General features: G+C 34.9%; 1 protein-coding gene across 2 annotated transcripts; it reads right to left on the reverse strand.

Moving 5' to 3' along the window:
* Nucleotides 1-5244: 5244 nt before the first annotated feature.
* On the reverse strand, nucleotides 5245-43162 carry LOC111044054 (probable ATP-dependent RNA helicase DDX27). Of its 2 annotated transcripts, none has more exons than XM_022329107.2 (14): nucleotides 42925-43162; nucleotides 41646-41828; nucleotides 38538-38649; nucleotides 37187-37347; nucleotides 33329-33510; nucleotides 30670-30793; nucleotides 29322-29423; nucleotides 26801-27024; nucleotides 21654-21854; nucleotides 20109-20313; nucleotides 14468-14730; nucleotides 11430-11689; nucleotides 7822-7909; nucleotides 5245-5396 (listed from the first exon to the last, which is right to left on the reverse strand). In XM_022329107.2, exons 1-14 carry the CDS (start codon nucleotides 42997-42999, stop codon nucleotides 5294-5296), a joined length of 2283 nt encoding a protein of 760 aa, XP_022184799.2. In that variant the 5' UTR covers nucleotides 43000-43162; the 3' UTR covers nucleotides 5245-5293. The 2 variants fall into 2 exon arrangements, with proteins under 2 accessions (XP_022184799.2, XP_022184800.2); XM_022329108.2 differs by having other exon boundaries at nucleotides 7822-7906; nucleotides 42925-43126.
* Nucleotides 43163-71577: the final 28415 nt, after the last annotated feature.

Below are 71577 nucleotides of genomic sequence, written 5' to 3' on the forward strand. Positions count from 1 at the left end.
AGTTATTGTTGTAGCAATTTATTTTTTCCTACAGTTCGTTGAAAAGTGGCCATTGCTGCACTGATTACAGAACGCAAAGAATCACTTTTCCGCTCTAGTGCGGGAAAAATTTTCTGCACTCCAGATTTGCAACATGGCAACGCAAAATACTTAGTAGTTATATGGAGCAACAGTGCAGCAAAATCAAAATGAAGTTGGTAACAGTGACTGCTGTGGCGGTATAGTGAGCAGAGGTGCAACCAAGCACAACGCGCTATTATTAAGTAGATATTATACCCGGACAGCGAGACTTTAGGATTTTAGGATTAAGGTTTTTATCAATAATAAAATTACACAGAAAAAACATTTGATGGATTTCAGGCAATTTTACCCATAATTACCCACTTTTCATATTCAATGGTACTGTAGGAAAAACTTAATGTGAATACGTGCGCAAAGTTCCTCTGCTGCACTCAAGAAACTATTCCGCCCGAGCCGTGGGCGAGAAAGAAAACGTTTCTTTCGGTGCAGCAAACTGTCACTTTGCGCACTAGTTGCACAAATAACTATGACATACTAAGTTTGACTAGGTACATAATATTATGATGGATAGAAACAAGACTTTCTCTATCATTATTAAAAGTATTTATCATTTTATGTCACATGAATTTCATTATCAACAGTCTAATATCAACAACCTTCCCTGAAACAAGACCTTCCCGGTCGTGTGTTAATGGGAAGGATATTGTTTTATAGCCTTTTCAGAGAGTCGAAAATTATTTGTTGAAGCACTGCTGATTCATGTAGTTACACACAAGTTGCATTCAATCTTTTTTTTACAGACAAAAGAAAAGATAAATTATTTATTTAAAAAAAAATGCAATTTACAAAGCAATAATCTTTTGTGCTCATTTTCAATATAAAACAACAACAAAGAATAAAACAACCTCATGAATACACTCAGTCAAATAAATCTTTAGAAAATGGTCTGCATGGGCAAAAAAACTTCACTTTATTCTGACCAATAATAATTTTTCATACTTTGTAAAATTCGTTGATAATTATGAATGTCATATAATCTAAATTAGTGTATAAACCAGAATGTATTGTATAAAGAATACTAATCTAATCTAAAACAAAAAATCTGGTTTGAGCAACTCACACAACTTTCCTTGCCGTTATGAAAATTGATCAACTAACGCTAGTGTTCCCACGCAACTCAAGTCTACTATTCAAAGATTTGAGCCAGCTGGTGACAGGGCAATAACGCTGGAGACACACGAGGATAGCAGACCTCTTCATAGTGAATCATTAGATAGAATCAACAGTTGTCAACAGTTTGCAATAATTGAAATAATCACATTTTCTCGAATTTGGAGATTATTTTCAATTTTAGGTGAAAATGTTAGTGAACATTAATTGTAGAGATTTTCATGCTCAATATTTTTCACTCGAAAGTTTTTGTTTAAATTATATCTGAAGCCTGATAATTGAGAATCTAAAATCAAACTTTGCATAGATGGGGCGGAGCTCCTGGATTTTTTACAGATATGGGACTCGTGGCAGTTGATAGAGCTTATCAATGACTATTTTAGGTATAATTTTAATCAAAATCGTTGGAGCCATTTTCGAGAAAATCGCGCGAAAAACCCTGTTTTTGACAACATTTTCGCCATTTTAGCCGCCATCTTTAATTGAATTTGATCGAAATTGTTCGTGTCGGATCCTTATAGGGGAAGGACCTTAAGTTCCAAATTTCAAGTCATTCCGTTAATTGGGAGATGAGATATCGTGTACACAGACGCACATACACTCATACACACACACACACATGCAGACCAATACCCAAAAACCAGTTTTTCGGACTCAGGGGACCTTGAAACGTATAGAAATTTAGAAATTGAGGTACCTTAATTTTTTTCGGAAAGCAATACTTTCCTTACCTATAGTAATAGGGCAAGGAAAGTGAAAAACTTCACTTTATTCTGACCAATAATTTTTCATACTTTGTAAAATTCGTTGAATAATAATGAATGTCATTTAATGTAAATTAGTGTATAAACCAGAATGCTAATCTAATCTAAAACAAAAAATTGACGCTACATAGTAACACTAAAAAATAAAGGTATAAATAATATAAAAACATTGCAAAAAAATCCACCTACCTCCTCAATCTCACCCTTATGTTGATTATGTTGCTGTTTATGCCACCGATGTTGGAAATAATAAATAGACATTTTTCAGAGGGTAGGAGGAGGGTGGTGTTGGTGTTTGAAGGCCGATTGATGGAATTGTTGTTTGTTCTTATTCGGGGCCTGGGGGTGGGGTAAGGGGGTTGAAAGGACCCCAATAATTGTGGATAGAGAGTTAGGGGGTGGTTGAGGATGGGAGGGGTTGTCCAGAGAGGCGCCTCTTGATATTATTCTCAACTACTATTTTTAAGGGTGGTAGTGGAAGGCTGGATGTGTATGTCATGTGACTCCAGTCTCATTTTTTAACAATTCTTGTTTGTCTCACTGTTTTTATTCTTCTTCTTCTCCTCCTTATTTTTGTTTTTCTTCTTTTCCCTCTTCTTCTTCTCCTCCTTATTCTTGTTTTTCTTCTTTTCCCTCTTCTTCTTCTCCTCCTGTCTTATTCTTGTTGTTCATCTTCTCGCTCCTGTCTTCTTCTTCTACTCCTATTTTGTTTTTCCTCTTCTTCTTCTTCTTCTTCTCCTGCTTATTCTTGTTGCTGTTCTTGTTCTCTCTCCTGTCTTCTTCTACTTCTACTCCTATCTTGTTTTTCCTCTTCTTCTTCTACCTCTTCTCCTTCTCCTACACTTCCCTCGTCATCTCCTGTCTTCTTTTTCTCATTTCTTCTTCTTCGACTTCTTTTCCCCCTTCCACTTCGTCTTCTTCATCATCTTCTCCTTCTTTGTCTCCTACTGACATCTTCTTCTTCTACTCCCATCTTGTTTTTTCTTCTTCTCCTTCTTATTCTACTCTTCCTTGGTCTTCTCCTTCTTCATCATCATCTTCTTCTGTCTTCTTCTTCTCCTATTCTGTTTTTCCTCTTCTTCTTCTTCTCCTACACTTCCCTCGTCTTCTTTTTCTTTGCTTCTTTTCCTCCTTCCACTTCTTCTCCCAAATCTTCTTCTCCTTTTTCGTCTTCTCCTGATATCTTCTTCTTATTGAGTGAAAAATCACTCATCTTCAAATGCTTATAACTCTTTGCTATTTTCTCTTTATTTGTGTTCAATCTTCTAGTTTTTCAATAATTTAATCGTGGACTGCGACTACGCCCCGTTTTGGAAAGCCAATTTTCTGACTCCAGCTGTTTGAAGTCTAGAATTTAGCTGAATACCGAGCTCAGAAGTCGGCCCTCATAGGCTGAGGATCAACTGTTATTGGTGAGAATTAGCCAATCAGAGGTTCTGGGTGTCGGTCGACAATTGGTCTGTGTGAAAACAACCATCTACGTTCAATGTAATCGTATATTCAATTGTATCATAGTAACACACTTTTTTCTATGTATTTAAACACAACAAGCAGTTAATTAAATACCACATGTGTTAATACATCGCAGCTCGGGATGAATCAAGAAACCATCACCTTGTATCATTCTCTTTACTAGTAGTTCTGTGAACAGTAGACCTCACGCTCAGTAAGTTACATTGACCTGTTGTTATGTTTTCTCAAAAATTAATAATTTATCAATTTAAAATGTCTAGAAAAAATCCTAAATAAACATAGAGCATTCTGTCCTATCGTACCGTGACGTGCGTCCCGGAATGTGAGTGTGAGCGCTGTTATCAGGTCTGGCTGCAACTGTCTACAACGTTGATGGAAAGATACATTTTCAAGATGCAAAATTTCCAAAAACCTTGTATATACGTCGACGCGCAATTTAAAAAGCAACATACCTGTCAAATTTCATGAAAATCTATTACCGCGTTTCGCCGTAAATGCGCAACATTAAAACATATAAACATTTAAACATTAATGGATTTGCAATGGCAGTGGCTACATTAATTATTTGACTCATTTTCCTTTAAAGCTACTTGTTTCGAAGTTAATCGAAGAAAACAAAAAAATCAAATCACAAACCCCCTAATTTTTTACATATATATTATTTTATCAAGAAAACTGTTAATTTTATTGGAAAAATGAATATAACTAATATTGTAGTCCATAATGTAACGAATCGAATGGCATAGAATAGAACTATTTCCGATCAATGGTTACAGAGATAATTGATTTCCCGTGTTTACCTGCATTTTTCAAGTTTTAGGGGGTTGGGGCGGAAAGCTCCAAGGGGATTTCTCGGGACTTTTGGGAGAATGACCCTCTGGGAGGGTTCTATCGATGGTGGGAAATTCAGCTTTTATTTAATTTTCGGATCGAAACTGCTTTTTTGGACCTTCATTGACTGGGCTACTAGTAACACTAAAAAATAAAGGTATAAATAATATAAAAACATTGCAAAAAATCCACCTACCCTCCTCAGTCGCACCCTTATGTTGATTATGTTGCTGTTTATGCCACCGATGTTGGAAATAATAGACATTTTGCAGAGGGTGGTGTTGGTGTTTGAAGGCCGATTGATGGAATTGTTGTTTGTCCTTATTCGTGGGCCTGGGGGGGTGGTTGAGGGGGTTGAAAGGACCCCAATAATTGTGGATAGAGGGTTGAGGGGTGGTTCAGGGCGGGAGGGGTTGTCCAGAGAGGCGCCTCTTGATATTATTCTCAACTACTATTTTTAAGGGTGGTAGTGGAAGGCTGGATGTGTATGTCACGTGACTCCAGTCTCATTTTTTAACAATTCTTGTTTGTCTCAATGTTTTTCTTCTTTTTCTTTTTCGTCTTCTTCTTCTCCTCCTTCAACTCCAGTCGTATTCTTGTTGTTGTTCTTCTCGCTCCTGTCTTCTTTTTCTACTCCTATTTTGTTTATCCTCTTCTTCTTCTTCCTCTTCTCCTTCTCCTACACTTCCCTCGTCTTCTCCTGTCTTCTTCTTCTCCTATTTTGTTCTTCCTCTTCTTCGACTTCTTCTTCTGCTTCTTTTCCTCCTTCCATTTATTCTTCATCATAGTCTTTTTTCAGATAAGGTTACACATAGTCCCAAATAGGTCAAGTCTTGTAGTTGTTCACAAATTAACAGTCCTCAATTATTTTCACAAAGTAGATTTTTAAATTTAAATGCTTTGAAACCAAACAGATTCTAATGAAATCAGAATACTGCAATTAATCTATAAGTAAGGCTTTGAAGTATTGATTAACAAAACAAAATGTTGAACAAATAGAAAATTTATTGGATCATCATACATAACTACAACATTTATTTCCATCTTTTAGGTTTCTTAAAATCTTTCTTGTTGTTGTTGTTTTTATTGTTGTTGGACTTGTTGTTCCGTTGCTCATCTCTTTTGTGTTTGCTGGCACTGTGAAAAAATAAAATGTTGAAACATCAATTTATCATATGAATAAACAAATGAAAAACAAGTTTTAAAAAATATACATTCTTGAATATATAACCATAGAGAAACAATAGCGTAAGTAGATATCCCATGGTATAGGGAATTTATGTTGCAACTTTTACTGTTATCTCAAGCAGATTACTGTCGATTATTGTCAATTTTTACTGTTTTGTTGGGGTGAGAGTGTATGAACGGCAATATTTGGGAGACTGACTACCAGCGTCACACAGCTGCATGGGAAAGAACTACGTGAACTATCGGCTTGGGATAACAGTAAAAGTTGCGACATAAACGCCCTATACCATGGGATATCTACTTATGCTCTATGATATAACATAATAATATAATATCGGGGAACCGAGCTTCGCTCGTTATTTCTTTATTGACTATTGATAAACCGAACACAATTCTTTAAAATGATTGGGGAAGTACTAACAGGCACAGCCCAAAACTGTTTTTCCTCGAATTTTGATTATACACTATAAAAAATAGTCCAGAAAGTAGGTTAACTTGAATTCAGGTTCAATTTTCTGTTCAAACATTTGATAACAAAAATGTTCTATTTAAGATTATTTACAAACCAAATTGAATAACAAAATAACACTCACTAATCACTTAAAATTGTCAAATAATGATCAACTTTGAAAATTATGATATAATCTAGTTTAGAAGGATTATAATGTCATGTCAACAAATCAGTTTATTTTGATCAAGTCGATTAAATTGTCTAGATAATATTTCTCGCTGATTGATTACACAGCTGAAAATAAATCTGTTTCTCTCCCACACACGCATCTTCTGTTTCGACAGACGACGAAATTATCATCTGTTTTTCCAAGGATGAATAATTGTTATCCTTTTCATGTCCTTCAGCGAGTTTTCCCAGGGATGAGACCTAGTGCAATCGAATTTTCACATCATAAACCTACTATGTTCCAAATTTTGTGAAAATCGTTAGAGCCGTTTTTGAGATCCGTTGGACATAAATAACCAGATATAAAAAATATGAACAGATATACAGAAATTGCTCGCTTAATATAATAGGATATCATAACCCTATTTCGAACTTTTAAAATGTTATCTAAATTTGGGAGAGAAATAGTATAATGAGTATCCTTAGTTTTTATCTCTCGATCAGTGCTTCTTTGTAAAAATTATAAATAAATATATATTTTCTGCCTCTATAGAAGGCAGTGGCAAGGCAGAGTGTCGTCAACGCTGTTCTCCTATCTTTCTCCACTGCGATTATAACGTGAACCTCACTATAACTGTAGAATTTATGATATACAGTCGAACTTCTCTATAACGAACCTCCACTTAACGAAATCCTCTACACAACGAATTTTTTCCTCGTCCCCATGACATTTTTGAGTTTTGGCTGCTTATTTACCTCTATTTAACGAGTTTCGGACCTCTCAACAACAAAGTTTTCTCTTGACTTCAACATACAAAATGTAGTGTGTATAGGAAGCAGAGAGTCATTTTCAAAGAATTGTTTAGTTTCAATAATAATATGGACTAAATGACTAGAAATACATGGCAATTCAATTAGGAAGAAGATAGGGTGATAGACAGTCAATAGAGGTTGAAACACATGTCGGAAATTGAATGCAAGTTACTGGAAATAGACTTCCAAGAAGTTGTCATTCGTAGACCAGGCAGGTAAACGACTGGACTTTCTTATCCTTGCTTCTGTCACGCATTTCAATTTTGCTGGTTAAGTTACTGTACTCAGTTTCATTCAGTTTCTAAAAATTCGTGATCCGATTCTAAAACTAAATGTTGCTCATGATTTGCAAAGAAAGAGAATACAGCTTTGTAAATTTGATGATACTGATAACGCAGTGATAAAATGGGTGACTGTAATGCTCGAGAAAAATCGTCCATTGTCAGGGAATTTAATCAATGAAAAGGCTTTAGAATTTGTAGTATCATTGGGATACAGTAGCTTCGAGGCAAGTAACGGCTGGTTAGAAAAATTCAAAAAACGGCATGACCTCTCGTCAAAAAAGTGATATCGGGTGAAAGTGCTAGTGTTGATATGTACCCTCTTGTGAATTCTGGAATGAAAATGTTCTCAGAAAAGATCTAAATAATTATAAACCGAAAGACGATTTCAATGTTGATTAGAATGGTATATTCCTTAAATATTTTCCCAATAAGGCACTAAATACCGCCCAAATCATTTAATTACCGTCGTTGATATATTATAAGATCCATAAGATTGTGGCAGTTTTCTTGACAGAGCAACCTCTCAATAACGAATACCTCTCTGCAGCGATTTTTTTCTCGGGATAATCAACTTCGTTATACAGAGGTCCAACTGTAGTTATCATAGAATTCAACAACAAATGACATTTTTTGTGGCAAAGTGTTAAGGAATACTTACTCATATCTGAGACTCTTCACTTTCCTGTTGCTGACATCAGTAAGGTCAGAGTCAAATGCAGAATTCTTTCGTTTCTTGCCTCCAACTGCTGCAAAAAAATCAATAAATTAACTCAGTTTAACTAAATCAACCTAAGTACAGTATTACAAAACCACCTTCATCTTCAGTGTCTGACAGTTTATTGAATGTTATCATCTATATATATATATAAGCGAAATGGCACTCACTCACTGACTCACTCACTCGCAGAACTAAAAATCTACCGGACCAAAAACGTTCAAATTTGGTAGGTATGTTCAGTTGGCCCTTTAGAGGCGCACTAAGAAATCTTTTGGCGATATTTCAACTCTAAGGGTGGTTTTTAAGGGTTTAAAGTTCGTCTTTTAGCATGTATATTCTTCTTATTCCAATATCTTAGTTATAATTGAAATGTCCATACCATAATGTTAATATAAAACTACAATCTAGAGAGAGTACCTCTTCGAAACAGTTGTTCTGGTAACTAAATTAATAATTTTGTCAGGTTGGTATTCAGTTGAGTTGACTTTGTTAGGTTGGCACCAAATTGAAAATTGAAATGCATTTATCGCGGAAAAATTGATTGGGCACTGCTACTTCAATCAGAGATCCCTGGGAATATTATATTACTGGCCGTCCGGCTCGCTTCGCTCACCATATCCGTTTAGCCAGACGTTTAGTCTGGACCCCCGACTGGATCGTCCTAACATATGATAAAAATGCTCAAATGAAAAATGCAGGCGAGCGAAGCGAGCCTGCTGATCTCATTCTCGGACGATCCAGGGCGGAGCCCCCTGGCTAGACGGATATGGCGAGCGAAGGGAGCCTTACGGCTAGTTCTATTATATTCGGTTTTTAATCAAATCAAATTCAAAATTCCTAGTTAATTTATTTCTGGACTGAAAAGTGGACTCAAATCAATTCAAGTGGATAGCATAACCTATAACTTTTATTCATTCATAACTACCTTCATTGTATTATCATTCATCCCATCATCATCAACTAGGCTTAAAATACTTCTAGAAAGTCGCCTTTGTAAAATAATGAATAAATAAATGAAAAAAACTATAGGTGTTGAAAAATATATGTAATTTTTAAATAAACTCGTGATACATCTAGACAACATTCCAGTGTTTCATAAAGCCTGGTTTTCATTAGTAGAGTTAGTGGTCGAGTAACTGGCATACTAACTCTACCGAGCCAACTCTACTCTACTTACTTGGTCGAGTAACTGTTTTCACTACAGTTGAGAATAGTAGGTAAAGTGTGTTGTCTAGTGAACAAAACTACCCTTAAAATGTCAATACTTTTTAATAAATTGAAACTTCTAATCAATTTATACTTTTTAATAAATAACAATACTTCTTAAACTTGATAGCCTTCGACACGACACTACTCTACTAGCTCGAGACTGTTAAATGTGTAATACTTTTTATAAATTAACACTTATTAACACTATTCAAAAATTTTAATAAATTAATACTTTTTAATAAATGAAAAATACTTCTTAAACTTGATAGCATAAGGCACGACTCTACTCTACTAGCTGGAGACTGTCTTCATTAGCATAGTAGTGGTAGAGTAGAGTGAGAAGCGGTGGTGGGGGAAGGCAAGTGGTAGAGTACTATCCCACGGTGCTATCCCACTCTACTCTACTAAAAACTAGTACTCTACCATGAACGTTTTCATTGGGAGAGTTCACAAAATAGTTAGTACTTGCCCAGGAAACTCTACCACTAACTCTACTAATGAAAACCAGGCTTTATGGATTTAGATATCACTAAATCTCACCAACAACATTATCTAAAAAAAATATTTATCTATTTTAAGCGAGAGTCGTTACTTTTCAAGGCGTTTAATATCAAAAGCTTTTAGTTTCATCATTTTCCATCTGTAGAATGGCTGTATGGCTGGCCGCTATGGCTTCGTATAAAATGAGAGCTGCTATCCACAGATTGTCAGTTTGGAGTACGCGTGCCCGACCGGCAATTAGGAGGTACTGGGTTCGATTCCCGGGCTGACATAATTTTTGAATATTCGCGCTCATCGAATTTTCATCTAGCTGTTTACCCGGTTGTCAATATTTGCAGTAGCAGAAGTATTCGGGGTGAACTACAGCATTTAATTTGGATTTTCATTTGATAACAATTATCAATTGTTTGCTTTTTGCTAAAGGCAGTCTTGGTTAATTAATGCAAAGAAGTGATATTGTTAGTCAAGTCACAAGAAATAGGTATCAGCTGCAGGTAAAGCAGGCTAGATTGACTAGGACTCAAATGAACTTTGATTATATGAGTATAAAATTATTTAATAAGTTACCACTAGATGCTAGAAATGTTACCATTGGAAAATTTTAAATTATAATGCTCAAGTTCCTGAAAGCCAAACCACTTTATTCACTTCAAGAATAGCATGATCTGAGTATGGAAAGCCTTTCTTTCTACTTTCCTTGCCCTATTACCATAGGTGTAAGGAAAGTATTGCTTTCCGAAAAAATTAAGGTACCCCAATTTCTAAATTTCTATACGTTTCAAGGTCCCCTGAGACCAAAAAGTGATTTTTGGGTATTGGTTTGTATGTATAAATGTGTGTGTACGTGTGAGTGAGTGTGTGTGTGTGTGTGTGTGTGTGTGTGTGTGTGTGTGTGTGTGTGTGTGTGTGTGTGTGTGTGTATGAGTGTATGTGCGTCTGTGTACACGATATCTCATCTCCCAATTAACGAAATTACTTGAAATTTGGAACTTAAGGTCCTTACAATATAAGGATCCGACACGAACAATTTCGATCAAATGCAATTCAAGATGGCGGCTAAAATGGCAAAAATGTTGTCAAAAACAGGGTTTTTCGCGATTTTCTCGAAAATGACTCCAACGATTTTGATCAAATTTATACCTAAAATAGTCATTGATAAGCTCTATCAACTGCCACAAGTCCCATATCCGTAAAAATTTCAGGAGCTCCGCCCCATCTATGCAAATTTCGATTTTAGATTTCCAATTATCTTGCTTCAGATACAATTTGAACAAAAAATTTCGTGTGGAAAAGATTGAGCATGAAAATCTCTACAATTAATGTTCAGTAACATTTTCACCTAAAATTGAAAATAAGCTTGAAATTTGAGAAAATGGGATTATTGAATTGCAAACTTTTGGCAACTGTTGATTCTATTAAATCATTCACTATGAAGAGATAGCAGATTATTGTCCTGTCACCAGCTGGCTCTGATCTTTGAATGGTAGACTTGAGTTGCACGTGTACACTAGCGTCAATTGATCAATTTTCATAACGGCAAGGAAAAGTTGTGTGAGTGCGCCACACCAGATTTTTTATGACTTATTTAACTGTTTTAATGTAATTTCAGGTTATATCTATCTATTATTCATGTATAGAAGTTATATATTTTGCAGAAGCTTATTGTTATATGTGTTCAGACTTCATATTTATTTGTGTGAATTGTTTCATTCTGTATTTGTCTGTGTGACTTTTGTAGGTATTTTGTTTCTTGATGACTATGTATATTGCACTGTGTTTAATGACAGTAAAGATTTCTATTCTAAAGGATTAATTAAAACAAATAATAATCTACTCACCATTTCCATTAGCAACCTTATTAGCAGGATCATAGACCGCATTCATTCTCCTCTTCTGTCCTTTTCTCTTAGCCATTCTGGCCTGCAGTAGAGCCACCTTCTCCATCTCATTCTTCACCCTACTTTCGGCCGCATCTCCCACCTCCTTCTTCCCCCTCTTCCTGCCCTCCTTCCCCACTTCCAGCTCTCCCTCCTCATCCTCGTTCTTCCTCTTCTTACCTCCCTTTTTCTTCTCGCTCTCTCCTTTTCCCAACTTCTGCCTGCAAATGAAAATAAAATTAGTTATTCTCTAAAATAAAAACATAATATTGAATGAAAAAGACTGAGAAATTGTCTTTTTGAGAAAGACAATAAATATTGTCTTTGTCTTGAATTGTCTTGTCTTTTTCATTCAATATGAATAATTACCACAATATCAACTTCTCAACTACACAAAAAAGAAAAACATAATACAAATTGTTCTGGAATGACAAATCATCAGTATAATGAGGCTAATGTTCATTATTTCTTTAATATGTGAATATTTCATATTTTGGTGATAATAATGTGAAATATTTCTTCTATGTTTGGTTTTGAAGCATCTAAATTTAAAAATCCACGTTGTGAAATTAATTAATGACTGAAAATTTGTAAAGTGAACAACTACAAGACTGAACCTATTTGGGACTATGTGTAGCCTTATCTAAATTTGGGAGAGGAATAGCAAAAGGTTACCTTAGTTTTTCTCTCCCTATCATTTTGATGATGTACTTATTGTATCAATCAATAACAAATAAAGAATAATATCATAGAGAGTTTATCAGAGATTGACAATGGTGTAACAACCGAAACCGGTCTTTCTGCTTTTAATATAATCTGTGGTTTAGACGATTTCTTAGTGCCGGTTGCACAGAAGCTAGTTAAATTTCAACCGTGAATAATTCCACGAGAACCAATCAGAGATGGCCTTCTTGATAAGACGGCTTCTCTGATTGGTTCTCGTAAAGTTAATCACGGTTAAAATTTAACCGGCTGTTGTGCAACCGGCACAGTCTTTTAATTTAATATGAATAATAATTACCAGAATATCAACTTCTCAACTACACAAAAAGCCATAGAGAAAAGATAGCATAAGAAGATATCCGATGGTATAGGTCATTTCAAATCTAATTAAATTTTTTATTTATCATAATACCGTACAATTTTCAAAACTGAAACATTAGTAAAATACATTAAAGAATTTTTTTTCTTCTTCTCGACATAGACGTTGCCAACAAAACCAGAGGTTTGTATGCTGTAACGAGCATCAATCTTAGAAATCTAAAATCTTAGATCGTCCACTTTCAACTCAAGCATATAGTCCTATAGTGAGGTCCACGTTATAATGGCAGTGTTTGATTAGAAATGGTATTGCTATCCTTGTCTATCATTCAACAATGCGGACAGCGCTATCTCTTTCTCGCTAAGCTTTCTTGCCAGAACGTCTTTTAACAATGTAACAATGAATTGATAATTAACAAAATATTTCATCTGGATTATGAAAATTCATTAAGAAATTATTGAAAAATATATCTTGCTTGGAAAAATACAATAATTGATTATTTTAAACGAGAATGAACAGTTAATATTACATCAATAAACCTGTATCAGCTACCGTCTATAGAAGGTATTGACAAGACAGAGGATCGGCAACGTTTTTCTATCTTTCTCCACTTCCATTATAACGTGCACCTCACTATAGAACCGTTCGCACAAAAGCCGGTTAAATTTTAATCTTGATTAATTCTACGAAAAAATGTAGATGGAGGAAAAATGTTGTGTACATCACGAGTGAAAAATACTTTTTCTCCCTCAGGAAAATTGTTGCCCTCGGCTTCGCCTCGGGCTTCAAACTTTTCCCTCAGGGAGAAAAAGTCGTACTTTTCACTCTAGATATACAAATAACTATTACACTCAGACCAGTCGATTCTAGTCTCCGCGACTGTCACCATTTGATAACACATGCTCTCCACTAGAGTCGAGTCTCTTCTCGACCTGAGTCGCGTAAGTGTGAGTTGAGCCTAAGTCTCTCATACTGTGCCGTTCATTTCATAGCTATTAAATGCAAGGCAAATGAAGTTTTTATAGATTACTTCACTCAAAATTTCTGTTCACTAAAACTGTGAACCAATCATTTGCATTCAATCTTTATTGTAATTAATAAGTTTTCATAATATGTGAAATTTGTTGCATAATTAGCTGCTATACTGTAATTTATTGTAAATTCGTGTATAAACCAGAATGTATTGTAACTTACGTGAATAAATAATTCTTATTTCTTTTCACAAAGCAAATACTTTTTAACAATACAAAAACTTTGAACAATAATTATTTCGAGAACAATACAAAAACATTTATGGAAATAAATTGGAAGTTGCATTTGTTCAAATGCTAATTGATGAATAATTATTACTAATTTTTTTTCTAATTATCAATAAATCAGTGGTTTTTTTTACAATTTCTTAGTCTTTTTCATTCAATATGAATAATTACCACAATATCAACTTCTCAACTACACAAAAAGTGAAACTAGCAAGTCAAGCTGAACAAGTGAAGTTATATTTTAAATTGAAACTCAAGTATGGAGTAGCAGAAAGGAACATTTTCTTCAATAGACAATGCTTGAAACTGATAAATTCTGCTGCTCTTGTATTTAGTTTTAGTTTATCAGAGATTGACAATGGTGTAATAACCGAAACCGGTCTTTCTAATTATCAATAAATCAGTGGTTTTTTGACAATTTCTTTAGTCTTTTTCATTTAATTATTATTAAACGAAAATCCCAATTAAATACTGTGAAACACAGTAATATTAACTGTAATCTAATTCTGTAATATTTGCAGTAGCAGAAGTTGTCGGGGTGATAGCATTACAGCATTTAATTGGGATTTTTGTTTAATAATAATTATTTAATAATAATACAAAAACTTTGAAAGAGAATATAATATTTTCCTTTCCAGAAACAAATGCAAAATTGAAAAACACACACCAATAATCTTCGTCTTTCTTCTTTCACCTACCTCTCTTTCTCCTTCATCCGCTCCTTCGTACTCTGGAACCACTCCCTCGGTCTCTCTCCCATTCCCTTTCCTTTTTCCTTCATCAGGTTCTCCACTTTGTTCGCCTGATTCTCAGCTTTGGCCAACAGCCTCTCCGCCTCCTCCTCCTTAAGGATGGCTTCGATCTCCCCCTCCAGTTTCTCCACCTTTTTCCGATACTTTTCCAGGATTTCCACCGGAACGATCCGGCTTTTCACCGGGTTACGGGCGCGTTTTATGATTTCCTGTGGAATAGAACAAAATAGTATTGATTAGGAAATATGAATAGTAAAGAATAGAATAGGATAGAAATAGTCTTTTCCTACAGATACCTTGAAAAGTGACCATTTCTGCACTGATTGCAGGCCGCAAAGAATCACTTTTCCGCACTAGTGCGCAAAGTGAGTACTTTGCGTACTCCAGATTTGCAGCATGACAACGCAAAGTAGTTAGTAGGTTATATGGAGCACCAGTGCAGCAAAATCAAAATTAAGTTGGTAACAGTGACTGTGGTGCACGTTATAATAATATTGAGGCGGTGGATGACAGCAGTTGACAGCCACCACATTCAGCACACAGCCGCCTTCATTCATTTACTACTACATTATTCAATTTTAAATAAATTAAGGTTTTTATTAATAACAGCATCACACACACAAACATTTAATGGATTTCAGGGAATTTTACTCATAATTACCCACTTTTGATATTCAATGGTAACTGTAGGAAAAATTTAATGTGAAATACGTGCGCAAAGTTCCTCTGCTGCACTCAAGAAACTATTCCGCCCTCACCTACGGCTCGGGTTTAAACGTTTCTTTCGGTGCAGCAAACTGTCACTTTGCGCACTAGTTGCACAAATAACTATTATTCATCAGATGTAAGAAATACATTGGAACAGTGTCAATAAATTAAATATAAATAATTATAAATAACTAGGCTAGCATAGTATATCAACCATCAAATGCATAAGTTCTCGGCTGGAACTTGCCTATGTTCGAACATGAAATGGTTTTGAATACGGGTTTAATATTCATTAAATAAATATTGTTTAGCTACAACTATTCAACTATTTTATATTATGGTATAGTTATCAGGCTTATCATAATTTTTCAACCTTACGTCTTCAAATAATGTAAGAATTAAATCGTTTGGTGAATATTAAGACTAGGCACACACCAGTTCAAGACAAGACTAGTCACGATTAGTCACAATACTTCACATAGCTGCTTATGACGCAACACAAACTGATTAGTCATTGCAATTAGTCATGTCTTCATAAGCAACTATGTGAAGTATTGTGACTAAACGTGTCTTGTCTAGACTAACTGGTGTGTGCCTAGCCTTACATCAACAAATGAGGTTTTTCGCATTGGTTTTTATAGCCGTTTAAAAACCGTATAGACTTTGTCATTTACTAACGGTTGCTAATAGTTATTTGTGCAACTAGTGCGCAAAGTGACAGTTTGCTGCACCGAAAGAAACGTTTACGCCCGAGCCGAACATATGTTCATCCAATGATCTGACGTCCACTTGCACATATGTTCATCCAATGTGATCACAACCTCTAGAATAGTTATTTGTGCAACTAGTGCGCAAAGTGACAGTTTGCTGCACCGAAAGAAACGAGCCGTAGGCGAGGGCGGAATGGTTTCTTGAGTGCAGCAGAGGAACTTTGCGCACGTATTTCACATTAAGTTTTTCCTACAGTTACCATTGAATATGAAAAGTGGGTAATTATGGGTAAAATTGCCTGGAATCCATCAAATGTTTTTCTGTGTAATTTTATTATTGATAAAAACCTTAATCCTAAAATCCTAAAGTCCTCGTTGTCCTTGGTTATAATATATAATGAATAATAATTAGCGCGTGTGCTTGGTTGCACCTCTGCTCACTATAGCAGCCACAGCAGTCACTGTTACCAACTTCATTTTGATTTTGCTGCACTGTGCTCCATATAACCTACTAAGTATTTGCGTTGCCATGTTGCAAATCTGGAGTGCAGAAAAATTTTTCCCGCACTAGAGCGGAAAAGTGATTCTTTGCGTTCTGTAATCAGTGCAGCAATGGCCACTTTTCAACGTAACTGTAGGAAAAATATATTACAATTTATAATGATTTCCTGCAAGTTAGAATAGAATAGTCTGTTGGCAATATTTGAATAAATTACATTAAAATTAGGTTATGGTACCATTACACAGTTTACCAGGAGGCTGAATAGGAGGAAGCCTTTAGAACTAGTTTATAACAATTTGTTATAGTATTACATTTGCTCAAGTTTGAAAAACTAGGTTCAAATTCTAACGATTTATGATTGTCAATAGAATAAAATAGTTTATTAGTTATTAAATTAATTAAATGACATAAAGGTTTGTGATTTACTACAGGAAAACATAGGTCACAATATTCAGTCAATCATCGTATTATGATTCTCAAGACATAAACCAATATGTAATGTTAATAACGGGTGTTAGAGGTTTAGAACTTTAAATTGCAATAAATAGTATATTTCGCACCTAGGGCCGAAAATGAGACTTTTCCGGCTCGAAATCGGTTTTCAAGTCCGAGGCCGTAGGCCGAGGACTAGAAAAGATTGAGAGCCGGAAAAACATTTTTGCCCATGTTGAGAACGTTATTTTTCGCCACACAGAAAAATAAACAATATAAATATGAGAATAATTGTTTATTAGGCACTTCCGAAAGCAAAACAGGAAGGTCATAGCTCTAGCAAATCTGAGGTAATCTGAATATCAGGAAATTGTCAAGTATTTTTATTTTTTATTCTGATTTGTCTAAATAACCTGAAAGATTATGTTCAATTATGTAAGAAGTTGAGTTTATACTTTTTATTCTTCCAAATGACAATAAGATGATATTATTATAAATGTTTTGATTCTTGAATAATAAACACAAATAATGAAAAGTGTTTTGATCAGCTGTTTTAGCACACTTGAAATTTGGCCAATCTAAATGTAAACGTCAACAATGCTTGTTGTCGTTGACTTCAGAAGTTTAGGTTAGAAGTCTATCCTACTCTGAAAATCGAATTTGAATAGTTTATAATATATATCTTATCTGTATTTTATTCATCCAAATAAAATGATAGTATCTTATTGCAGAATACTTATTCAATTCTAGAAGCATAAACTGATTCCGTTTCATAAACCATTTTGTAAACACGTTCACATCAAATCAGAATCAGCTGACTTCAAGGTTATTTTACAGCCCTAGGGCCGTAAATCTTTTACCGGCCTGGTCAGAAAACAATCATTTTCGGCCTCCATATGGCGCACGAAAACCAGCTCATTACATCCAAGTGGGGCGAAAACAAAATCAAAAATTGTAGTTTAGTCATTAGTTTTGAAGTGTAAATTGGACTTTTTGAAGTGAAAAGTGAAATCTAACCTCATTCTTTTTTGAAACTTTTATTTGCAAAAATTTGAGAGAAGACAGTTTTGGGCTATGCCTGTTGTCTTCTCCCAATCATATTATAATTATGATTTGTGATTGTGAATAAAAATGAATGAGTGAAAACAACAATGGATTATTCGATTGACATAATTTTTTTTAATTAGAAAGATAATATTGTGGCGTTACCGTACATTTTGAATATTATTTCTGGCATATGACCGCCACGGCTGGATCGGATGTAGTCTAATGTGGACGTCCAATTTTTCTATAACTTTTTCCAACATTTGTGTCCGTATATCGACAATAACACGGCGAATGTTGTCTCCAAAATGGTCGAGCGTTTGTCACTTGACTATGATTTATGACACTCACACACACACACACACACACACACACACACACACGTCACAAGACAAATGACTTCAAATAGCCCCACAGAAAGTAGTCTAGCGGTGTTAAATCACAAGATCTTGGAGGCCAATTCACAGGTCCAAAACTTGAAATCAGGCAGTCACCAAACGTGTCTTTCAATACATCGATTGTGGCACGAGCTGTGTGACACGTTGCGCCATCTTGTTGGAACCACAGCTTCTCGACATCAAGGTCGTATATGTGCAAGTGCAAGCTTGGTTATGCATGAGCAAGGGTGCAGATGAGAAATAAAATTTGGATTTGTTCAATTGGAAGGAACACTGACACTGAACGCGTGCACTTGCTGGTTGCGTTCAGTGTAAGCAGCTGCATGCAACTCACAACGTGTTACAATGGCACTTATCAAATTTTGTTTTTCGGCTCATCCATGATCTGACATGCACTTGCACATATACGCATTCAATGTGATCATACCCTAACGAACAGTTAGGCTCAACTCACACTTACGCGACTCAGGTCGAGAAGAGACTCGACTCTAGTCGAGAGCATGTGTTTTCAAATCGACGTCGCGGAGACTAGAATCGACTGGTCTGAGGGTAACCGTCCACTGGAACCGTATTCAAACGATCCGTTCGGCCGTTGGATCGGACGAATCTGCCGGCCGTTAATTCGGCCGAATATGGTCGTCCATTGGAATCGTTTGTCAGTCTAGTTCAGTAGTTGGCTGGTTGCCAATTATTGATTCAACTACTATCATAGCCACCAAAATATTTCATAAACAATGATTATATTGAAATTTGAAAATTGAATAAACAAATATCCACTAGATTAGTTATTCATTAGAATTAGCAAGATTAGTCGCATCCCGACATATATTCATATATAGCGGGGCCACATTTTCTTAGATCAGCGAATAATCAACCAATTGTATTAATACTTTGTAAATAATTGTACCTTATATGCTTTTTGTAATCAGGTCTATAATTTGAATAAACTCCTCTGGTCGTGTTGTACCCTCGACCAGAGACATTATTATTTTATAATTGGTTTTTTCTGCTCTCATGTATATGCTTGTATGTGTAATATTGTATTATGAACATTTTATTTTTATTTTTGCTCGTGTATGTATGTGTAAATTATTGTTTGTTTTCTTTTTGGCAATAAATGAATTTGATTTGATTTTATTATTAATAATCTTACCTTCAGATACTATTTTTCAGCAATCTTTGTCTACAGATTCCTTTGAAAATCACAAAGATGATATCTTTTGTCTCGCATATCCCACAATGGAACATGCTCTTGAAACAAACTTATCAACTTTTCATTGTCCATAGTTAAAACTTTATAAAACAGAACAAGTTCAAAAAACAAAAACAGTCAAGACTGTGAAACAACTTTGAGGTTAGGATGAAGTCTCAGCTCGATTTCGGCCGGATAGAGCCGGAAAACACCATTCAATTCGGATCGAAAACTTGATCGGCCGTGAACAGACGTATGAACCTGTTGCAATAGACGAGCATCTATAGCTTTCTTTGTTGGGGGATCGTTCGGACGAGTTCGGTAGTTTTCGGCCGATGCTAGTTCGGACGAAATCGGTTCCAGTGGACGGTTCACCTGAGTGTCACCATTAGGAAACACATGCTCTCGACTGGAGTCGAGTCTCTTCTCGACCTGAGTCGCGTAAGTGTGAGTTGAGCCTAACTATTGATACAGTAACAACTGTAAACAATGTTAATCAGGTGCTGCCTCTATCGGAAACTGACAATATTGACTTTGAAAATTTCCCGCCTCGGCTATGACGATATAACTACAAAAATTCTATTATTTTCAAAATGCTGACCTTGACAATTTTCCGCTCAGACTCTCCACACATGCTGACCGACACTCCAGCTCGCCCGGCACGCGCCGTTCTGCCCACTCTATGGATGTAGTGCTCTAAGCTCGGTGGCATCACAAAGTTGATGACTGTCTTAACGTTGCGAATGTCCAGACCTCTAGCGGCCACGTCTGTTGCCACCAACACGTCTACTTCTGAGTCTTTGAATCTGAAACAAAACAAGAAAAAGTTATTTGAAAAATCATTCGACAAGGTTAGCAACACCAATGTTAATCAAATACTGACATTATAACGTGGACCTCACTGTACCACAAAATAGTTGCTAATAGTGTAACTAAGAACTTCATCTAATCTAAAAATATTAGTTTAATGTTAAGGTTTTGAAGCATCTAAATTTAAAAGTCTACTTTGTGAAAATAATTGAGGACTGAAAATTTTGTGAAGTGAACAACTACAAGACTTGACCTATTTCGCACTATGTGTAACCTAATCTAAACTTTGGAGAGGAATAGCATAAGGTTACCTTATTTTTTCTCTCCCTATCATTTTGATGATGTACTTACTGTATGAATGAATTGAGAACCAATCAATCCATATCATTATATCATGGGATTTACAAAAATAATATCAATTAATGTTTCCTTTTTTTCTGTCTTGAAATTCCCTCCATGACGTATTATACCTTGCTTCATTAATAAATATCGGGGCACCGTGCTTCGCTCGTTATTTTTATTTATTGAGAATTATTCTCTAAAATAATCATGTTTATATTTCACAGCTGGCTATACGTCATCTTATGAATTTCGGGGATGCGATATTTTGATTTTTCACATACTCACTCGCTCACTTACTTTTTTACTATCCACAGCTGTTTCAGCCAAGGATGAATTATCCTTTTAATGTCGTTCAGCGAGTTTTTCCAAGGATGAGACCTAGAGCAATCGAATCTTTATATCATAAACCTACTATGTTCCAAATTTCGTGAAAATCGGTAGAGCCGTTTTCGAGATCCGTTAAACATAAATAACCAGCTATAAAAATAACCAGATATATAGATACAGAAATTGCTCGCTTAATATAGTAGGATAATAATATTCATGTCTTTTATTTAAAAATCCTTGAACATAAGCCAAAATCAGATAATATAGTCAATAGGATGTCAGTCATTCTCAGAAACTTACTGCTTCGAAAAACTGACCGTGTTCAGATTTAACCGATGAAATTTTGACTGTGACCGATGCTGGTGCAACGCTTCTATATTTGAACAAATGGCTAAGTTTTGAACATGATTAATTCGACCATGGCTAGAAGATATTTGACCAAAGCTGGGTGAAACCGGGTAGAAGAAGTTAAACTATAGATCCGCTATTCTCTCTCCGAACACATAAAAAAAAACGTTTGAACCTGGACCCTGCAACAAGTTACACCAACAAGTTCCCTCCTGAGTGCCATCTTACTCCCCGAAAAAACTAAAATCGTAACAAGTCGACTTCTGAACGCTTCCATACATCAAGACCCACTCTGCAACTATTCTCTGCAACAAGTTACCTTCTCAACGCCTCCATACGTTGTGGCTGGGACATGTTGCCATGTAATTCGGCCACTTTGACTCCCAACAGACCCAACATGATGTGAACACGGTGAGCTTCCTTCTTGGTCTGCACAAACACCATTGTACTGCTATGGAAAGTGCGGCACACCAGCGAAGCCAGAATTGCCTCTCTGTATGGCTCGTATTTCTGTCTTATCCTGTAAATAGAAAGATAAATAATTAACAAATTATTATTTGAAGTTGAACTTATGCTTATTGCCTCTTGGATAAGATTAAAATATCGGGGACCGAGCTTCGCTCTAGAGTACAAAAGCATAAAAATTTTGTTACGAAAGAAGAAATTATAATAACATTCATACAGAGATGTTCCATCTAATAACATTAAATTGAGATTAATTCCCAGAGGAATGCAAAAATTTCCCTCACAAAGGCCCAGTTGCACAAAAGCCGGTTAAATTTTAATCCTGATTAACTTCACGTGAACCAAATCAGAGAAGACCATTTCAAAAAGATGGATCTACTGGAATTAATCAGGATTGAAAATAACCCGGCTTTTTTGCAACCGGAACTAAGTACCTGATTGAATGATTACAAAAGTTCAACAGCTGGGTCATAATTTTGACACAGTCCCACACACATGAACTCGCTCACTCACTTCCATCACCAACAGACGACGAAATATAACTATTATCAGATGTTTTTCTAAGGATGAATAATAATTATCCTTTCAATGTTCTTCAGTGAGTTTTCTCAGGGATGAGACCTAGTGCAATCGAATCTTTATATAATAAACCTACTATGTTCTGAATTTCGTGAGAATCGTCAGAGCCGTTTACGAGATCCGGTGAAATACAAACATATGAACATAGAGAAACAATAGTGTAAGTAGATATCCCATGGTATAGGGCGTTTATGTCGCAACGTTTACTGTTATCTCAAGCCGATTACTGTCGATTATTGTCGATTTTTACTGTTTTGAACGAGTAAAAGTGTATGAACGGCACAATATGAGAGCTACCAGCGTCATGAAGCTTCACGGGAAAGAACTACGTGGACTATAGGCTTGAGATAACAGTAAAAGTTGCGACATAAACGTCCTATACTATGGGATATCTACTTATGCTATTGTTTCTCTATGATATAAACATCCAAACATCTAAAAATATATACAGAAGTTGCTCGTTTAATAGTAGAGGATACAGTTCACTACCTCCGTAAACAAAAAGCCGTAGTGGATTCTGGTGACGTCAGCACAGTTAGGGCACCTACACTAATAAAAACACTAGCTGATATAGATCAGCTGAAATCAACAAATTTTTATTGGCGTAGGAGCAATACTTATGCTGACGTTACCATCAACCACCTGTCATGTACTATGGATTTGTTTACGGAGGTAGTGCTCAGTTGCACAAAATCCCTTTAAATTTTAACCGTGATTAATTGCCTCGAAATCTAATCAGAGGAGTCTTCTTTTCAAAACGCCTGTTTCTGGTTTACGTGGCATTTAAGCATGATTAAAATTTAAGAGGCATCTGTGAGGACAGTCACTAATGTGAGCTTTCACAAGTATGATACGAATGTACAGCTGAATATCTGAACGTTAATGCTAGTCACTTCCGATTTGGGTGTGCAGTAGCATAATTATAGAAAATATAGCACAAGAAGATATCCCATGGTACAGGTAGTTCATGTTCCAATTTTCAAGCCGATTTTCTGTTAATTCAAGCCGATTACAGTCGACTATTGTCCATTATTACTGTGTTATTGGGGTGAGAGTGTAAGAACGGCACAGAATGAGAGACTACCAGTGTCACATAGCTTCACGAAAAACAACTACTAGGACTATCGGCTTGAGTTAACAGTGAAATTTGGGACATAAACGTCCTATGCCATGAAAAGATATCTGCTCATGCTTCGCCATAAATGATATAATAACACCACAATATGATGCAGTATTATCACACAATGATACAAATGGAAATTACTGAGATATTGCAATTATTCAAATGCTAATGATTCAATCATCTCTGTTGTATATCCATACTTTTTCACTGTTAACATTAAACTTGAATTTTAAAAAACACTTTTGAAGTGAAAATGCACTTACTTTTGTAGTGACGATCGTTTCGACGATCAGTCTGATGATGACCAACAACAGGTCGAAACGATCGTCACTACAAAAGTAAGTGCATTTTCATTTCAAAAGTGTTTTTTAAAATTCAAGTTTGATTCAATCATCATCATTATTAAACGAAAATCCCAATTAAATGCTGTAAATCACCCCGAAGACTTCTGCTACTGCAAATATTGACAACAGGGTAAACAGCCAGATGGATATTCGATGAGCGCTACTATACAAAAATTATTTGTCAGCCCAGGAATCGAACCCAGTCCTCCTAAGTGCCGGTCAGGAATGCTTACCCTTACACCAAACTTACAATATCTGGATAGCAGCGCTCATTTTATACGAAGCCATAGAGGCCAGCCAGTCTACAGATGGAAATTACTGAGATATTGCAATTATTCAAATGCTAATGATTTAATAATAATTATTAAACGAAAATCCCAATTAAATGCTGTAAATCACCCCGAAGACTTCTGCTACTGTATCCAGAGATTGTCAGTTTGGTGTAAGGGTTAGCATTCCTGACGGGCACTTAGGAGGTACTGGGTTCGATTCCCGGGCAGACAAATAATTTTTGTATAGTAGCGCTCATCGAATTTCCATGAAGCTTTTTACTCTGTTGTCAATATTTGTAGTAGCAGAAGTCTTCGGGGTGAGTTACAGCATTTAATTGAGATTTTCGTTTAATAATAATTACACAATGATAAGTATCATCACAATATGATACAGTATCTTCTCAACTTGATACACAACACTATAATTTGATACAAAACTTTCAAACTTTGAATGAATTCTACAAACCATGGCATATCTTATTGTGATATCTTTTCTCTATAGCCGTGCTGAGCGGGAATAATACAATCAGAGCTCATAGGAGTTAAATTTTAACTGCCGGTTACTTTCACGAATATTGAGAATCCAGTTTAATAATGAGTAGTATAGTAGTATAAATAGTATTAATTCCTTTCAGTTGTACTCATTTGACAAACTCCTGCCTCACTCAATACTTTACTCGCTTGACTAACTCCTGATTTAGTTACTACTTTAATTACTACGTGACTAACTCCTGATTTATTAACTACTAGACTCACTTTACTCCTGCTTTGCTCACTTGACAAACTCCTGCTTTAGGGTAACCGTTCACTGGAACCGTATTCAACCGATGAATCGGATGAATCTGCCGGCCGTTAATTCGGCCGAACATGGTCGTCCATTGGAACCATTTTCGTCAGTCCAGTTCAGTAGTTGGCTGGTTGCCAGAGAGTGAAGTGGCAAGCTAGTTAGTAGACAAAGTCATTCTTCTGTGTGTGTTTACTCACAAACATAATAAAAAAGATTTATAAAACAGAACAAGTTCAAAAACAAAAGCAGACAAGACTGTGAAACAATTTTGAGGTTAGGATGATGTTGTCTCAGCTCGACTTCGGCCGGATAGAGCCGGAAAATCCCATTCGATTCGGATCGAAAACTTGATCGGCCGGAGACGGCCGTGCACGGACGTATGAACCTGTTGCAATGGACGAGCATCTATAGCTTTCTTTGTTGGGGGATCGTTCGGACGAGTTCGGTAGTTTTCGGCCGATGCTAGTTCGGACGAAATCGGTTCCAGTGGACGGCCCACCTGAGGCTGGGCGTACATTGGTTAGCCAAGACAAGACAAGTCACGTTTAGTCACAATACTTCAGATAGTTGCTTATGGAGTCATGTCTAATTGCAATGACTAATCAGTGTGTGTTGCGTCACAAGCAACTATGTGAAGTATTCTATTATATTAAGCGAGGAATTCTGTATATCTGTAAAATCAAAAATATGGATTATTTATTTATTTACGGTTATTTATGTCCAACGGATCTCGAAAACGGCTTTAATGATTTTCACGAAATTTGGAACATAGTAGGTTTATGATATAAAAATTAGATTGCACTAGTAAATTAGATCATCCTTGTAAAACAGATGATAATTTTGTCGTTTGTCGATAACAGAAGATGCGTGTGCCTGTGTGGGAGATCAGCTGTGTAATCATTCAATCAGCTTACCGTATCTCACGAGAAATATTTTCTAGAAAATAATCTGATTTGTTGACATGACATGGTATATCATTCTAAATTAGAGTATATCATAATATTTAAAGTTAATCATTATTTTACAGTTTTAAGTGATTAGTGAGTGTTATTTTGATATTCAATTTGGTTTGCGAACAATCTAAATTGGAACTTTTCTGGTTTCAAATATTTGGACTGAAAATTGGACCTGAATTCAAGTGTATGGAACATAACCGACTTTTAGACTATTTATAGTGTATAAATCAAAATTCGGGGAAGAAACAGTTTTGGGCTGTGCCTGTTAGAGTCCTTCCCCAATAATTTTAAAGAATTGTGTTCTGTTTATCAATGGATAAATAACGAGCGAAGCTCGGTGCCCCGATATTTGTGACTAATCTTGACGTGACTAAACGTGACTAGTCTTGTCTTGACTGACCGGTGTACGCCCAGCCTTACTCAGTACTCTACACATTTGACAAACTCCTGCTTTACTTACTTGACAAACTCCTGCTCTACTCACTTGACAAACTTCTGCTCTACTCACTTGACAAACTCCTGCTCTACTCACTTGACAAACTTCTGCTCTACTCACTTGACAAACTCCTGCTCTACTCACTTGACAAACTTCTGCTCTACTCACTTGACAAACTCCTGCTCTACTCACTTGACAAACTTCTGCTCTACTCACTTGACAAACTCCTGCTCTACTCACTTGACAAACTCTTGCTCTACTCACTTGACAAACTTCTGCTCTACTCACTTGACAAACTCCTGCTCTACTCACTTGACAAACTCCTGCTCTACTCACTTGACAAACTTCTGCTCTACTCACTTGACAAACTCCTGCTCTACTCACTTGACAAACTCCTGCTTTACTCACTTGACAAACTCCTGCTCTACTCACTTGACAAACTCCTGCTCTACTCACTTGACAAACTTCTGCTCTACTCACTTGACAAACTCCTGCTCTACTCACTTGACAAACTCCTGCCTGAGATTGAAAGCGACATCCTGATTGTTGTCGACGAATATGCGCACAGGCTTGTCGAGCGACACAGAGGCCAGGTCCCTGACGGCATCCGTCATGGTGGCACTGAACAGCAGCGTCTGTCTAGTCCTAGAGCACTGCTTCACTATTTCGTGCAACTGCTCCTGGAAGTACTCGTCTAGGATACGGTCAGCCTCGTCTAGGATTAGCACCTACAAATTCATTCAATCAATAATTTCATTCAATTCAACATAAAATAAATCAAAAATTAAAAACAATACAATCAAAATACAAATTTTCAAATCTATATGAAAAATGAATGTCTGCATGTGGGTTTGTTCCCTTTAGACTTAAAAACTACTTGACAGATCGGCATGAAACTTTGGGAATATGTGTGTGAATATTGGGGATGGTTTCTGACCAGAAATTTCAATTTCAATAATAATAATTATTTACTAATCCATTTTACAGACCTATGTTTTCGTACTTGCCGACCGAGCGGCTACCGAATAACGGAAAGATGATCATGTTATGATGATAATATGATTTAACATCTAAAGTTACCAGCTGTAATAAATAGTGTACTGTGGTATTAATACGGTAGTTTGGAGTTAGAGTGTAGTTGATTGCAAGGTGCCTAGAATATATTGTATTCAAGGAATACGAATCTCGTATATTCTACTAGCCGTCAGGCTCGCTTCGCTCGCCATATCCGTCTAGCCAGGGTGCTCCGCCCCTGGACCCCCGACTGGATCGTCGAAGAATGAGATCAGCAGGCTCGCCTGCACTTTTCATTTGAGCATTTTTATCATAATTATGTTAGAAAGATCCAGTCGGGGATCCAAAATAAACGTCTGGCTAAACGGATATGGCGAGCGAAGCGAGCCGGACGGCTAGTAATATAATATTCCCAGGGATAGCTCTGATTGAAGTAGCAGTGCCCAATCAATTTTTCTGCGATAAATGCATTTCAATATTCAACTTGGTGCCAACCTAACAAAGTCAACTCAACTTAATGCCAACCTGATAAAATTATTAATTTAGTTACCAGTTAACAACTGTTTCGAAGAGGTACTCTCTCTAGATTATGGTTCTATATTAACATATGGTATGGACATATGGTTCTATATTGGTATGGACATTTTTCAATTATGATTAAGAGAATAAGAAGAATATACATGCTAAAAGACTAACTTTAAACCCTTAAAAACCACCCTTCGAGTTAAAATATTTCTTAGTGCGCCTCTAAAGGGCCAACTGAACATACCTACCAAATTTGAACGTTTTTGGTCCGGTAGATTTTTAGTTCTGCGAGTGAGTGAGTCAGTCAGTCAGCCATTTCGCTTTTACATATATATATATATGTTAGAAAGATCCAGTCGGGGATCCAAAATAAACGTCTGGCTAAACGGATATGGCGAGCGAAGCGAGCCGGACGGCTAGTAATATAATATTCCCAGGGATAGCTCTGATTGAAGTAGCAGTGCCCAATCAATTTTTCTGCGATAAATGCATTTCAATATTCAACTTGGTGCCAACCTAACAAAGTCAACTCAACTTAATGCCAACCTGACAAAATTATTAATTTAGTTACCAGTTAACAACTGTTTCGAAGAGGTACTCTCTCTAGATTATGGTTCTATATTAACATATGGTATGGACATATGGTTCTATATTGGTATGGACATTTTTCAATTATGATTAAGAGAATAAGAAGAATATACATGCTAAAAGACTAACTTTAAACCCTTAAAAACCACCCTTCGAGTTAAAATATTTCTTAGTGCGCCTCTAAAGGGCCAACTGAACATACCTACCAAATTTGAACGTTTTTGGTCCGGTAGATTTTTAGTTCTGCGAGTGAGTGAGTCAGTCAGTCAGCCATTTCGCTTTTACATATATATATATATATATTATATATATATATATATATATAGATTCTAGATACATTGGTTGATTGGTACCAGCTGTAGATAATGGTTCCTTACAAGACCTATACAAATAATTATCAGTCGTCTATCATTGAGAAACTAGAAAATGTTGGAAAAAATTATTCAACTCATGAAAGAGTGTTGTTCATATTGCATTCATCAATTACTGAAGAATGACAGAATAATTTACATTTTTTTGAATTTAGCTTAGCTGAAATTCATCCTAAAATTGAAGATGTAAAGAATATTGAATTCTGTGTAAATCATCGTAAATCGCATATTTCCTGGACCATCTATTGACAATCAACAACTATGAAAACATTAAATTCATCTTTGAAACACTGATTTTACCTACCGGTATCTATTTTTTTAATTCAACACTTTACTGATAGATATTACTACCAATTGATCGAGAATATGTTGCAATGTCGGAATAATAAATGCTGCATGACTAAGCACATGAAAATATTGATTGTCAGATAAATTTCATGATTCACCAAATAAAGTCAAGTGTGACATGAGATACATTGACTTTTTGGCGGTACGAAGTTCGCCGGGTAAGCTAGTGGTATAATTACCTCAACTTGGTCTATGCTGAAAGAAGGTGCATTCCTGATGTGGTCGATTAGACGACCTGGTGTGGCGATGACTATGTCCGGCGATTTACGCAGCATTTGTTCCTGGGGAAAGAGAATTGAATTGAATAATTATTTATTTATTTATTCACAATGCAAATAACACTAATGTAGTAACATTGAAAGATAAAATAATAAGGTAGTCCTTGTGCTATTTTTCTTCCAAATTTATAGGTGACAAAGTCCATGATAAGGTTAGAATTTCACGTGTACAATTTTAAAAATTTTGGTCCAAAATAAACATTAAAACTATAAATTTTGAATTTAGATGGCTTAAATTGATAAATTAATTAGAAATATTCCACTCAATTACCACTTTTAACGAATAATATTGAGTTAGTTAAGAAATTTGGAACTATTCAAGAAACACAAACTCGTAAACACTAAAGCTCAGCTGAGAAATTGCCTTCATTAAGGGCGGAGTTAGGACTCTAGGATCTCTCTGCCACAAAACACTGAAGAGAGAGTTTATTAAATTGATAGAGTGATATAATGGCATGTTTTATTGTAAAAGACATAATTATGAATTAAAAAAAAACAACATTGGATAACCAATTAGTAAGTAGGGAGCTTCTAGAAGCATCTGTTCTTGAGGGGGTGATCAAATTGAATGTGTATATGTGCAAGTGCACGTCAGATTATTCATGAGACGAGAAACAAAATCTGGAAAGTGCCATTGAAACAAGTTGTGACTTGCATTTAGCTGGTCACACTGAACGCAACCAGCAAGTGCACGCGTTCAGTGTGAGTGTTCCTATTGCTCTCGCCACATTTTGTTTCTCATCTGCGCGTTTGGTCATGCATTACCAAGTGTGTACTTGCACATACACGCATCCAATGTGATCATATCCTTGGGCCTACTCTTTTAGATCAATTCAGATAGAACCCTATTAACTCTATCAACTTTCTGTCATCGTTTTTGATTGATTGATTGAGTACTTTATTTATGTAGATTACAATATATACTGTCTTATACACTTATATACAATAGCTTACAATACAGCAAAATTATAGATGAATTTACATGATATAGACTAAGAAAATAATTATTGAACTGTATATGATATGAAAAAGCAATTTTAATATAATAACTATAGATAATAATTATATTGTTATGCATCTACATAAATTGGCGGAGCTTTGGACATATCAATGTCCATTCTTCGGAAAGAATATTAAAAATATCCTCCCCACTAACTCTCTACCAAAACCGTTAAACTCCCTACCAAAATCGTTAGGCAATTTATTAAGACAGTATATATTTGAAATAATTAAAAATATTAATGTTTACCTGCACTTTGACGTCTAGCCCTCCGACAGACAGAGCGACATCGATCTTGGTGAACTGAGCCAGCTGTCTAGTCACTGAGTAAACTTGAACACCCAGTTCTCGAGTTGGCACCAGAACCACAACTCTGAAACAAGTTGAATTTCCAGTTATAAGTCTCTGTATAGCCTTTACACATGTACCGTAACATAAACTATTCCATGTGGCACAATAATTAACTAAGTATCTAAAATACTTATTTGTGCAACTAGTGCGCAAAGTGACGGTTTGCTGCACCGAAAGAAACGTTACGGCTCGGGCGGAATGGTTTGTTGAGTGCAGCAGAGGAACTTTGCGCACGTATTTCACATTGAGTTTTTCCTACAGTTACCATTGAATATGAAAAGTGGGTAATTATGGGTAAAATTGCCTGAAATCCATCAAATGTATATCTGTGTAATTTTATTATTAATAAATAAAATGGAATGTAGTATGTGTGTTTGAATGGTGGTGGGGGGGGGGAGGGCTGTGTGCTGAATGTGGTGGCTGTCATCCACTGTTGTCCACCACCTCAAGATTTTTATAACGTGCACCACAGTCACTGTTACCAACTTAATTTCGCTTTTGCTGCACTGGTGCTCCATATAACCTACTAACTATTTTGCGTTGCTATGTTGCAAATCTGGAGTGCAGGAAAAATTTTTCCCGCACTAGAGCGGAAAAGTGATTCTTTGCGTTCTGTAATCAGTGCAGCAATGGCCACTTTTCAAGGTAACTGTAGGAAAAGATATGAATCAAGTGCTATCAAACATTCAGCTTTGAATAATATTGACAACAGAATAATAGCCGAATCATGATGCAGAATTTCAAAATTCTTTGCAACTCATTTCGCACTAAATTTTCTTCTTCTTTCGTGTCTGGGGGCACACAAAATCAAATATTATTCAGAAATTTAGCCGCAGAAACTACTTTGTCATTTCCTAAAATAAGATCCTCCATCGTGCGATGTATTTCCATATTTGGACAGGTCAAGAGGTTTTTGTGAATAAAGATAATTTGATTAGTGAATAATAGTTATTTGTATATCTAGAGTGAAAAGTACGACTTTTTCTCCCTGTGGGAAAAAGTTTGAAGCCCGAGGCGAAGCCGAGGGCAGCAATTTTCCTGAGGGAGAAAAAGTATTTTTCGCTCGTGATGTACACAACATTTTTCCTCCATCTACATTTTTTTATAGAAACTGCAAATAAAATCATTCTAATAACTTACGTATTGGTGACAATGATTCCTAACAACATAACATAAATCTAAAACCTAAAAACCGGTCATCTGATTGGGACTGCCGATTGCGCTATCTATCGGCAAAAGTTGTAACAATTATATCAGCTGAGCTAAATTTTTATCGTCTACTAATATTAAGAATAAAATAATTATCATACAAACATAAATTTCATGAGTTGATCAAATTTCTGGTTGTGGTATTGAATTCAGTTGACTCAATAACAGACACCTCTATTATGCTTTTTCATCTGAGCTTAGACCTTCTAACCTATTACAATGTAAGTTTCAAAATAGAGATGCTCCCCATGTTATTTAAATGGAGTCACTTTTACTCCCTAGGGAGTTTTTCTGTTTTTTACTACCGAGAGCGAAAAAGTGACACTTTAGTATTAGGTTTCAGGGAGTAAAGTAAGTACTTTAGACAGTAGGTGGAGGAAAAGATAATTTGATTCGATTTGTTCATAGTTTTGAGTCATTCCACATTCGCACATTGCATACTCATGGTAACCCCATATCACAAGCTCCGACCTGCATCTAGTGACACCTGTTCTCAAACGATTCAAGGACTTCCACGTAGGTGGGCCGTCCACTAGTACCGTTTTTATCCGAACTAGCATCGACCGAAAACTACCGAACGCGACCGAACAATCCCCCAACAAAGAAAGGAATAGATGCTCGTCCATTGAAACAGGTTCATACGGCCGTGGATAACCGTCTCCGGCCGATCAATTTTTCGATCCTAATTGGATGGAATTTTCCGGCCGAACTAACTAGTTGAGCTGAGACAACAAAGTGTTCATAACCTAAAATTGTTTCACAGTCTTGTTTGTTTTTGTTTTTTGAAGTTGTTCTGTTTTATAAAGTATAACTATGGACAATAAAAAGTTGATAAGTTTAGTTCAAGAGCATGTTCCATTGTGGGATATGCGAGACAAAGATATCATCGTCGTGATGCGAACTACGAGTTCAGTAGTTTTCTGCCGTTGCTAGTTCGGACGAAAACTGTTCTATAGTGAGGTCCACGTTATAATGACAGTGGATAAAGATAGAAGAATAGCGATGCCGATTCTCTGCATTAATTAATCAAATTTCTACACTGTCAAAAACATAATTGGCACCGTTGTGGACCTAGAAAAGGATAGTGTCACCGGCTTTGTCGAATGATAGACAAGGATAGCAAAACCAAAGTTGATCAAATACTGCCATTATAACGTGGACCTCACTATAGTGGACGGCCCACCTTTGTGGATGCTCGGCCAGCCACTCGCCTTCGCTCGACAAAAATCAGAGCGATGGCCAACGAAGGCCAATGAAGGCGAGCGCTGGCAAACCACCCATCCACACTCTGGCGCTCGTCGTCATTCATACGCATTGGGCGAAAGTGTGGATGCGGCATAAGACATACCTGGTAACAGGAGCTCCGCTCAAAGGTTTATAGATGAGCCTTTCCAGAGTGGGCAGCATGTATGCAGCAGTCTTGCCGGTGCCAGTGGCCGCACAACCACAGATGTCGCGACCCATCAGTGCGACTGGAATGGTTGCTGCCTGGATGGGGGTCGGGTGAACGAACGACATCGCTCCTATCGCCTAAAAACAGTACAGCTCATTAGGTTATTGCCTGAAAAAACGCTTGATGTGTTCTGACCCTACTTGTCTTCCATAGTCTGTTCTGGGGGTCAACTGTAGTTGCAAAACAGAAAAGTAGCCTACTAGTACTTACAATACTTTGTGCCGGTTGCACAAAAGCCGGTTAAGTTTTAATCATGATTAATTCCACGAGAAGCAATTAGAGAAGCCGTTTCCTAAAGAAGCCTTCTCTGATTGGCTCTCGTGGAATCAACCACGATCAAAATTAAAGCGGCTTTTGTACAACCGGGCCTCTGTAATTAATTATGCTAATAATATAAAATCATAAGGATTTCGTCTACTAAGGCTCAACTCACACTTACGCGACTCAGGTCGAGAAGAGACTCGACTCTAGTGGAGAGCATGTGTTTCCAAATGGTGACACTCAGACCAGTCGATTCTAGTCTCCGCGACGTCACCATTTCAAAACACATGCTCTCCACTAGAGTGAGGTCTACGTTATAATGGCAGTGTAGGATTGACAATACTGTTGATGTCCTTTTCTATCACACAACAAAACATATAGCGCTATCTCTCTTTAGCTCTGCAATGTTGTCTGTTTGCCAGAATATTTTATTTTTAGTTTTGACAGTGACTGTAGAAAAGTAAACAAGCAATTCCCAGCCGCCATTTATTTCTTCATTCTATCAAAATACTTTAGTACACAAGTCGTATAATTGATTTAAAATGTATTTTTGAAACAATGAAATAATTTTTAGACGTTACCGTATGAGAAGCACAAATTATAATACCAAGAATAACATTTTAAAAGTTGATAGCTAACCATCCTACACTTCATCCATGCTTCAGTCAGCCTACACGTACAGGTTAGACCTACTCGTACCGGTATAAATACTATTGAAAGGTTATTTAAGAATTATTTCCATTGAAAATTATACTATAAATAAAATAAAATAAACTTATTTTAAATAGGATTTCTATTTTTCCATTATTTTAAAAAGAAATTGGAATAGAATACATACAAAATAACTTAATTTCTGTTGTTTTGGGATTCAGATTGGTGTATCACAGCTTTTTAAATTAGCCGCCATTTCAGGTTTGTATAAAAATGAAAATCTGATCTCAGTTATGGAAGCAAATTTTTGAATCAAATTATGAAAAAATATATATTCTTGATTAATTTGACATTAAAATTGATTATTTTACCAAAGAAATGATAATTATTATTAGATTAAATTTAATGGGATGAATTGAGTAACAGCTGTGTACACTTAGTGGCAAAATGGAGAGACTTGGCGACGTTTTTCTCCTATCTTTCTTCACTGCCATTATAACGTGGACCTCACTACAGGTCGAGAAGAGACTCGACTCTAGTTGAGAGCATGTGTTTTCAAATGGAGATAGTTGCAGAGACTAGAATCGACTGGTCTGAGTGTCACCATTTGGAAACACATGCTCTCGACTAGTCGAGTCTCTTCTCGACCTGAGTCGCTTAAGTGTGAGTTGAGCCTTGCACGTCAAACTTTTATTTATTCATATGGCTTTCATCAGCAGAGATCCTATTGGATGTTTTGCCTTGCCGTATTACTCAATGTCATTTCCTATTTACACTCTAGTTTATAGGTTATGTATTTGGTTATCCATGTTTTCTCACTATGAAATACAAATTCACATTTGAAACGCAATAACGCAAACGAGTACAAAATCTTGAGAATAATATTGAAGATGAAAATATCACTTAAATTTTTCTATGGCAACCAAAAGAAATGATAATATGAATTGTCTATTATAATATATATAAAATTTTTATACTATGATATCCTATTGTATTAAGCGAGCAATTTCTGTATTTTTATATCTGATTATTTATGTTCAACGGATCTCGAAAACGGCTCTAACGATGTTCACGAAATTTGGAACATAGTAGGTTTATGATTAAACAATATATAACAATTCGATTGCACTAGGTCTCATCCTTGGGAAAACTCGCTGAACGACATTAAAGGATAATTCATCCTTGGCTGTCACAGCTGAGACTTTCGTCGTCTGTGGATAGTAAAAAGTGAGCGAGTGATTCTGTGGAAAATCAAAATATCGCATCCCCGAAATTCATAAGCTGACATATAGCCAGCTGTAAAATATAAACACGATAATTTTAGAGAATCGTTTTCTGTTTATCAATTAAATAAAAATAACGAGCGAAACTCGGTGCCCCGATATTAATATAAATATGATAACAAACTGTCTGTAGAGGATACTACTCGCTGTTTGCGAAATCAACGTCACTAAGGGCCAAGCCATACGAAGCGTTTCTTCAGGCGTTTTCAGACGAGTCGGCAGGGCGGGAATCTCTACGATTGGCTGATTATCAGCTAATTCCCGAACACTTACTTACCCAATCAGCTGATAATCAGCCAATCTGAGAGCTTCATGCCCTGCCGACTCGTCTGAAAAACGCTTCATTTGGGTTGGCCCTAAATGTTTATTGTACATTCGCCTCAAAAAGAATAGAGGCTCATTTCGCTCACCTTCAAAAGTAGAAGGCTCGCATGAAAGTAGCCTACTAGTACTTATAATACTTTGTGCCGGTTGCACAAAAGCCGGTTAAGTTTTAATCAAGATTAATTCCACGAGAAGCAATTAGAGAAGCCGTCTTCTAAAAAAGCCTTCTCTGATTGGCTCTCAGGGAATTAACCACGATCAAAATTTAACTGGCTTTTGTGCAACCGGGCCTCTGTAATTAATGATGCTAATAATATAAAATCATAAGGATTTCGTCTACTAAGGCTCAACTCACACTTACGCGACTCAGGTCGAGAAGAGACTCGACTCTAGTCGAGAGCATGTGTTTCCAAATGGTGACACTCAGACCAGTCGATTCTAGTCTCTGCAACTGTCTCCATTTGAAAACACATGCTCTCGACTAGAGTCGAGTCTCTTCTCGACCTGAGTCGCGTGAGTGTGAGTTGAGGCTTAGGCTCAACTCACACTACCTCGACTCAAATCGTACGACTCCAGTCGAGGATACTCCAGTCTCTCGACCTTACGACTTTCTTGCTCATTGTCACTACTTCAGTTCTAAGCTACTCCATTTTCTAACCTCACATTATTAAAAATATGAGATCCAATTCGTCACTTCTGCGCATGCAACAAGTTTTATAATACCGTAATTATTATGAATATATTGTCTCATCTAAAATGATAAAACATCACTTTCATGAAACATAAGCTCACTTTCATTAAAAATGCACGGTACTATGCAACTCAAGTTGAGGCTCGACCAACATGTCGAGTCGACGCTCGACTCAGTCTCACAGTCGTGAGGTCGCGGAGACTAGAATCGACTGGTCTGAGTGTCACCATTTGAAAACACATGCTGCATCGAGAAGAGACTCGACTCTAGTGGAGAGCATGTGTTTCCAAATGTTGACACTCAGACCAGTCGATTCTAGTCTCCGCGACGTCACCATTTCAAAACACATGCTCTCGACTAGAGTCGAGTCTCTTCTCGACCTGAGTCGCCTAATTAGGTCGCCTGAGACCTAAGTGTGAGTTGAGCCTTAATGTTTCTCATGGACCACTAAGTACTGAAGTTAATAAGTCAAATACGAAGCTGGTAAAACCCAAGTTATACCAAAGAAATGATCAAACCTTTTCACTTGAAAGTTATAAATACCTTCAACAGAGGTCGTGACAGGTTCATCTCATAGAAGGACGCTTTCTCGTCATACGGAGGTGCATCTTCAAAGAACTCCTCTTCTTCTTCTTCGTCTGACTCCTTCTTTATCAGACCCATCTTCTTTACTTTCTTCCTTTTCTGTTTCAATTTCAGGGTATCTAGAAAGAGAACAAAAACAGTTGAAAGACTAGACTAATTTCGCTTCCACTGTTATTTACTTTGATTTGGTTCTGTTCCAGTCTCAGGGTATCTAGAAAGAGAACAAAAACAGTTAAAAGACGATTAAATTCGCTTCCACAGTTATTTATTTGTTTTAGACTGGGCGCACACCAACAGAAGACAAGACATGATCAGACACGTTTAGTCACAATACTTCACATAGTTGCTTATGAAGACATGTCTAATTGCAATGACTAATCGGTGTGTGCTGCTTCATAAGCAACTATGTGAAGTATTGTGACTAAACGTGTCTGATCATGTCTTGTCTTGTCTTGACTAACTAGTGTGTGCCCAGCCTTAGTTTAGTGCAGTGTCATATTATCTATACTATAATAAAGGAAAGAACTGGTTTATACACTAGGATAGAAAATTCACGTACGACGCATCATCACGTCTCAACTACTCAACTGATTAACTTGAAATTTTGCAATCAGATTCTTAATTAACCTATGATGGTTATATGCCTATTTTAAATTCTCCAAGATTTCATTGCGTCAAGTTTTCAGTTTGTCACGTTCTTAATTAGACCCTTGGAGAGCACGGATAACCTGCTAGTCTTTATAAAAATTCAATTCAAATTTATTTTCCAAAAAACATTAAACATGATTATGAAATACAATTATTATTTATTGATTGATATAATAAGTAGGCTACATCATTAAAATGATAGGAAGAGAAAAAATGAGGTAACCTTGTGCTATTCCTCTCCTAAATTTAGATAAGGTTACACATAGTCCGAAATATTGAATGAAAAAGACTAAGAAATTGTCAAAAAACCACTGATTTATTGATAATTAGAAAGACCGGTTTCGGTTATTACACCATTGTCAATCTCTGATAAACAGAGTTTACAGTGTTTATTGACAATGGTGTAATAACCGAAACCGGTCTTTCTAATTATAAATTAGTGGTTTTTTGACAATTTCTTGGTCTTTTTCATTCAATATGAATAATTACCACAATATCAACTTCTCAACTACACAAAAAGTAGTCCGAAATAGGTTAAGTCTATATACAATATACAAAATATTTCGGAATCCCCCAACTAGACTACCTATCGGTGTGTAGGGGGAAGTTTCACTTTATCACATAAGCTTAATCCGCTTTTAGAAAACTTTGAAATGATTACCTTTTTTCAGTTCGTCGTCAGATAGGGAGATTTCTGAGTCTGAATTATTCTTGCCGTTTCCCATGATTGCTTCTTCATCTTCAATGTCAGAGTCGCCATTTTCTTCAACTTCCTGTGCGAAAAAAAGAAAAAATCAATATAAACTTCAATCTATATCTCTTACGTTATGTAGTAAAGATTTTAATACTACTCTTCCTGTAGTTGAAAAGTTGATATTGTGGTAATTATTCATTGAATGAAAAAGACTAAGAAATTGTCAAAAAACCACAGACTTATTGATACTTAGAAAGACCGGTTTCGGTTATCACACCATTGTCAATCTCTGATAAACTCTTAAACTATGTTTATCAGAGATAAAAAAGTTTATCTAACGATAAAAAAGTTTAAACGAAGTTTGAAATTATTTCTAAAGGAGGAATGCTTTTATAGTCTGAAGGACTATTTTGATTACTGTAATAGAGTCAAAGACAAATAGTAATTATATACTAGATATAAATTTAATTAAAAATTAATGGTGTCTCGCTTTTGCTAGCACTTTGACTTGTCTGACTCCGTTGAGGCCAACCAGACGTAATATATATCTATCTATCTATCTATAGATTGACAATGGTGTAATAACCGAAACCGGTCTTTCTAAGTATTAATAAATCTGTGGTTTTTGAAAATTTCTTAGTCTTTTTCATTCAATTCTAATACTAATTCATGTTAAATAATATAGTAAGAAACTAGATATTGAACAGTAGCCTACAGAAGTTGTCTCTAATCCTTTAGATAATATTATAAATCTATCTTAGCCCATCTATTTCACTTTCCATGACGAACAGCTATAGTGAGGTCCACGTTATAATGGCAGAGGAGAAAGATAGAAGAATAGCGATACCGATTCTCTGCATTAATTAATCATATTTCTACACTGTCAAAAACATAATTGGCATCGTTGTGGACCTAGAAAAGGATAGTACCACCGGCTTTGTCGATTGATAAACTAGGATAGCAAATCCAAAGTTGATCGAATACTGTCAGTATAACGTGGACCGCACTATAGGAGAAAAACGTTGCCGATCCTCTGTCTTGTCAATGCCTTCTATAGACGGTAGCTGACACATGTTTATTGATGTAATATTAGCTGTTCATTCTCGTTTAAAATAATCAATTATATTTTATTAAGCAAGAAATTATATTTTTTAATAATTTCATGATAAATTTTCATTAAGATAATATATTTTGTTAGTCATTAATTCTACATTGTTAAAAGACGATCTGGCAACAGAGCAAAGCGAGAAAGAGATATAACGCTATCCGCTTTGTTGAATGATAGACAAGGATAGCAATTCAATTCAATTCAATTTATTTTTTCCTTCTGAATACAATTCAAGCAGTTACATAGAATCTTGAGCAATAAAGTTTATACAATTCAAGAAATGATATAATATACTTACAAAAAACAAACAACAAAATATAGAACTATACTAAACAATAGAACTCTTGAGCTATCACAATTTTATTCTTGTATAAAATTCTTGTATCAGATAGGAAAGAGCTTGCATAGGCAACAAAGGCCTGTGCGTAAGCTCGAGTTATCGTAACAATATGTGTTATATCTATAATTATAAAGAGAGATCTCAATTTTTATTAGAGATCTAAACTACATTAAAATAATTTTCAATTATGAAACTATAATCCCCATACATTAAGAAGGGATAAAAAAAGTGGAAAACTGAATTATAAATAACTTTAAATTTAGAAATAAAAGATGATGAAAACCAAGGAATAGCGAGGAAGGCTACAATTTAAATAACAAATTCAAGTCAGGAAAACAGATCAGACAAGCATGACAGAACTGAAAAAAAATCTCTCTGAAGGCGCCCAAATTGAATCAAACACGCGCACCCCCAGTAACAATGAGTGAGACGGCATTATCCTCACTGATATCAAACAGCCAGTTCTTCAAGTGCCACTTGAACGCAGAGTTCGAAACTACATCCAACAATCTATTCTGGTTGGAACGGAGAAGGAAATTTCGGAATAAAATATGAGAAATGTAAAAGCAATTTGTCATTGAAAACGATCTTGTTTGTTGTATTATGTTTATACCTACTGCTGATGCAGATGCATATCTTGTATTGTATGAATGTTCTGTAGGAGTAAATATTGAATGGGAATTATTATAGATGTAGATCAACAGATCTTTTATGAAAAGTTTTCTCAGTGACAAAACTCTGGACTCACTAAAAAGTAACGCAGAGGAATATCTTCTATTCTTTTTTAAACCTGCCTTAAGAATTGATTTCTGAACAGTCTCCAATCTTCTAATGTGCACCTGTTAGGCACCACCCCAGGCCAGTATACCATATGATAGCAATGACTGGACGAAGGCATGATACATCTGTCTAATTTCCCTAGCATTTAAAACATCACTGAGACACCTGAATGCATATATATATTTTCTTAATTTAGACAATAAGAAGTTGGTATGTTCTGCCCATTAGCAATACCATTGCTAATCAAACACTGCCATTATAACGTGGACCTCACTAGAGTTAATATTTAAATTTTGGAATATTTGATGAAACTGCAGTGTATATTATTTGAATATCAGTTATAAAACTAATAACTTACTCATGTGTGAGGCACATTCTGATTTTCACATTCATTTTCAACACTGAAAATATAACTAAAAATACAAATACAACTAAAAATACGATGCAAGGAAAGTTGTGTGAGTGCGCCACACCAGATTTTTAATAGACTCAATCAAAATAATGTGATATGATGACATGACATGGTTTATCATAATATTCAAAGTTAATAATTATTTTACAGTTTTGAGTGTTATTTAATTTGGTTAGTAAACAATGTAAATTAGAACTTTTCCGTTTTCAAATATTTGGACTGAAGATTGGACCTGAATTATTCAAGTGTATGGAAAATAGCCTACTTTTTGGACCATTTATAGTGTACAAATTAAAATTCGGGAAAGAAAAAGTTTTGGGCTGTGCCTGTTAGTCCTTCCCCGATCATTTTGAAGAATTGTGTTCTGTTTATTAATAAATAAAAAACGAGCGAAGCTCGGTGTTCCGATATTGGAAATAATGAGTGAATACTTACCTCCTTCTTCAAATTCTTTCGTGCTTTCAGAATTTTGTCATCAACCTTGCTTTTGACGTTTCGTTTGATGTATTTTTGAATGTCATTCCATGTGTCCTTGTTGTAATCTTGTGTGCTCGATGCAAACGCAAAATCGCATTCAAAGTCTTTCTTTTTTCGCTTCTTCTGTTTTGTTGGTTGATACTGGAAAACAATAAAATCAAATGGTATTAATTGAAGCTAACAGTACACTCAGAAGTTTCCAACAAAGATTTCCATCAGAAACAGAGTGAAAAAAAGAAGTGCTGTTACAAACTTATCATTTTGATTAGAGAATATTAGAGTATGGGTCAAAACATGGTGGTGTGTCAAAGGTAGAGGGTGGCGGAGAATGTGGCTAAAAGTGTTAAAAACTATTGCATTGGAATAAATAATAATAAGGTGCGTACAGATATACGCGCCGCGAACATGAGCAATTCACTTTTAAGCAGCTGACTATATCTGTATTTTTACAGAAACGGTAAGATACAGATATAAAAGCTTGGCTTTAAGCAGCTGACTATATATTATGTATTTTTACAGAAACGGTATAAGATATAGATATAAAAAGCTTGGCATCAGCTAATTAAAATTGAATTGCTCATGTTCGCGGCGCGTAAATCTGTACGCACATATAGAGTGACAAAGTTAGGATAGAGGGAGAAGAAATTTTAATAAATGCATTTTTTTCAAAACTTAGTAGGCTGATTGCAAATAGTAATTCAATTCAAAAGAGAATTGATATTATCAAAATAAGAAAATAGTCACTTATCTAAAACACTACAAACTACAATAAAGGCTAAAGCTGCGTTTAAAAACAAAATTTTAATAACTACTTAATCCTTATAGATTCTATCAGGTGTGAGTGTACGTCCAGTGCCAACATACCTGTCATCAAATTTTTGGTTGGGATCGATTTTGTTTGTTATTATATTGAACGGAACTTGACAAACACATATGTTCATCATGTGTATAAGTTATGTTCAATCTAATAGAATCTATAAGGATTAAGTTATTAACATTTTGTTAATAACATTGATGTAAACACAGCTTAACTATTGACAGTATTGCACATAGATTTGGGCTACTAATAATTTTCAAAGGATACTGTGGCAATTTTCAGATTTCAACTGTTCCTCACAGAAATAATCATTAAAATTTGCAAAATATATTCAATTTTTGAAATTACAAACTTATTTGACAATTGCACTTGAATATAACTTGGTTGTAAATAAATACAATGTGTTTTGACATGACTTACTTCTTCTTCTTCGTCTGAAGTTTCTGAGTAATCTGGTACCTCGTCTTCATCACCTATAGTTTTTATTAGATCCATGTTATCTTTGAATGATAATATTACAAATTAATTAAGATACATAAAATTAATGATTAAATAATTTCAGAAACCACGTGAGAGCTTGGTTGTTGTTAGATGGCTTTGAGGTTATGTTCGATTTTGAGGTTAGTTTTTGTCGTCGAGTTTTGAATCGGCATAGAGCAGTGAGATATATAGAGTAGCTTGCTACTATGAAATTGTCAATGATTTTACGAATAATGATAACAAATTATAAATCTCCTATCTTCATAGATTAATATCGATTTGAGATTATTCTATGCGTAAAAAGTAAAGACAGAATTCAATTTGAGCTTTCTGATGAGATACTTTATCTTTTATTTAGCCCATGGACAGTGCTTCAGGTGAGCATTTTATCAACTGTAGTGAGGCTCACGTTATAATGGCAATGGAGAAAGATAGAACAACTTTGCCGATCCTCGGTCTTGTCAATGCCTTCTATGGAGGGTAACTGATACTGGTTTACTGATGTAATATTAACTGTTCATTCTCGTTTAAAATAATCAATTATATTTTATAAAGCAAGAAATCTTAATCAATGATTTCATAATCAAAAATAAATTTTTTGTTGATTAATTATATTTATACATTTTTAAAAATCAATCTGGCAACAGACCAAAGCGAGAAATAGATATAGTGTGGTCCACCTTATAATGGCAGTGGATAAAGATAGAAGAATAGCGATGCCGATTCTCTGCATTAATTAATTATATTTCTACACTGTCGAAAACATAATTGTCATCGTTGTGGACCTAGAAAATGATAGTACCACTTTGTCGAATGATAGACAAGGATAGCAAAACCAAAGTTGATCAAATACTGTCATTATAACGTGGACCTCACTATAGCGCTATTCGTTTTGTTGAATGATAGACAAGGATAGCAATACACAATTGCTAATTAACCATTAGCCATTTTGCCATTATAACGTGGACCTCACTGTCGTAGCTGGTATGCTGGTCATTATAATCACAAAAACTGAGCTCATTGAAAATCTTATTTATTTTGAGATAAAAATGTCATTTTATTCAGATAAAAATGAACATAGTTTTATGAACATCATATTAAACACACTTCCTCAATTATATTTCATTCGTCAAAAAGATATATTCTTTCAATTACTAAATAATACATTTTGATATCGAGATTGAATATTTTATCAACTAACTATATTTCTAAATCATTACAAAAAAATCTGGCAACGTTGTGGATCTAGAAAATGATAGCGCTATCTGCTTTGTTGAATGATAGACAAGGATAGCAACACCAATGCTGATCAAATACTGCCATTATAACGTGGACCTCACTATATGGGTCAGATGCTGGCTACAACGTGACTCTCGCTTTACATGTCCATCCACGGTATTGATTTATTACAATTTTGAGAAAGCATTGGCGTCGGATATGATTATCCTTTCCAAGAAATGTTGAAGTGAAATATTTGACATGATAAACAGTATTTCACATTAGAGTGCCATGAGGCGGTCGGTCTTTTCCTGGGATAAGGCATATGTAACGCATATATAAGGCATAAATAAGGCATATATAAGGCAAATATACGGCATATGGCACTTGAAACTTAGGGATTAGGTGTCTCTTTACAGAAAATCATTTCTCAGAACTCGAGTATTGATTCAATATGCTGCATTTAGATCTTTCTCTCCATATTATCTTTCTCCTACTTTTCTATTTAAAACCATCTCCTTTCTTTCTTTCTCTTTCTCTCTTCACCATCTCCTTCTCCTCTTCCTCATCATCATCCTACTTCTTCTTCTTACTCCTTCACCTCTTCCTCTTCCTCTTATTCTTCTCCTCCTCCTCCTCCTCCTACTCCTCCTCCTCCTCCACTTCCCCTTTCTTCTCCTCCTTCTTCTTCTTCCTCTTCCCTTTTCTTCTTCTTTTTCCTGCTTTACTCTCCTTATTCTTGCCGTCTCTTTCATAACTGAAGGAAGGAAGACAGAAATATTGAATTAATATTTATCTATTCCATATTTTTCTGAGAATTCAATGTTGTTTAACTATTCAAGAAATTTGACAAGATGTCAAGAATATTGAATCAACACTATTATAGCTATTCATATTTTCCTGAGAATTCAATGTTGATTATAACTATTTGAGGAACTTGTTTTTGTTGACTGAATTTGATGAGCTAATCAATGATTCATAATGATAACATCAACAACAAATACATCTTCTAAAATATGTTCTCAGAAAATTTATTGTTGTCCTTTACTGTAGGCTATACTTTGACTTGAGTGCTTAGTTTAGAATTGTTATTATGTACCTAGGCCTATATTATTGAAAGAATTAATAAATTCATGAATACAATCAGTTACATTACAGATCAGGGTACCTTATAATATTGAATGAAAAAGACTGAGAAATTGAATTTGAATTCAATATGAATAATTACCACAATATCAACTTCTCAACTACACAAAAAGTGGTACCTTATAATCTTGGCCCATACTAGTTAAATAATTTTTTCATGAATATTTTTTATTTAAATTCCAACCATTCTCCACTATAATTTTATTGTGGTGGTGTGAATATTAAAAAAATGCAAACTTTCACAGTTTGATATATTAACCTAAAAGAGGAAGCTAAATTAATGTTTTCTCTCATTATTGAAAATCATTACATGATATATGACTCGTATACAAAATACAGAAACATAAATTACAACATAAATACTCTATAATATATCATATATATATATAAGCGAAATGGCACTCACTGACTGACTGACTGACTCACTCACTCGCAGAACTAAAAATCTACCAGACCAAAAACGTTCAATTTGGTAGGTATGTTCAGTTGGCCCTTTAGAGGCGCACTAAGAAATCTTTTGGCAATATTTTTAACTCTAAGGGTGGTTTTTAAGGGTTTAAGGTTCGTCTTTTAGCATGTATATTCTTCTTATTCCAATCTCTCTTAATTATAATTGAAAAATGTCCATACCATATGTTAATATAGAACTATAATCTAGAGAGAGTACCTCTTCGAAACAGTTGTTAACTGGGAACTAAATTAATAATTTTGTCAGCTTGGCATTAAGTTGAGTTGACTTAGTTAGGTTGGCACCAAGTTGAAGATTGAAATTCATTTATCGCGGAAAAATTGATTGGGTATCTGGCTAAACGGATATGCCAAGCGAAGCGAGCCTGACGGCTAGTATATCATATGAGTAATAAGTATTTATTCAGATATCCATAATATTAGTGTTCATGGATACCCCAAGTGGCTAATTTCAGCTTATGGGGTGTTGTTCTAATACATTAAGTTACCTATTCTATCAGATTTGCAAGGAATTGATAAAAATAATTCCTTCTTCTTCATGTGTTATTTTTTGGATTATTCTTATAGTATCATACTAAATTGGTACAAATCATGATGATGTAGGATTTAATCAGGAATAGATTATAGATAAAGATAGATTTTGTGTAAAACAAGATAAAGTATATAGACGCCTAACTAAATAATGATTATCGTTAAAAACTATGATAAATTATGTTTTTATAAGGATTCTTCTATAGTAGCCTACTTATATTGATGAAATTGTACATTTTCATGATATCAAATTTCATAACAATTTTTTTTCATTTCATTTTTTTTTTCATCCCACTGACCACCTATGAAAGGGGTATAAGGATTTGTCAATTATAATCTAAGTCGTCAATCTTTGCATTCTATAATGCAAAAAGAATTCCTCACTGGAATAAGGACAAACCTGCAACAACTCCTGCAACAATTGTTGTAATTTCATAAAATCACCAAGTTCTCTGTCATATACATGAAATTAACAATAACAATTCAATCATTTTTCCATTGAAAAACGTACGGCACTGTACCATATAATAATATTATAATTCTTGGACTGAATACTTTTGTGAAAACTAAAATTGTAACACATTTTTCTCTTTATAGGGCTACTGTTTTTCCTTATTTGTGACAGGAAATCATTAAAATGCGCGGAAATTAATGAAGAAACAAGCGAACTAAATTTGATAAACGAATTTGAAGCACCTGCTGTTCATGGGAAGCAGGAAAATCCAGTGTTGAAATTCTTGGAAATCAGAGATTGAAATTGTATCATTCAAAGCTCAGCTAGTTGACTTTGAGTTGAGTTGCTTAGTAAACTTTATTGTGAACTTAAATTAGTAACATACAACACTCCTGACGGCACTCTGCCAAGGAGATTACGCTGACAAAAAATATGTATATTAACATTTACTTGATTATTTTCAAAAATGTAATCAATTTCGTTTAATAAAAGCCTTTATTTATTTAAATTAGTACAACACTGACTACTGTATCACCATCAACATTATGCTGCTAATGATGATGATGATTATTATAGCTAGATGACTTTATTCTGATATGCTAATGAAAAGGTTTATCTAATATTTCCTATAAATCTCATATTCAAGAACTCTACCCTGAGTTCCCCCATCTATAAAATTAATCCATTTCCAAGGCTAGGAATAAATTATGTATTTAACACAGCCTCACGAATTCACAATGAAATTACATATATTCTGGGATCATGATCAGAATAATAGAGTGTATTGTATGAAGTATATTATAAGATACATAATTTATTCGCCATCAAATTGTATTTTTTCTTTAAGGCCGCTTACGCTCAAAAACACACTAAATCCATTGTCAAAACACTCTATCACTTAAATTTTAAAAACACTTATGAAGTGAAATTGCACTCAAAATTTGTAGTGACGATCGTTTCGCCCTGTTTTCATCATAGACTATAGAAACTTACTCTAATTCCCAGGTTATGTATGGAAAGGGCGGATAAAGGTAGAGGAATCAGTGAGAACTAATAGGTAGTAACATCATTTTTACTTCATAATGGTTTTTAAAATTTAAGTTTTATTTCAATAGTGAAAAACTATGCATATGCAACACAGTAATGACTCCATAACTTTTAAATAATTCATATTTTTAACGAGATAGGAGATATATTAAATAAAAAGACTAAGAAATTGTCAAATACCACAGATTTATTGATAGTTAGAAAGACCGGTTTCGGTTGTTACACCATTGTCAATCCTTGATAAACTCAGAGATTAGAGATAACTCCAAACAATATTGATTTTGAATTGAATTTAATTTTGAATTGTCTGTTATGATTCAACCACAGTTATTGGTCAAGTTGTGAAAACGTTTGATTTGAGATAGCTCCACAAACAGAAAATCGCAGGTGGACAGATCAGGCCTTGCTGCCCCGAAAACACACCAAATCAATTCTCTGGAAAATTCATTACTGTGCTTGTAAATAATTCATATTTCCATATTCCATATGAATGATGTTACTTGGAATAAAACATTAGAACAATATTGATTTCAGGCCTTTATATCCCCAAAAATAGACGCTACATCAATTCTCAGAACACTTTATTACTGTGCTTGTAAATAATTCATACTTCCATATTCCATAAATTATGTTATTTGGAGAAAACATTAGATCAATATTGATTTCACCCCTCAATACCCCCAAAAACAGACGCTACATCAATTTTCAGAACACTTTATAACTGTGCTTGTAAATACCGGTAATTCATATTTCCATATTCCATATAAGTGATTTTATTTGGAAAAAAACCCTAGAACAATATTGATTTCAGCCCTCAATACCCCCAAAAACAGATACTACTGTACACCAATTCTCAGAACACTTCATTGCTGTGCTTGTAAATAATTCATATTTCGATATTCCATGTAAGTGATGTTATTTGGGATAAAAACATTAGAACAATATTGATTTGAAGCCTTTATACCCCCAAAAACAGACACTAAATCAATTCTCAGAACACTCCATTTCTTGTCAATAATTAACAGGCTATTTCAATCCAAATTACCTAACATAACAAGTGATTTTCAAGCTTCCAAGCCCCCTAAAACCTCTCTAAAACAATCATAATTCTCAGAACACACTCAATCATCTGTTAAAATTATTACGATCTAAAGTACAACAATGTTCATCATCTGTTAATAATTAACAATCCAAATTGCAATAACAAATATAATTGATTGTCAAGTCTACTCCAAGCCTCGAAGAACCATCTCTATATAATTTACAACCTAAATTACAACAAAATAATTGATTTGAAGCCTCCAAACGTCGAAAACCTCATTAAATCAATTCTCAGAATAAACAACATATTTGAATGTTGCATAATTAATTATCCAGAAATATATCTTTATATCACAATAAGGCTCAACTCACACTTACGCGACTCAGGTCGAAAAGAGACTCGACTCTAGTCGAGAGCATGTGTTTCCAAATGGTGACACTCAGACCAGTCGATTCTAGTCTCCGCGAAGTCACCATTTGAGAACACATGCTCTCGACTAGAGTCGAGTCTCTTCTCGACCTGAGTCGCCTAAGTGTGAGTTGAGCCTATGAGTTGGATAGTAGGTAGACTACATTATCATTCCGATATTATATCATAGAGAAACAATATAGCATAAGTAGATATCCCATGGTATAGGGCGTTTATGTCGTAACTTTTACTGTTATCTCAAGCTGATAGTCCACGTATTTCTTTCCCAAAAAGGTGTAAGACACTGGTAGTCTCTCATATTGTGCCGTTCATACACTCTCACCCCAACAAAACAGTAAAAATCTACAGTAATGGACAGTAATCGACTTGAGATAACAGTAATAGTTGCTACATAAACGCCCTATACCATGGGATATCTACTTACGCTATTGTTTCTCTATGATTATATCCAATGAATAAGCGTCAAGTAAATTTGAAAAAATATAAAATCTTGAATAATAGCTAACATTCTCGTTCTTTATTCTAGTTTATTCAATTCCTCCCTACTTCTGTATAAATTCTATTAAATTTTCCAGTCCAATTTGTGCTGGGCAAGCATTATATTGTTATTGCAAGAAATAGCATGAATAAAAATATTAGTATATTAATATCATATTTATGAATATTAGTGAATTTGAGTAGGCTACATAGTATTACCTCTATACCCTCTTTTGAACATTCATTGCCTGAACTATAGTCTGTGCAAAATAAGTTGAGACTTGGCCTTCCATCTGAAGAAATTACAGGGTTAATTATATAATGATACTGTTTTATTTTATGTACAGTAACTAATTTCTATTATCATAATACCTATATAATTTTATGTAGGTACTCTATAATAATTTATTTATAAGTCCTCAATCAACCAGTCTATACAATCAATAAAATATTTTACTATTTTCAGTTTCAACAATTTTCAAATTCAAGTTTGATTTTAAATTTTCAAGTTTAATATTCAATAATTATTATTGTTATTTTCAATATTTTGTAAAAACTAATATACCTATCCTTGATCTAGGTGAGAAGGATATTATTCATTTTTGTTCAACATTTTTTGATTTTATGCAATTTACATTGTTTATATTTGAGGATAAAGATGTTCCAATTCAATTACATTTTCATAATTTGAACTTCTGTGGAAAACAAAGTATAAATAAATAATCTTTTGTCAACTTTCTGAGCTGTGTAGTTGATAATCCAACTTAGTTCTTATTGACATATTTTATTATTTTTATGATTATATAATAAAAAATGTTTTATACTTCAGAGTATAAAATAAAAAAAAATTTAGAGGAAGAAGGAGGTATGTACTGTTTTTAATTATTTTTTAAATAAAACATAGCAAAATATAAATTAATAAAACAAAATAAAACTTGTAGCACCCTTTATTTATTAAAAAACTTAAAATAGTTGAACAACTAGTGCTACAAGTGCTACAAGGGTGCTACAAGTTTTATTTTGTTTTATTAATTTAAAAGCAGCCCTTTCAATAAGTGTTTTAGAAAATATAATTTATATAATATGCAATATAAGAAACTACATACTTATAGTATATATATAAATTGAAAACTATATATATTTGCTAGCATAGTAGAAGTAGACACCCAAGAAATTCTTCCTCAAATATCTCAAAACTTAAATTTTGTAACATATCCCCTTCATCCACTTAGCCCTTCAATAAATAATCTTTTGTCAACTGTAAGAACTGTGTAGTTGATATTCTGACAACTTAGTTCTTATTCACATATTTTTTATTATTTTCATGATTTTTTCAACACTTTGAGCCGTGTTTTGGAGTTGATTTTGTGGCAAATTCGTTTTTATTCTTCATCGTTCATGTGTATTTGGTATTTAAGATGGTATTTTGGTATTCAACAATAGTATTTTGGTATTCGAGTATGATAACTAATGGTACTTGGAACAAAACATACAAATTGGATTGCCTGCTGGATTTATATGGGTATAGGTTATTTATTTTATAATTATTATTAAACGAAATTCCAATTAAATGCTGTGAATCACCCCGAAGACTTCTGCTACTGCAAATATTGACAACAGGGTAAACAGGCTTCAAATTTATCAAGTTTTTTAATATTTTTCAATTTTTTAATGCATTTTCAAGTGTAATAATAATTTGTTTCATCTTTCTGATCAACCGAGATACAACATTTTTAGTATAATGTTTATTTGGACTGTAAATTTTTGTGATCTTTATAAAAGTGTTTTCATAACCTCATTTGGACTATTTTTATCAAAATTAGGGAGAGGAACAGTTTTGGGTTTATCCTGTTGATTCTCTCCCAATCATTAATTTGATGTTGTGATTAAGGAATGTAATAAATGTAAATGTAATAAATGTAACAGCTAGATGGGAGAATCTATTATTTCGTTTAATAATTATTATTCATTAATCAGCATTTGAACAAATGCAACTTTCAATTTATTTCCATCTATTTATTTTATTTTTTCGGTGTCATGTAACCCATGTCAGAGGTATTTATTTAATTTAATAAAAATACTAAGAAATTGTCAAAAACCACAGATTTATTGATACTTAGAAAGACCGGTTTCGGTTGTTACACCGTTGTCAATCTCTGATCAGTTGATCAGTTGATCAGAGATTGACAATGGTTTAACAACCGAAACCGGTCTTTCTAAGTATCAATAAATCTGTGGTTTTTGGCAATTTCTTAGTATTTTTATTTAATATGAATAATCACCACAATATCAACTTCTCAACTACACAAAAAGTATTTATTAAACACGAAAAAAAACATTCACAACATGGAAAAAAGTCCTTCATACACTTGGATTAATTTCCATAAAACGATCATGTAGCATCCCACTATAGAGTTTATGTAATACATTTTTTATTGTCTAAAACTACCGTGTAGCAGCCCACTATAGAGTCCATGTAGGTAATAAATTTTTATTGTCTAAATTCGTTGTTTGAATTCTATTCTAAATCATCAACCTTGAAGGTTAAATCCAACACACAATTGAACTAAAGAATTGTTTTTGAAGAGGCAATTATTGTAAGAGAAAACAATCTTGTAATAGATTATCATTGTTCTTAGAAGACAATCCAAATATAGCTCTCTGGCTTTCAAATTTCATGAGACTTTCAACTCTATATATGTGCATCGATTCATTATTGTTCATACTTTAGACTTTCACACATTATTAATGTGTTTACGTATTTTATATTACGTATATTAATGTGTATGCATTTATTGTTTACTAGCAGGTAACCCGTGCTTCGCAAGGGTCTTATTTTATACTTGACAAACTGAAAACTTGATGTGATTAAATCTTGGAGAATTTAAAACAGGCCTATAACCATCCTCGGTTAATTAAGAATCTATATGCAAAATTTCAAGTTAATCAGTCCAGTAGTTCAGACGTAATGGTGCGTCAAACATATACTAGACAAACTAAGAACTTGACTTAATGAAATCTTGAAGAATTGAAAATAGGCCTAAAACCATCCTCGGTTAATTAAGAATCTATATGCAAAATTTCAAGTTGATCAGTCCAGTAGTTCAGACGTGATGATGCGTCAAACATATACTTGACAAACTAAAAACTTGACTTAATGAAATCTTGAAGAATTGGAAAATAGGCCTAAAACCATCCTCGGTTAATTAAGAGTCTATATGCGAAATTTCAAGTTAATCAGTCCAGTAGTTCAGACGTAATGATGCGTCAAACATGTACTTGACAAACTAAAAACTTGACGTAATGAAATCTTGAAGAATTGAATCAACCATCCTCGGTTGATTAATAATCTATATGCAAAATTTCAAGTTGATCAGTCCAGTAGTTCAGACGTGATGATGCGTCAAACATATACTTGACAAACTAAAAACTTGACTTAATGAAATCTTGAAGAATTGGAAAATAGGCCTAAAACCATCCTCGGTTAATTAAGAGTCTATATGCGAAATTTCAAGTTAATCAGTCCAGTAGTTCAGACGTAATGATGCGTCAAACATGTACTTGACAAACTAAAAACTTGACGTAATGAAATCTTGAAGAATTGAATCAACCATCCTCGGTTGATTAATAATCTATATGCAAAATTTCAAGTTAATCAATTGAGTAGTTGAGACGTGATGATGTGTCAAACATAATTTTCCTATCACATACATGAATTAGTCAGTTCTTTCCTTTATTATAAGCCTATTATAGTATAGATAATTTCATTGTTAATACAGTAGGCTCTTTAGAATATATAGCTATACAGTATACATAGCTTACAAGTAGGCCTACACAGTCTTGTAACATCAGGTTCATATCTATAGATATAATCTGAATGCTGGAGCTTGAAACACTATAGTGAGGTCCACGTTATAATGGCAGTGGAGAAAGATAGAAGAACAACGTTGCCGATCCTCTGTCTTGTCAATGCCTTCTATAGACGGTAGCTGATACAGGTTTATTGATGTTATATCAACTGTTCATTCTCGTTAAAAAATTATCAATTATAGGCTATTATTACGCACGAAATTATATTTTTCAATGATTTCATAATTAAGATGAAATATTTTGTTAATTAATTATCAATTCTACATTGTCAAAAGACGATCTGACAACAGATCAAAGCGAGGAAGAGATAACGCTATCCGCTTTGTTGAATGATAGACAAGGATAGCAATACCATTGCTAATCAAACACTGCCATTATAACGTGGACCTCACTATAGTTTTGTTGTGTAAATTCCACAAATGGCTTTTATTTGTGACGTCATCCAAACTTCTCTGAACTGGTATCAAATTAACTATTGTGAAATTCACTCTTTCAACTGTCAGCATTGTTTCAATGGGAAGCATAGATGTTATTCAATAAGAAATGCTGACAGTTTTGAATGAATGTCACTTTAAATTGCCTTTTCCGGAAATTTGATTGTTCTGCTACGTCTTTGAAAGGCCTATTCTAAAGTCACTGCTATAGTGAGGTCCACGTTATAATGACAGTATTTGATCTACTTTGGTTTTGCTATCCTTGTCTATCATTCGACAAAGCCGGTGGTACTATCCTTTTCCAGGTTCACAACGATGCCAATTATGTTTTTGACAGTGTAAAAATATAATTAATTATGCAGAGAATCGGCATCGCTATTCTTCTATCTTTATCCACTGCCATTATAACGTGGACCTCACTATAGCCTATTGAATTGTATTCTAATTTACTTCTATAGTGCGGTCCACATTATAATGGCAGTGAAGAAAGATAGGCGCACAGCGTTGCCGATTCTCTGCCTTCCCACTGCCTTCTACCTGATACCGTAATATCTTATGTAATATTAACTGTTCATTCTTGTTAAGATTAATCTATTATATTTTATTTGTTAAGTGAATATATTTCTCAATGATTTTTCATAATACTCAGATTTAATAGACTACTTTGTCAATTAATTATTTTTCTACATTGTTGAAAACGATAGCAAAGTTGCGGAGCTAGAAATATGCGGTCCATATGAATAAAGTTGAGCATTTGCTTATACTTCTAAAATATGGAGCATATGCTTCATTTTCTATGAATAAACGTGAGCAAAACCTTTTGCTCATGCTCATCAAAGAAATAGTTTGAGCATTTGCTAAAAATTAAAAGCTTGTATAATTGTATGAATAAACTAGAGCACTCAAGTTTTGATGCAAATGCTTCAAAAAAGGTGAGTCTAGTCTGGAGCAGCTTTTCACCTTTTGCTCATAGTAAAATGGCTCAACTAATTCGTGTAAGAGGTAACTATACTAGATACGATCACAACCAATAGTTGAGAACTATAAAACTCTTTTTAGATTCAACCATGATATAATTATCACTATTATTCCTACAAAAGAATAAATACAAAAGATATCTATCCGATATAAAGATAGCCATCACAGAATAGGAAATAGGCATTCAAGAAGATGAGAGTGTAGTAGACGCTTATGAGAAGGCTATATTGAGATTATAAGATTATGCTGAAGATTATTACAGAGATGACATTTTTCACGCTATTATTTCAAAATTCAGAGCTCAACTAACCTAAAACTCAATTCATGGATAGAGAACAGAGCAGACGACCAAACACAAGCGGTGTCTATACTTGCATATTAAGCGTTTCCGTGAGCTATAAAAACAAAGTAAGGCTACAATAGCGAATCAGCTGATGAAAAATCTTAAAAGTACGTGAGCATTTGCTCCAGAGTTCAGGAGCATAAGGAAAGAGTATAAGATAAAGCTTATTCATAGTAGTAGTTCTGTGAACAGTAGACCTCACGCAGTATTCTCATCCACAAGGACCTGATTGAACTATAGACATGGAATACAGCAATAGACTGCTTCTCCACACATCTGTGTAATCACGTGTCAGCTGATTTATGATGAATAATTCTATAGTATGATTTTCACTCTATATTGGCGTATGGGAGGCTCTTTTTCCTTTTATATTATCCTTTAAATGTAAAATTTCCAAAACCTTGTATATACGTCGACGCACAATTAAAAAAGGAACATACCTGTCAAATTTCATGGAATCTATTACCGCGTTTCGCCGTGAATGCGCAACATAATTATAACAAATAAAACATTTAAACATTCAACATTTAAACATTAAGAGAAATGCCAAACCGTCGACTTGAATCTGAGACCTCACTTCGCTCGGTCAATAAATGAGCCAATGCTTTGCTTCGAGCATTATGCTCTGTTTTTATTAACAATTATGCCCCTATAAGCATATATATTAGCATCTGCTTTGTCAAATAAATAATAATAATAAAATAATAAAATAATAATAATAAATAAATGTTTATTTCCCAAAAAAACTAAAACTACAACATCAATTAACACAAATATTAGATAAATTACATATTACATACAATAGTTAGTTACAAAAAATTCTTATAATGTGTCCTCTACTTGTTTAGTTTTTTGTGTGTGGAAATTGACCTACTCCACTATGGCGTACCATGTTCTAGAGTAGGTTTTGTTGTTTTTTTGTGCGTATTATTAATTAGTTAGTGTTTAGTAAGTCATTAGGTGGTTAGTTGTTATTTGAAATAATGTTTTCTATGTTCTGTCTTCCTTTGCTCATCAACCAATTGTGTACTATTGTTTTGACTTTCTAGGATGATTAATCTGCTTAAAGTTTGCAGGAGTAGATTATATAATTTGGTGCTAAATGATTGAAATGTCTCTGGTATAGTGCCTTCCTTGCAACACTAGTGATGAGAAGATTCCTGTATCTGGTGTTGTGGTTGTGGTTTCCTGGTTTGAAATGTTGTTGGGTTCTTGTGTAATCTGCATAGTATCTCCTTGGAGTAAAGCTGTCTTGGATCCATCACATCAAACTCATTGAATAGCTGGTCTGATGAATAGCGTGGAGGCTTCTGGTTGATGACCCTCATGATCAGCTTCTGTACCCTGAGGAGCGGTTCAATGTGCAAGAAGCTTGCACCTCCCCATCCCACAATCACATACAGCATGAGGGACTGAGCTAGAGAGAATAGATAACTCTTAGACATCCCTTGTCGACCAGTGTCCTCAGAATCCTGAATCTGCAGATAGTCTTCCTTAGTCTCCCGCATAATTCATTGAGATGATGATCCCAGCGCAGAAAAGAGTCCATTGTAACTCCCAGGTATTTCTGTGACTGTTTCCTGCGAACTGTGTATGAAGTGTTATTCCGTTGATTCTTGATTACTATCTCATCTCCTGTTGGCTAGATAGATAAGGATAGCAACATCAATGTTAATCAAATAGTGCCATTATAATGTGGACCTCTCTGTATTACATTCCACATTCTTTTTAAATTTCCTTATATAGTGATATAATTATCACTATTATTCCTACAAAAGAATAATACAAAAGATACCTATCCGATCTAAAGATATATATATATCGTTTAGGATATATTATCCTGAATATATTTAGGATATATTTATTTAGGATAATAAATCCTAAATAATGATTAAGGATTTATTAAGCCTCATCACTTGGGGCTTAATAAATCTTGAGAATGATTTATATTTATTTATACACTCTAAATAAAGGAAATTAGTTTTATAGTTCTCCTCCTCCTCCGCCTCCTCTTCCTCCTCCTTCTCCTCTTCCTCCACCAACTTCTCCTCCTCCTCCTCCTCCTCCTCCTCCTCCTCCTTCTCCTACCTCTCCTCCTCCTCCTCCTCCTCCTAATCCTCCTCCTCCTCATTCCCTCTACCTCCTCCTCTCTATCATCTCCTTAACACCTCCTCTTGTCCATTCACCTCTTCAGGGGGTTTGAAAAAAGGGGTACTTATCAGAACTTACCCCCCCAAAAAATCTCCACATCATTGATCTACAAGTTAGAAGAAGCTTTTCCGTTTTTCATCTTCTTTTGAAATCGACGGCCACAATTTTCCTTCTAGACTTTCCTCTCCTGGAAATCCTCCAGCAACGTAAAACCAATGAAAAGGCAGGGGAAAAGTGCAGACTGAGTTTTCCTCATTTTCCTACTTAGGTACAGATTTATTCAGTTTGTTTGAAAACTATTAGGCAGATAAGATGGACGTAGAGAGCGGTGTTTTATTTTGAGAAAATTAGTCAAAATGAACATCGAATTTTCATAAATTCATCAATGAAAGACAGGGAAAAAGCAGTCTGAATTTTCCTTATTTTCTTACTTAGGGGCAGATTTATTTTATGCAGATGAGAAAGGAGTATTTCCTTTTGAGAAATTGTGAACCAAATTAATATACACTTATAATTTCATGCATAAAACGTAATTTTTATTAAAAATATGGGAAGATTTTGAATTGTAGATGTTACAAAGACAACCGTTCAATCCTGAAATATGACTTGTGATTTTCAAGATTTGATCATTCTAAAACATGAAGCTTAGATTGGATTAGGATTCTTCATTATTGTAAGTTGAACAAATTTTACAAGATTTAAAAAAATATATTACTATTATTATGGAAGAAGAAGGAGAAGAAGCAGATGGGGAGAATAGAATGATGATGGAGGAGAAGATGAAAAGGAGAAAGAACAAAATATATCAGTCTTACGAAAAATCAGTAGATAATGTGGAGAAAGGAGAGAGGAGGAAAAAGCAGTAGAAAGTAGAAGAGGTAGAAGAAGAAAGAGACAGGAGAAGAAAAAGAAGAAGGGAGAAGAAAAAGAAGAATGGAGAGGAGAAAGAAGAAGAAGACAGAAGAAGAAGAAGAAAGAAGAAGAAGAAGGAGAAGAAGAAGAAGAAGAAGAAGAAGAAGAAGAAGAAGAGAAGAAGAAGAAGAAGAAGAAGAAGAAGAAGAAGAAGAAGAAGAAGAAGAAGAAGAAGAAGAAGAAGAAGAAGAAGAAGAAGAAGAAGAAGAAGTGAGAACGAAAAATGGAAAGAGGAGAGATTAACAGCGTTGTATAATGGCTAATGCCTATTTGAAGATTTTCAGAATATTATGAGTCAGGTATTTCAAATACATTAACTTGAAATTGGAATGCTTTTATACTTCCTTTATTCTGAGAGATTATTATTGGTTCACAGTGAGTTAATGGTTATTGTGTATTTCAAATGCTAATGAATCATCTGCCGATTTATGGAAAAGGTTTGTTCATGACAAATATTAGTATTGTCAGGACTTCTAAGAAGTTTTTAATAGTCAATAATTCATTCTTCTATACAGTAGCTAGTTATATAAGGTTAGTTTATTGAGTTATTAGTTTCTCCAAATTAGTTCTAGGAAGTGTTAAGTACATAATTTCATTCGCCTTTTATGTTCTCAGTACTTAAGAATAGGCTACTTACATTCAGGCCCGGCCTGATTCAAAATACCGTCTTAATTATATTTTCTTATTGTGTACCGTATCTGTTCCGAACATAAAAATCTGGTGTGGTACACTCACACAACTTTCCTTGCTCATATTTGAAACTACGATCAAACTTCTGTATATGTGTATAATAATAGAATATATTTAAAATTAATAAATAATAGTATATTGTTTTCAGAGTACTTTATCCTTAGAGTGAATTGTGAAATACGATAATTTTTTAGTCGTAATTTTTTTAAAGTTGTCAAAACAGCTGTTCTACAGATGAAATATCTCGACTATGTGTTATTTTTATGAACTGCGCTACCTACCTACCTCATGCACGAGGAGGTTACTAAGTCCATTTCTCAAGGATGGGGTGGACCCCCCATTAGTTGCCCAGAGAGGAGAATCATGCCAGTTGATAGAGCTGATAGAAAGCTATCCATTTGATAAATTTGAAGAAAATCGTTACAGCCGTTTTCGAGAAAACCGTGAAAAACATGTTTTTTTAGTGATATCCGCCATTTTTCTCAAAAATATTACGGAGCTCCTGCAATTTTCCCAGAAATGAGACTCATGTCAGTTGAAAGGGCTTATAAATAGCTATACATGGTATAAATTTGAAGAAAATCGTTAGAGCCGTTTTCGAGAAAACGTGAAAAACATGGTTTTTTTAGTAATTATCCGCCATTTTTCTCGAGAATATTACGCAGCTCCTGCAATTTTCCCAGAAATGAGACTCATGTCAGTTGATAGGGCTCATAAATAGCTATCCATGGTATAAATTTAAAGAAAATCGTTAGAGCCGTTTTTGAGAAAATCGTGAAAAACATGGTTTTTTTAGTAATTATCCGCCATTTTTTCCGCCATCTTGAATTGAATTTTATTGAATTCTTATTGTCGGGTCCTCATGGTATAAGGACCTTAAGTTTAAATTTCAAGTCAATCGGTTGATTAGGAATGGAGTTATCGTGTTCACAGACATACACACATACACACATACACACATACACACACACACACACACACACACAGACCAACACCCAAAAATCATGTTTTTGGACTCAGGGGACCTTGAAACGTATAGAAACTTGAATTGGGGTACCTAATTTTTTTGGAAAGCAATACTTTCCTTACCTATGGTAGTAGGGCAAGGAAAGTAAAAATAGTTTAATCAGATATTTTGTGTTACTGTTCTAGTCCAGTCAACGAAAGATTATAGAGGGAAAAGTTTGGAACACAATTTTCAACTCCACAGCTCTTTTGAGAATAGCTTATCTTAAGCAGATAAGTAATAAGTGAAAAATGCAACTTTCAAACCACCCTCATCCCCTCAGCACATGATATAGGGGTTAGGATTTTTGATATGCTCACCTCCAAACTAGTGTCAACAAAGCTGCAAAGTCCAAAATTGAGTTCCAAACATTCCCTCCGAATTTCATTGTCAACTGATCTATTTGTTGCTGAACAGAAAATTTCACTCTCAACACTAAAACTGCTGCAACAGTCGTAGGGAAATTCGTAAAATAGTGAAAATATACATCAAATTGAAAATAATTGAATTATCTTAAAGTATCTTCAATTTGAAGCCCATCAGCTCATAATAAGCACGGATTTTTCAAAAATTATAAGGCCGAAAAGATGAAAAAAATGGAAGAAGAAGTGTTTTTTCAAAAAATGTCTCACCTTCAAGAGCGGATATCTCAGAAACTATGAGAGATATGGGAAAAATGTATAGGACAAAACTTGTTGGTAATTTTGTGAGCTTCAATTTTGTACAGTATACAACTGTTCATAAGATGCATAGTTTCCGAGATATATGCGAAAATGAAAAATGGTACATTCAAACCACCCCCACCCCTTTAGCACATTTATGATATGTTAATCCTCTTACTATCCTTAAAAGAGCTGTGAAGTTGAAAATTGTGTTCCAAACTTTTCTCTCCGTACCTTCATTTGAGCATTCGTTGCCTGTACTTATTCCCCAATATTTATATTTTTCAAATATTTGTTTAAATGTCATTTTTAACTTAAACAGCTGATACCCTTCGGGCAAATTTTTGAGTAAACAATTAGACGGGATTGGTGGGAGGGTGGGGGGCGGCGTTTGCCGATTTCGCCCAGGGCGGCAAAGTCCCGAGGGCCGTGCCTGCTTACATTTCTATGTTTAATCATAGAGAAAAGATACAGCTTAATTGAAGTAATCTCTTGCCTCTGGTTTAATATCTACACTACAGGGTCTTTCCAAAGTGGTCTTTCACGTTACTCTGTTGCAACGATTCTTCAGAAAGATCTCAGTTTTGAACCATGGAAGCCACGAGATCCTAGACGCATTGATTTCTTAAGCTGCGTACACATATTCGCGCTTCCAACCAGCACCGAGCACGCTCCTCCCTCGTACCGCCCTCGTACCACCATCGAACCACAGTCGCACCGCCCACGCACCCATCATGAACGTTATGGAAGATGTTAGATCTTCTCGCGTTCCCCGGTCGAACGACTGTTGGTCGCCGGTCGATCATCAATCGCTCTGCTGTCCTTGACGTTGATGGTCTTCCTGATCGTCTTGCATTTGCGACACTCCCTGTTGTTAGTCATTTGGAATGACAATTTTTAATGGTTTTTGCATCCAGTGTTGCATGGATCCCTCGTTCAGCCCTCCACCATCTTTGTACTCGCACCACAGATCCTCAGACCTCATAACGAGCTGCTATTACTTTCCTTGCCCTATTACCATAGGTAAGGAAAGTATTGCTTTCCGAAAAAAATTAAGGTACCCCAATTTCTAAATTTCTATACGTTTCAAGGTCCCCTGAGTCTGGGTATTGGTCTGTATGTGTATGAGTGTATGTGCGTCTGTGTACACGATATCTCGCTCCCAATCACGGAATGACTTGAAATTTTGAACGTAAGGTCCTTACAATATAAGGATCCGACACGATTCCGACACGATCCGACAAATGCGATTCAAGATGGCGGCTAAAATGGCGAAAATGTTATCAAAAACAGGGTTTTTTGCGATTTTCTCGAAAACAGCTCCAACGATTTTGATTAAAGTCATACCTAGAATAGTCATCGATTAGCTCTATCAACTGCCACAAGTCCCATATCTGTAAAAATTTCAGGAGCTCCACCCCATCTATGCAAAGTTTGATTTTAGATTCTCAATTATCAGGCTTCAGATACAATTTAAACAAAAAATTTTGAGTGGAAAAGATTGAGCATGAGAATCTCTACAATTAATGTCCAGTAACATTTTCACCTAGAATTTAAAATAAGCTCGAAATTCGAGAATATTTTATTATCCAATTGCAAACTGTTGGCAACTGTTGATTCTATTAAATGATTCACTATGAAGAGATAGCAGACCTTGTGTGTCTCCAGCGTTATTGCCCTGTCACCAGCTGGCTCAAATCTTTGAATAGTAGACTTGAGATGCGCGGGAACACTAGCGTCACGTGATCAATTTTCATAACGGCAAGGAAAGTTGTGTGAGTGCGCCACACCAGATTTTTTTGGCTCGTTCTTCCACAGTCAAGAGAGGGGACATTAAAACTGAAACAAATGAAAATTCGTGTCAAACACAACCTCCAGGAGTACTCTATCTAACAAATGTAGTTCTAACAGAATTGATTCATAAATGAAGAAATTATCGCTGTATAAAAATAGGAGTGACTTATCAGACACTCTGTATAATAAAGTAAAGAACTGGCTTATACACGTAGGGGATAGGAAATACACGAATGACGCATCATCACGTCTCAACTACTCAACTGATTAACTCGAATTTTTACATATTTAGTTAATTTATCGAGGATGGTTCATTTTATAGTTCTTCAAGATTTCAGTTAATCAAGTTCCAAGTCTAATTTCTCTTAACTTAACTTAATTAAACTTTTTCTCTAAACTTTCTCTAATAACTCTTTCTCTTACCCTTTCCATTCATTTGTCTCCCTTCCACTTTCAATTATCCATCCTCCTTTTCAATCCTGTTTCTCTCTCATTTCTCTTCCATTCCTCTACCTCCTCTTTCTCTCTCATTCCTCTTTCATTCCTCTTTGTCCTCTTTCTCTCTCATTCCTTGGTTTTGGTAGAGAGTTAGTTGGGAGGATATTTTTAATATTGTTTCCTTAGAATGGACATTGATATGTCCAAAGCTCCGCCAATTTATGTAGATGCATAACAATATAATTATCTATAGTTATTATATTACAAATTACTTTTCATATCATATACAGTTCAATAATTATTTTCTTAGTCTATATTATGTAAATTCATCTATAATTTTGCTGTATTGTGAGCTATTGTATATAAGTGTATAAGCCAGTATATATTGTAATCTACATAAATAAAGTACTCAATCAATTCCTCTTTCATTCCTCTATGTCCTCCTTCTCACTCATTCCTCTTTCATTCCTCTATGTCCGCCTTCTCTCTCATTCCTCTTTTATTCCCCTTTTTCCTTCTTTTCTCTCATTCCTCTTTGTCTTTCATTCACAATTCTTCAGAACTCTATTCACTATCACATTCTATTTCTGTCCAGTTCTCACAATTCACTATTATTTATTTCCTATTATTCCATTCTCTTCACTTTCACACAGGCCAATGAAACAATGGCGACCAAACTGGCCTTTCTTGGAAAAATAGTTCAGGGGCCATTAGTCATATATCGTAGAATCACTACTAATGTATATAGTATACTCTTCCTTCATGGTCATTTACAATATGTATATACTGCGCTGCATTATTATGACCGATAGGTGAGTATTCTTGGACTTTTACAGACATTCAACTTTGTATGCCTTTTTCGTAGACACTGTCTCTCTCTATCTCTTTCATTTTCACTTTACACCTCTCTCTTACATAACCACTCACTCTCTTTCATTCTCTCTCACTCACACTCTCTCACTGAGGCTCTCTCTTCCTCACCACTCATTGTTTATTCTCTACTATTTATTCTATAGTGAGGTCCACGTTATAATGGCAGTGGAGAAAGATACCGAACAAAGTTTCCGATCCTCTGTCTTGTCAATGCCTTCTATAGACGGTATCTGATACAGGTTTATTGATGTAATATTAACTGTTCATTCTCGTTTAAAATAATCAATTATACTTTATTAAGCAAAAAATGATATTTTTTAATAATTTCATAATTAAGATGAAATATTTTGTTAATTAATTATCAATTCTACATTGTTGAAAGACGATCTGTCAACAGAGCAAAGCGAGAAAGAGATAGCGCTATCCGCTTTGTTGAATGATAGACAAGGATAGCAATACCATTGCTCATCAAACACTGCCATTATAACGTGGACCTCACTATAGTGTAGAAGATTCAGGTCTTCTCAAGTTTATACGACCACAAATTTTATCAATCCCATTTGAAGTACCTAATTCTACAAATTCCGACGAAAACTACATTGGGCTTGAACTTTACAACAACTTCATTCAATAAAAATCTGGTGTGGTACACTCACACAACTTTCCTTGCTCATATTTGAAACTACGATCAAACTTCTGTATATATGTAAATATAATTGTTTTCAGAGTACTTTTTCTTTGTGTGAATTGTGAAATTCGATGATTTTTTTTTAATCGTCATTTTTTTAAAGTCGTCAAAACAGCTGTTCTACAGATGAAATATCTCGACTATGTGTTCTTTTTATGAACTGCGTTACCTACCTACCTCATGCACGAGGAGGAGGTTAATAAGTCCATTTCTCAAGGATGGGGTGGACCCTCGAATGGTTTCCAAGAAAGGAGACTCATGGCAGTTGATAGAGCTGATAAATAACTATACAGGGTATGAATTTGAAAAGAATCGGTCAAGTCATTTTTGAGAAAATCGTGAAAACATGGTTTTTTAGTGATTATCCGCCATTTTTTCAAGAATGTACGGAGCTCCTGCAATTTTTCCAGAAATGAGACTCATGTCAGTTGATAGGGCTCATAAATAGCTATCCATGGTATAAATTTGAAGAAAATAGTTAGATCCATTTTCGGGAAACCGTGAAAAACATGGTTTTTAGGATCATTCGCCATTTTTCTCAAGAATATTACGGAGCTCTGCAATTTTCCCAGAAATGAGACTCATGTCAGTTGATAGGGCTTATAATAGCTATAATGGTATAAATTTGAAGAAAATCGTTAGAGCCATTCGAGAAAACCGTGAAAAACATAGTTTTTTTAGCCATTATCCGCCATTTTGAATGAATTTTATTGAATTTCTTATTGTCGGATCCTCATGGTATAAGGAAGGACCTAAGTTTTAAATTTCAAGTCAATCGGTTAATTAGGAATGGAGTTATCGTGTTCACAGACACACACACACACCAGACCAACACCCAAAAATCATGTTTTGGACTCAGGGAACTTGAAACGTATAGAAAACATGAAATTAGGGTACCTTAAATATTTTGGAAAGCAATACTTTCCTTACCTATGGTAATAGGGCAAGGAAAGTAAAATATTCATTCAAATAGAATGAACTTCACAAGCCACTCAAATTGATTTTAGTGATAGTAGATAACTCAAATACTGAGAGGAGATAATTCCAAAAATATCTGGTGAAGTTGCGTATTACGGATTTTTCTCTTAGGAAAATTGCAAGTACGTCATATTTGATGACTCATAAAAGTTGAAGGCTTCACTAATAGAAGTTGGAGTTACGGTACTTATAAGTTATTAAAATTTAGAAAAAGTTCAAAAATATCTTATGAATCATAGGCCTGCCTATCACGGATTGGAAAGTGTCTTTACCAGTTTAAGAAAATTACAAGTCAATCCTAATGACTCACAGAAATCACAGGCTTCAAGAAAGTAAGGTACAAAAAGAAATTGGGAAAATCTCAAATACATGTTTAATGACTTGTAATAATCACAGGTTTTAAGAAGAGCTTACCAATAGAAATATAGAGAATCTGGAACACTTTCAATGAGTCATACCTAAAACGGAGTGTCTGGCGAGACGCAAGCCTATTGAAATAAATAAAGACTAAAACATTTTTGAAAAATTTGATGACTCATAGAATGTAGCAGACAGCAAGGCAGTGCTTACGGCTTGACACACACTCCTATCGGAATTTCCTTTTGGCTACAACAATTATCGTCGACCACTTCTTTCACCTCCTTCTTCTTCCTATTTTTCTTCTTCTTCTTCTCCTCCCTCTTCTTGCTTTCTACGTATTCTCCTCTGCTTCTCCTCCTACTCAAATCCTAGTCGTCCTAACTCCTCTTTCACATAATCTTCTTCTTTTTCCTTTCTCCTCCTCTTCCCTTTGCTGTTTCACCTCCCCCATCCACCACTCCTCCTCCTACACCTGCTCTTCATCTCCTTCTTCTTCCTCCTCCTTTCAATTTCCCCCCTCCCCCCCATCTACTGCTCTTCGTGTTCTCCTCCGTCATCATCATCATAATCATCATCTCACTTTCGCTCTTCTTCTCTCTTCTTCTTCTTCTCCTCTTCTTTGTTCTTTTCATCTTCTTTTTGTTTTTCTTCTTCTTCTCTTCTTCTCCTTCTTCTCCTCCTACTTAAATCCTACTCTTCCAACTCATCCTTCACGCCTTCTTCTTCTTTTCTTTTCCTCCTTCTCTTGTTCTCCTCTTTCTCTCCCTCTTCTCCCACTCCTCCTCTTCACATCCTCAGCTTCTTCCTACTCTTTTCCATTCTTGCCTCCTCCCCCACCATACATTTCGTCGTTTCTGTTCTCTCCGTCATTCATCATTATCATCATCACCTTCTTCTACTTTCTCTTTTTCTTTTTCTTCTTGTTCTTTTGTTCTTCTTCTTCTCTTCTTCTCTTGTTCTTCTTCTTCTTCTTCTTCTTATTCTTCTTCTTCTTCTTTTTCTTCTCTTCTTCTATTGCTATCTTCTTCTTGTTCTGTTGTTCTTCTTCTTCTTTTCTTCTTCTTCTTATTCTCTTTCTTCTTCTTATTGCTATTCTTCTTCTTGTTCTTGTTGTTCTTCTTCTTTTCTCTTCTTCTTCTTCTTCTTCTTCTTATTCTTCTTCTTCTTCTTCTCTTCTTCTTCTGTCTTGTTCTTCTTGTTCCTTCTTCTTCTTCTGCCTTCTTCTTCTTCTTCTCTTCTTCTTCGTCTTCTTCTTCTTCTTCTTCTTCTTCTCTTCTTCTTCTTCTTCTCTTCTTCTTCGTCTTCTTCTTCTTCTTCTTCTCCTGTCTTCTTCTCCTTCTCCTCCTTCTTCTTCTCTTCTTCTTCTCCTCCTCCTCTTTTCTCCCAATTCCCCTTCTCCTTCTTCTTCTTCATTTTCACCTCCTCTTCCTCCTCCTTATCATCCTCCAGCCATCCTCTTCTTCTTCTTCTGCTTCTTTCCCTCCTTCCACGTCTTCTTCTTCTTCGTCAACTTCTTCTCCACCTATAGTCTCGTTCGTGACGCAGTCAACTGAGCTGGAAGGAAGGTTTATCCAGTTGTACAAGGAAATCAGACACTAAAATTCTATAATTGATTGATAAACCGTGTATGCAAGATCTTGTTTTGGAGTATGACGATTTAGTGCCTGATATTATATGACTATATATTTACAAGACTGCTTTCCTATATTATTCTGAATGGTTTTTACGACGCATGAACGTCTAGTCTTTCAAGAATCAAGAATAAAATTTTATTGGCCTTAAAACAACATTACTTTGAATTCAACTTGAATAATAATTAGACCTTCAAATGCGTAGTTGTTGTCATGTAGTTGTTCACTTCACTAAATTTACAACCCTTGATTATTTTCACAAAGAAGGGTTACATTGTTTATTTACAGAGAAGGTATAGATGAATATAAATTAATTAGATGAAATTAGTCCTATTCTATGGCCATATATTTCTATATTAATATGATACTAGCAGGTACCTCGTGCTCCGCGATGTTCTAATTGAAAACTTGAATACTGAAAACCTGAACTACTGAAACTTCGAGAATTTAAAGTGGCCTATAACCATACTCGGTAAATTAAGAATCCATATGCAAAATTTCAAGTTAATCAGTTGAGTAGTTGAGACATAGTGTTGCCGCGAACATGAGCAATTCACTTTTAATCAGCTGACTATATTTGTATTTTCACAGAGAACGGTAAGATACAGATATAAAAAGCTTGGCATCAGCTGATTAAAAGTGAGTTGCTCATGTTCGTGGCGCGTATCTGTACGCACCTTACAAGCCAATATTTCCTTTATATCTATGTATTATAAAAGCGAAATGCACTGAACGACTGACTGACGGACTCACTCACTCGCAGAACTAAAAATCTACCGGACCAAAAACGTTCAAATTGGTAGGTATGTTCAGTTGGCCTTTAGAGGCGCACTAAGAACGGATTTGGAAAAATTTCCAAGATACGCCCACAATCTGCGTTTTTTTGCACTTTCTCAGCTTTATCGAGAACAAATGAACAGAAATTGTTCAAATTTAGTACAGAAGCTAAGCTATGTGTAAAAATGTTGTGTTGGAGGAATTTGAAATAACGTCAAAGATATTGTTCTCCTCTTTCTCTCCCTCTTCTCCCACTCCTCCTCTTCACATCCTCAGCTTCTTCCTACTCTTTTCCATTCTTGCCTCCTCCCCCACCATACATTTCGTCGTTTCTGTTCTCTCCGTCATTCATCATTATCATCATCACCTTCTTCTACTTTCTCTTTTTCTTTTTCTTCTTGTTCTTTTGTTCTTCTTCTTCTCTTCTTCTCTTGTTCTTCTTCTTCTTCTTCTTCTTATTCTTCTTCTTCTTCTTTTTCTTCTCTTCTTCTATTGCTATCTTCTTCTTGTTCTGTTGTTCTTCTTCTTCTTTTCTTCTTCTTCTTATTCTCTTTCTTCTTCTTATTGCTATTCTTCTTCTTGTTCTTGTTGTTCTTCTTCTTTTCTCTTCTTCTTCTTCTTCTTCTTCTTATTCTTCTTCTTCTTCTTCTCTTCTTCTTCTGTCTTGTTCTTCTTGTTCCTTCTTCTTCTTCTGCCTTCTTCTTCTTCTTCTCTTCTTCTTCGTCTTCTTCTTCTTCTTCTTCTTCTTCTCTTCTTCTTCTTCTTCTCTTCTTCTTCGTCTTCTTCTTCTTCTTCTTCTCCTGTCTTCTTCTCCTTCTCCTCCTTCTTCTTCTCTTCTTCTTCTCCTCCTCCTCTTTTCTCCCAATTCCCCTTCTCCTTCCTCTTCTTCATTTTCTCCTGCTCTTCCTCCTCCTCATCATCCTCCAACCACCCTCTTCTTCTTCTTCTTCAGCTTCTTTTCCTCCTTCCACTTCTTCTTCTTCTTCGTCAACTTCTTCTCCACCTATGGTCTCGTTCGTGACGCAGTCAACTGAGCTGGAAGGAAGGTTTATCCAGTTGTACAAGGAAATCAGACACTAAAATTCTATAATTGATTGATAAACCGTGTATGTAAGATCTTGTTTTGGAGTAAGATGATTTAGTGCATGATATTATATGACTATATATTTACAAGACTGCTTTCCTATATATATTCTGAATGGTTTTTACGACGCATGAACGTCTAGTCTTTCAAGAATCAAGAATAAAATTTTATTGGCCTTAAAACAACATTACTTTGAATTCAACTTGAATAATAATTAGACCTTCAAATGCGTAGTGTTCATTGTAGTTGTTCACTTCACTAAATTCAACCCTTGATTATTTTCACAAAGAAGGGTTACATTGTTTATTTACAGAGAGGTATAGATGAATATAAATTAATTAGATGAAATTAGTCCTATTCTATGGCCATATATTTCTATATTAATATGATACTAGCAGGTACCTCGTGCTCCGCGATGTTCTAATTGAAAACTTGACATACTGAAAACCTGACCTACTGAAACATTCGAGAATTTAAAGTAGGCCTATAACCATACTCGGTAAATTAAGAATCCATATGCAAAATTTCAAGTTAATCAGTTGAGTAGTTGAGACATAGTGTTGCCGCGAACATGAGCAATTCACTTTTAATCAGCTGACTATATTTGTATTTTCACAGAGACGGTAATAGATACAGATATAAAAAGCTTGGCATCAGCTGATAAAAAGTGAGTTGCTCATGTTCGTGGCGCGTATATCTGTACGCACCTTACAAGCCAATTATTTCCTTTATTATATCTATGTATAAAAAGCGAAATGGCACTGACCGACTGACTGACGGACTCACTCACTCGCAGAACTAAAAATCTACCGGACCAAAAACGTTCAAATTGGTAGGTATGTTCAGTTGGCCCTTTAGAGGCGCACTAAGAACGGATTTGGAAAAATTTCCAAAGATACGCCCACAATCTGCGGTTTTTTTGCACTTTCTCAGCTTTATCGAAACAAATGAACAGAAATTGTTCAAATTTAGTACAGAAGCTAAGCTATGTGTAAAAATGTTGTGTTGGAGGAATTTGAAATAACGTCAAAGATACGCCCAAAATTAGCGTTTTTTTTGCGTTTTCTCGATTTATTAAGAACAAATGAAAAGAAAATGTTCAAATTTAGTACAGAAGCTAAGCTAGGTGTAATAATGTTGTGTTGGAAGTAATTGCAATAACGCAAAGATACGCCCAAAATATTAGCGTTTTTTTGCTTTTTCTCAGATTTATTAAGAACAAATGAACAGAAAATGTTCAAATTTAGTACAGAAGCTCAGCTAGGGTGTAATAATGTTATGTTAGAAGGAATTTGCAATAACCTCAAAGATACGCCCAAAGTATTAGCGTTTTTTTGCTTTTTCTCAGATTTATTAAGAACAAATGAACAGAAAATGTTCAAATTTAGTACAGAAGTTGAGCTAGGGTGTAATAATGTTGTGTTGGAAGGAATTTGCAATAACGTCAAAGATACGCCCAAAATTAGCTTTTTTTTTGCTTTTTCTCATATTTATCGAGAACAATTGAACAGAAAATGTTCAAATTTAGTACAGAAGCTGAGCTAGGGTGTAATAATGTTATGTTAGAAGGAATTTGCAATAACGCCGAAGAAACGCCCAAAATTAGAGTTTTTTTGCTTTTTCTCAGATTTATCGAGAACAATTGAACAGAAATTGTTCAAATTCAGTACAGAAGCTAAGCTATGGTGTGATAATGTTGTTGGGAAGGAATTTCAAATAACGTCAAAGATACGCCCAAAATTAGCGTTTTTTTTCTTTTTCTAAGATTTATCGAGAACAATTGAACAGAAATTGTTCAAATTCAGTAGGTACAGAAGCTAAGCTATGGTGTAGTAATGTTGTGTTAGAATGAATTTGCAATAACGTCAAAGATACGCCCAAAATTAGCGTTTTTTTGCTTTTTCTCAGATTTATCGAGAACAAATGAACAGAAAATGTTCAAATTTAGTACAGAAGCTAAGCTATGGTGTAATAATGTTGTGTTAGGAGGATTTCGAATAACGCAAAGATACGCCCAAAATCTGCGTTTTTCCAGCGTTTTTTTTAGCGTTTCTCAGATTTATCGAGAACAAATGAACAGAAATTGTTCAAATTTAGTACAGAAGCTGAGCT

This window comes from Nilaparvata lugens, chromosome 8, assembly GCF_014356525.2.
Source record: "Nilaparvata lugens isolate BPH chromosome 8, ASM1435652v1, whole genome shotgun sequence".
In the NCBI taxonomy this organism is placed as follows: Eukaryota; Metazoa; Arthropoda; class Insecta; order Hemiptera; family Delphacidae; genus Nilaparvata; species Nilaparvata lugens.

What these genes read in the sequence shown, in the direction of transcription:
- LOC111044054 (XM_022329107.2), bottom strand. Translation starts at nt 42,999, where the DNA reads ATGGATCTAATAAAAACTATAGGTGATGAAGACGAGGTACCAGATTAC. An exon ending in GGCTAGACGTCAAAGTGCAG is followed by an intron (nt 29,424 to 30,669) that starts GTAAACATTAAT and finishes CTCTTTCCCCAG; the next exon opens with GAACAAATGCTGCGTAAATC. An exon ending in CGTATGGAGGCGTTGAGAAG is followed by an intron (nt 20,314 to 21,653) that starts GTAACTTGTTGC and finishes GTTTTGTTTCAG; the next exon opens with ATTCAAAGACTCAGAAGTAG.